Below are 70,721 nucleotides of genomic sequence, written 5' to 3'. Positions count from 1 at the left end.
AGCCAACCACAGGTTGCCACGGGTTCTAGTGCATTATAAAAAGCCAGTGCGAACAAAGTTCGGGGTCTTCCCTCCATCTGTCTGAAACCAAGCTGTACTCCAATAAAGTGTGATACGAGAAGAATCTAGCGTGTGGTGACTCGTCTTTCTGCTGGTCAGAAGCGGCTCGCCGCAAGTGGTGCCGAAACCCGGGAACTTCGCACCCCGCGTGGGGGACCGATTCAGAACTCGACACACGGAGTGGACCGTCGGTGAGTAGTCCAGGTATGTTATTGTCGCTTTCGTCCTTTTGTGGTTCTCGCATTTTTGTCTGCGTGTAGCTGCAGGTCCATCAGCCTGACCGAGTGTGTCTCCCCTGGTAAGTTGTTTATTTAGGAGAGTGAACTATGGGGAACAGCTTATCTATGGAACCGTCTGCTGGATTTCATGAACCCATTCAAGCTCTTTTGAACAGCCGAGGACTTAAGCTTTCGCACAAAACTATTAGTAAGTTATTGCAGGATATTGATGGTGCCGCTCCATGGTTTGCGGTATCCGGAAGCCTGACTGTTCCACCTTGGGAAAAATTGGGGAAGGACTTAGCTGATCGTCATAAAATGGGGGAGCTCTCTCGAGGCACGTTTCCGTTATGGAGGATGATACATTCGTGTTTAAGAGACGGGAAATGCGAGGATATTGTACAGATGGGCCGTAAAGCTCTTAGCATATATCAAGATAGTGCGTCAGAAAGTGAAAATATAGGGACTACGGTAGATAGGCCTAAGAATCCTAGGAAAAAGAGAGAAAAACAAATAGAAAAATCGGATGCAATGCCAGGATTGTATCCACTTTTAGATGAATTTAAAGCGCTTTATTTGTCTCAGGATGAGTTGAATCCCAAGGAGGAGGCGGATCTGGAAGAAGCAGCTGCCGAATATGAAAGAGGACAATATGGCAGTTCCCCATGTGCTCGTCCGCCATTTTGTGCCTCTGCGGGTGCTCGTCCGCCATTTTGTGCTTCTGCTACATCAAAAGCTTTAACATGTACTCAGACTTCAAAGTGTACATTCATACCCAAAGAAGTCTGGTCTCAGGTACCCACAGCTTTTCCGGTGTTTGAAGACCCAGCCACGCGTCAAAGATGTTATGAGATGGTGGATCATAAAATACTTAAGGATCTTGCAGAGGCTGCCAGGGGATATGGGGTTACTGCTAATTATACCTTGATGCTATTGCAGCGCCTTACGCGAACTGCATTGACGCCCACAGATTGGCATCATATTGCTCGTGCTTGCCTGTCCATGGGGCAATATTTGGATTGGAAATCAATTGTTGCTGACTTGGCGTACAGCCAGGCGAGAGAGAATGCCGCCAATGGGCAGCCTGCCTGGAATGCCGAGATGCTGCTAGGACAGGGCCAGTGGTTAAATAATCAGACGGTGTTTCCGGTAGAGGTTTATGGCCAAATAAACCAGATTGGCATGCAAGCGTGGCGTGCCCTCCCAAATAAAGGAGAAGTTACAGGGAATTTGACTAAGATTATACAGGGAAGCACTGAGCCATTTTCTGATTTTGTAGCTAGGATGATGGAAGCTGCGGGCAGGATTTTTGGTAGTGTAGATGATGCTTTGCCTCTAGTAAAACAGTTACTTTATGAACAAAGCACAAAGGAGTGCCGCAGGGCAATAACGCCTATTAAAGGAAAGTCTTTGGAAGCATGGATGAAGATGTGTAGAGAAATTGGAGGGCCTTTATCTAATGCTGGGTTAGCGGCAGCAGTAATGGCTGCCACCAATAATGCAAAGCCCTCTGGAAAATCAGGGGTTTGTTTCCAGTGTGGGAGGCCTGGACACATTAAGAGACAATGTAGAGAAATGAGCAAAAAACCAAATATGCCACCTCAAAAGACTCCAGGAACCTGTCCTAGATGTAAAAAAGGGAAGCATTGGGCAAATGAATGTAGATCCGTTAAGGATATTAATGGACAACCCATCCCGTCCGCTACAGCGTTTACAGACTCAGGAAATGCTTATGCTTCCAGTTCAAAAAACGGGATGAAGGGCCCCCGGTCTCAGGGCCCGAAAATTTTTGGGGCCCACGAGAATGTGAGTTTCCAACCACCCAAACCCCGAGGCGAGCCACGTCAGGATCCGCAGGGTTGGACCTCCGTGCCGCCTCCAGAATGGTACTAACAATGACTATGGGTGTACAGCCCGTGGAGACCGATATGAAAGGACCACTACCTAAAGGGACGGTCGGATTGGTGTTGGGACGATCCTCCTCTGCTCTAAAAGGGCTCATAGTCTTACCCGGGGTAATTGATTCTGATTATACTCGAATAATTAAGGTCATGTGCCAATCCCCAAAAGGAGTAGCTATTATAAATCCCGGTGATCGAATTGCCCAATTGTTGGTGTTGCCATCTCTTCATGAAAAATACCCTGCTCGCTCCAAGGATCGAGGAGATCGCGGATTTGGATCTACTGGGGTTGATCTGGCCTGTCTATCATTGTCTCTTGATGATCGTCCTATGCTGGATTTAATTATAGAAGGAAAGGTATTTTCCGGTCTGGTTGATACCGGAGCTGATCGCAGTATTATTACTGCCACCTACTGGCCAAAATCCTGGCCTTTACAGACCTCCTCTCAGACCTTACAGGGTTTAGGATACGCCAAAGCACCCCAAATTAGCTCTAAAACACTGACTTGGCATTTTGAAGATCAGAAGGGGAAATTTCAACCCTTTGTGGTTGAGGGATTGCCGCTTAATCTGTGGGGAAGGGATGTGCAAAGCCAGATGAAATTGAAATTTACTAATGATTATTCCGAGGCTGCACAGCAAATGCTGCTTAGGTCTGGTTTTATACCGGGCAGAGGGATAGGAAAAAATTTACAAGGTATTGCTACTCCTATAGAAGCTCAGGGAAACCCCAATCGCAGGGGGCTGGGTTTTTCTCAGGGGTCACTGAGTTAATGATTCCTATTACATGGAAGACCACGATGCCCGTGTGGATTCCTCAGTGGCCATTGTCTAAGGAGAAATTGGAAGCAGCGTCACAACTTGTGGAGGAACAATTACAATTGGGACACTTGGAACCCTCTCAATCACCCTGGAATACTCCTATTTTTGTTATTAAAAAGAAGTCGGGGAAGTGGCGCTTGCTCCATGATTTGAGAGCAATAAATCAACAAATGCAAGTTATGGGACCCATACAGCGCGGTCTACCGGCCTTGACAGCCATCCCGCAAGGGTGGCCTGTTATAGCTGTTGATATAAAAGATTGTTTTTTCTCTATCCCATTGAATAAGAAAGACAAGGAGAGGTTTGCCTTTACATTACCCTCAATTAATCATGAAAGACCTGATAAAAGGTATCAATGGGTCGTGCTTCCTCAGGGTATGGCCAATAGCCCCACCATGTGCCAGCTTTATGTTGACACTGCCTTACAGCCAGTACGGGAGAAGTTCCCGGGTGTTAAAATCATTCATTATATGGATGATGTTTTGCTGTCAGCCCCTAGCATGACTCTGCTTGAGCAGGCTTTAGGAGATTTATCAATGAATTTGGAGACTAGAGGTTTATATTTGGCCCCTGAAAAAATTCAAAAGGGAGATTCTATTAGTTTTTTGGGAGCCATTATAAATAAGACCACAATAATACCTCAGAAAATTGAAATTAGAACTAATCACTTAACAACTTTGAATGATTTTCAGAAATTGCTTGGGGATATTAATTGGCTTCGGCCGTATTTGAGTCTGACTCGCTTTGAATTACAGCCTTTGTTTGCTGTATTGGAAGGTAATCCTGATCTTAATTCCCCGCGTCAGATGACCCCCGAGGCCCAAACAGCTCTTCAGAAGGTGGAACAGGCTCTTATGAAAGCACAATTACAGCGTTATAACAATGCCTTGCCTATTTGGATGTGTGTTCTTCCAACCTTAGGATTTCCAACAGGTGTTCTTTGGCAAGATGGGCCTTTGCTTTGGATTCATACCAAGTCTCTGGGGATGAAGACGCTGTCTCACTATCCATCTATGGTTGCTGAGGTTGCCTTCTTGGGTATTAAACAATGTGTTTCCGCCTTTGCAATGTTGCCGGAAAAACTTGTAGTTCCCTATACTAAAGATCAAATAGAAATATTAACTGCCACTACCTCTGAGTGGTCTATACTTATGTATACTTTTTCTGGAATTATTGATAACCATTTGCCCAAGAGTGAAATTTTGAAATTCATTATCCAGCAACCTGTCATTTTTCCAAGGGTCACTGTAGAGCGACCACTAAATGATGCCCTGACCATTTATACGGACGGATCAAAATCCGGAAAAGGGGCTTATATGGTTCAGGGTCAGCATCCTGTCGTTATAGACTATCGACCTGATGCTCCTCAAGTGGTGGAATGTCATGTGGTTTTGGAAGTTTTTCAACGATTTCAAGAACCTTTTAATTTGATCTCTGATTCATTGTACGTGGTTAATGCAGTGAAACATCTCGAAGTGACCCCCCATATTCGATCATCCAGCACAGTGGCATCCTTGTTGGCCGGGATAAGGTTTCAGATATTGCGCCGCCAACACCCCTTTTATGTTACCCATATACGGGCTCATTCCCTGTTGCCTGGTCCAATGGCAAAAGCCAATGAACAAGTTGATATGGCAACGCGTGTTTTCTTATCCTTGGATCAAAAGCAGCAAGCACAAGAATTTCATGCGCTATATCATGTATCATCTGCAGTGTTGAGAAAGAAGTTTTTCCTTACTAGAGCCGAGGCCAGGCATATTGTTAAGTCTTGTTCCACTTGTGCCCAATTTTTGCCGGCCCAAAAGACTGGTGTAAATCCTAGAGGTTTGTCCCCAAACGAGCTGTGGCAGATGGATGTCACTCATGTTCCCTCCTTTGGGAAGCTCCAGTATGTTCATTTGTCTGTGGATACCTACTCCGGGGTGGTACATGCTACCCCTCTCTCTGGAGAACGGGTTCAACATGTTATTACTCATTGCCTTGAAGCCTGGGCAGCCTGGGGCAAGCCTGCTACACTAAAGACAGATAACGGCCCAGCTTATAGTTCCAAGAGCTTTGCTCTCTTTTGTCAAAAAATGCAAATAGAACATGTTACGGGCCTGCCTTACAATCCACAAGGCCAAGGTATAATAGAGCGAACTAATCGCACGCTTAAAGAATTGCTTTTAAAACAAAAAGGGGGAATAGCGGAGAATTGCACCCCGAAGCAGAAATTGTCGCTTGCCTTATTTACTCTTAATTTTTTGAATTTACATGATGAGAAAGAAACTTCTGCTGAACGCCATACTATACATGAACAAAAGGAACATGGTATAGTGATGTGGAAAGATGTATTGACCAATCGATGGAAAGGCCCGGATCGCGTTGTTGCGCGATCCAGGGGATCTCTTTGTGTTTTTCCGCAGGATCAAGATCCAATTTGGGTCCCAACAAGATTAACAAGAGTCGTGGAAGAGGATCCCAAGGGCGATGCAGGGCGCTCAAGGGATGATGCTGAGCTGGATGGTGTTGATGGGCCTTTCCCTACTCAAGGCGGAGGACAAGATGTTTTGGGGAATTAGCCGGTCCTGGCCAGTTCCTCTACCGGTCCATTCCCATAGCAGAGTGCTTCCAATATTTTATTCCACCAGTTGTGAGATGAATACAGCCTGCACTGTATCGTTAGACGATAAATGGGTACAATATAATGCTACAAATTTTGTTTTAAATAATACCCTTTGTTTTAGTTGGAATGCCTCTGTGGACTGCATTCATTTAGCTCGAAAAACCTTGACTGCCTGGAATAACCCACTTACGGGAAATCAGGTTCCTCTGTCTATGCTAAATGAAGCCTTGGCCAAAGTAGTACAGGGTCAACATTCTGGCTCTGGTACAGGGAACTCTAGCCAGGATGCAGTGAATGTTACCACCTTACTTTTGAGACATGAGGGCCTGGTCCCCCTACCGAACAATACAAAAAATTGCACTAGGTCTAACCGGACCAGGATTGCTCCTTACTGCGCAGCCATTGTCAATTCACCTCCAATTTTTACCCCTTGCCAGGACCAAACTTATGCTAAGTGTCAGCTTACCTCTGGATTTCAGTTCTCCCCAGGTTTAAACTCTTATGTGGGGAGAAAAAAGAAGGATGATAATAAGACGGTCTGGTACTATGAAGGGTGGCCTTTCTTTTCTTGGCTATTGAGAAATCAAGTAGGGGCAAGTACAGACATTTCCCCTTTTGCTATGTTACAAGGTAGTAATGGCACTCTTTTTAATGCTAGTGGAGTGGCAAAAACGTCCAATGGGACACGATACAAGCTTAATGTGACCTCTTATGCATCTGAGTTATATAATTATTCCAGAGCAGTAGCTTCGGTTTGTGTACAGTCGCCATTTATGTTTTTATTAACTAATGATAGTCAGGGCTGTGGTAACGGCAGTGTATGCTGGCTATCACAATGTTGGAATGGCTCTGTGGCGCAGACTGCCTTATTGGTCAGGGTACCTACCTTTGTGCCCATCCCAGTCCAGGCAGACCCCAATAATTTTCCTCTTTTGAATTTACTGCGCGAAAAGCGAGACTTTGGCGTAACAGCTGCCATAGTCACCGCGGTCGCGATATCTGCTGCTGCAGCGGTCACCGCTGGAGTGACCATGGCTAATCAAGTACAAACTGCACAGGCGGTAAATACTATAGTCTCCCAAACCTCCCGGATTTTGGAGGATCAAAATAAATTTAATAACCATCTGATGAATGGGATTTTATCACTTAATCAGCGAGTAGACTTGCTGGAAGAAACCGTGGAGGATGTTTACAGCATCCTACAAGTAGGATGTGTACAAAAGCTGGAACATTTCTGTATCACGCCTCTTCCTGTTTCAGATGCCCTGAACCGGAGCAGGGAGATTGGCAATTTCCTGAGAGGAAATTGGTCCCGAGAGGCTGAATTGATGCTGTTAAACCAGAAGATACAGATTAAGACTTTAAATGCTACTAGGCTATACCCCGTTACGCTTGGGGACTTTACTACCTGGCTGTCCTCTACCTTTGCCTTCTTTAAGGAGTGGGTCGGTGTAGGGATGTTTGCAGTGTGTTGTATGGCGGGACTTGTGGTGTGCCTGTGGTTGATATGTCGTTTACGAACTCGGACAAAGCGAGATAAGATGTTGTTCACGCAGGCATTGGTGGCCATTAGTAAAGGCGACTCCCCTGGCGCCTGGCTCTCCATCTTGAACGACCCGTAGTGATTGCCCTTGCACAAAAAGGTTTATGACCATTGCACTTTTGATGGGAATCACGAGGCAACATCAGCCCCTGCACTCCGCGGTCCGTGTGGACATTGCACGACGGGGAGGGTGATGAGCCAGCTTCTCGAACCAGCTCTTGCTCAGTGAGCATCCCATGGGGTGAGCGCTTGTGCGGGCATTATTCGAGTTCAGCTCCTGGGTCTAAGAAAACAAAAAGGGGGAGATGTGGGAAGCCGGTGTTCTGCCATGTCGCAGATAACGCTTATCAGGGAGTAGCCCAAAAGGCTATGTGCCACACATGCGCCACGACGAGCCAATATGCTAATGAAGGATCAGAATTGTAACCAATAAATTGTGAACAGCACATATCTTGTTGAGTTAACCAGCCAACCACAGGTTGCCACGGGTTCTAGTGCATTATAAAAAGCCAGTGCGAACAAAGTTCGGGGTCTTCCCTCCATCTGTCTGAAACCAAGCTGTACTCCAATAAAGTGTGATACGAGAAGAATCTAGCGTGTGGTGACTCGTCTTTCTGCTGGTCAGAAGCGGCTCGCCGCAGAATTCCTCTAAGTAAATTAATTTACTTTGTGCCTTTGGGAAGGGCTAGTGATTATTATTACAGCTGTTTAAACCACTGTAAGATTGTTTCAGTGATTAGCTAACCAGGTAGCTATTGTGAACAGACACTGGGCTTTCTTAATCCTTTTTTTCCTAAGTTAGTGATCCAAATTGAACATATTTCCTGCAGCAATTTTGGAGTCTCAAAACATATCTCATTCAATATCCTGTGATAAACCATAATGGAAAATAATATAAAAAAGAATGTATATATATGTATGTATAACTGAATCACTTTGCTGTACAGCAGAAACTAACACAACATTGTAAATCAACTATACCGCAATTAAAAAAAACCTCATATCTCAAAGCAAGGGATTATCTTTTCCTTCATATGTTTTCCTAAATAAACTCAATTTCTTAGGGCAAAACTTTGCTTTTATGTTCACAGCTGCAAATTCTTTCCTTGTCTTAAATATCTTCCGTCATTCCCAGCAATTCTCAAACATTCTCCAAATTACTGTATGTTATTACCATCAGTTCAATATACAGTTTCAGACTTTGGAAGAAACACATGGAAAATTTCGCAATCGAAAATGAAGATTCTCTAAATACTGGTGTTATTACAAAGGAATACCTAATCTCTAGGTGATGGGAGGCGAAGTAGAATTTTTCAAAAGGCAAACTCTGTCAGAGAAAAAGCAAACTGGTAAATTGATGAGAAGTCAATGAAGATACATTTACTTTTAAATATACATCCATTTTAAATTGAAGATCAGTGTTATGGGTTGAATTTACGACTCCCTGATATTCATATGTTGAAGTCTTAACCCCTAGTAATTCAGAATGTGACCTTATTTGGAAGTAGTGTTGTTGCAGATGTAATTAATTAAGATGAGGTCATATCAGAGTAGAATGCACGCTTAATCCAACATGACTGGTGTCTTTATAAAAGAGGGAACTATGGACATAGGCATGCACCCAGAAATGTACATTTAGACACGTGGGAGAATGCCATGTGAAACGAAGGCAGACATTGGGCCGATGAGTTTATAAGCCAAGGAATGCTAAAGATTGCCAGCAAAGAACCAAAAGCTAGGGGAAAAACCTAGAACAGATTCTCCCTTAGGGCCCTCAGAAAGAACCAACCCTACAAAAAGCTTGATCTTGGACTTCTACACTTGTTGTTTAAGCCACCCATTTTGTGGTATTTTGTTATGGTAGCCCCAGGAAACTAATGCAATCAGTGTTCTATTGGAGGTGATTTTGATTTTAAATTTATTTTAGTATACCTATATTAAGTGTTACCATCATCTTCCTTTCCTTTCCTACTTATATTAAGTGTTGTCATCATTTTCATCTCCTTTCCTTTCATTTCTGAAGCTGTAGGAAAAGCGATGGTTTGTTTACATGTGGACATAAATTCAGCTCAAGTGAGGACATTATGATTATAGCTCCTTCAGAAGTAACATTTAGAAATTAGCGCAATCTCGAACTATATTTTCTTCTTATTGTTGGCTGGTGACTTATGTTGGCTACTGACTTATTACTATTTGTACTAAAAGGATATATTCAAAGATATACTAAGTTAAACACATTTTATTCTCCCATGGAACTCATATTTGGAGACTTTATATTCAACTATTCTATTAATAAATCATTTTAAGAAAGTGTGCTAATTCTCAGTGGTCCAGTTTCTTCAACAAGTAAATGGCAATAAAAAGAGAGAGACAGAGTGAACTCAATCAAATGAAATGCATGGACCGTGTTTGGATCCTGATTAGAATCAACCAATCATAAGATTACACTGTGACATAACACAATACAATCATGAGATTATATGAGACAACTCAGGGAATCTGAACACTGACTCAATACTTGAAGATACTACGGAATTATTTATTTTTAAATGTAATGATGGTACAGTGTTTTTAAAATGCCCTTATCTTTTAGAGATATGTACTCACTTGTTTAGAAATGAAATAGACATGATATTTGGAATTTGTGTGTATGTATTTTGGTGGGGGAGGAATAATTGGGTACCAAAGACACAGGACTGGCCATATGTTAGTAACTATGGAGGCTGAGTGTTGAGTACACACCATGATTCACTGTACAATTCACTTTGCTTTTGTATATAGTTTTAAATTTCCATAAATTTAAATACTGTTTGATTATACAAAATCCCAAAGTATCTTAACCTCCTTAGCCCAGTGATCAAATTTAGCATCACTAATGAGACAACCAGACATCATGTGCCTCCTGATGTGATGCAGTGAGAAGTGCAGAGCATCACCTATAAAATATTCTTGTCAAAAACACTCAACTTAGATCTAACCAAGTCTTTAGCTGTAACTTAAGTTTATAGGAAATATAGGGAAAGAGAAATGAGTTAAGTAACACCACAAGTAAACAATCAGACAAATGCAGAATGTCAAAGATTCAAAAGAATCAGGGTTTTCAAAAAGCAAATGTAGCGAACGAATACTAACACCACTAACAATAAAGGGTATGTGTGTGGGTGGCCTGTTCTGTGCCAAGGGCTCCCCTCCCACTCCTGTGGCAGTCCAGTGAAGCCAATGAACTTTTTTTCCAGAATGTTTTTAAATGTATAAAATAAAAAACAGCATAGGATTATAAAGGAAAACAATTATATTGAAATACAGTTATCAAAATACCTTAAAATAGGGCTCCCCTGGTGGCACAGTGGTTGAGAGGCCGCCTGCTGATGCAGGGGACACGGGTTCGTGCCCCGGTCCAGGAAGATCCCACGTGCCTCGGAGCGGCTGGGCCCGTGAGCCATGGCTGCTGAGCCTGCGCGTCTGGAGCCTGTGCTCCGCAGCGGGAGAGGCCACAACAGTGAGAGGCCCGTGTACTGCAAAAAACAAAACCAAAAAACTTTCAGATATACTATGGTCACGTACATGCTTCATTTTTTAAAAAATTAATTAATTAATTTATTTATGGCTGCATTGGGTCTTCATTGCTGTGCGCAGGCTTTCTCTAGTTGTGGCGAGCGGGGGCTACTCTTCGTTGCAGTGCACGGGCTTCTCATTGCGGTCGCTTCTCTTATTGTGGCGCACAGGCTCTAGGCGTGCAGGCTTCAGTAGTTGTGGCACGTGGGTTCAGTAGTTGTGGCTCGCAGGCTCTAGAGCGCAGGCTCAGTAGTTGTGGCGCACAGGCTTAGTTGCTCCGCGGCATGTGGGATCTTCCTGGACCAGGGCCCAAACGCGTGTCCCCTGCATTGGCAGGCAGATTCTTAACCACTGTGCCACCAGGGAAGTCCCCATGCTTCATTTTTAATACATTAAATAAGATCTAGCAACAGGTCTGATAACTACAGTAATTTCAAAGTAATGACTGTAAATAATATCTCTAAGATATATGCAAGAACTAAAGTGATATGAAAACATTTTTATTGTGACAAAACCACAGGTGCTGCTGATATTTTCAAGGTTTGCTACCTTCATTTATAATGAAAGGAAATGCTAAATTTCACTTTGAATTTGATGAAACTAAAGATGTAATTTTATTTTCTCATCCAAGTTCATGGACCCTTTGATTGTATCCATGGACTCCTACCTTAAGAACTGCCTGTCTAGATTTTAAAAGACTTAAGAAATTTAACAACCGAATGCAATACATTGTCATTTAATGGATCCTATTTTGAAAAAACAATCAACAAGCAAACAAACATAAAAATATTTTAGGAACAAGTGAGGAAATGTGAAATGGGAATTATATGATTTTAGGGAATTATTGTTAATTGTGTTGGGTGTGATAATGGTATTGTGGTACGTAGGAGAATGACTTTCTATTTCGGAAGTACATACCGAAGAAATCAGGCATAATAGGTCCTGATGTCTTCACATACACACACACACAATACACACACATATGTATGTATTATAAGGCAAATATGGGAAAATATTTACAATTGTTGAATCGAGATGATATGTAATATATTCTTTCTATTTTTCTATGTTTGAAGTTTTCATAAAATGTAAAATAAGGTGATTTTTAAAGATTTTTTTATGGTATAATATAGGTATGGTGAAGTGTATTACCCATAAGTGTACAACGTGATGAATTTTTACATTTGTAAACACCCATGTAACCACACCAGATTAAGGTTATAGAACATTTCCAGCACTCTGAAGTTCCCTAATGCCCCTTTCCAGCCAATTCCCCCTTCTACCCCAGCAAACCACTATCTTGACTTCTGACACCATCGTTAAAGTATATTGTCTTTGGTGTCTGGCTTCCTTTGCACAACATGACTTCCTCTTATATTAAAACAAGTTTTTAGAGACTGATAATACCATGTTTGGCGTGGATACGGGAAAACATGCCCTCTCTTTAATTGTTGGTTGAAATCTAAGTTGATAAAGCCTTTAGTAAGTTGAAAATGCCCACAGTCTTTGACTCAGTAATTCTACATCTAGGGGCCTAAAAAAATAAAAACAATGGGCACAAAGGTTTAGTTTGAAAGACATACGTTTCTAACAGTATGAAAAACTGAAAGCAACCTAAATGTCCAGCAAGAATCAAGGTTAGGTAAATGTGGTCTATTTATACTGAAGTATGTTACGAACAATTAAAAATGTGAGGGCTTCCCTGGTGGCGCAGTGGTTGGGAGTCCGCCTGCCGGTGCGGGGGACATGGGTTCGTGCCCCGGTCCGGGAAGATCCCACATGCCGCGGAGCGGCTGAGCCCGTGAGCCATGGCCGCTGAGCCTGCGCGTCCGGAGCCTGTGCTCTGCAACGGGAGAGGCCACAACAGTGAGAGGCCCGTGTACCGCAAAAAACAAAAACAGAAAAAAAAAAAAAAGTGAGATAGACACATAAGTAATTGGAGTGACCTCTAAGCCATATTATGAAGTAAAAAAAGAAGACACAGAATATATACAGTCCATTTATGGTAAAAGGAAAAACAATTAGGGAGCATACAAAAATGTCCATGCAAAATGATGGGGAAGTAAATGAGGGAAAACAGAAGGATTCCTCAAGTTTTGCCCTGTATTTTATACCTCTGAATTGTTGCATCATGTACAACTCAAATATTCAGATATTACTTGCATAATTAAAACATAAAGGCAAAAAAATTAACTTTAATATAAATGGAGAAAGAACACAATGAGGGTGCTAGGATAAAGACACTGCAAGGATACTCAAACAACTTACAATAGTAGTACCTTTGTGGGGGAAGGAGCAGATGAGGGACTGAAGTGGGAAAGGGACTTCTCACTATCTTCACTTTTTGTTGTTGTTGTTAAAGCTTCATGCACACTACCTGATTCTTATCCTCAGAATAAGCCAATGAGGTACATTTTGCAGATAAGGAAAGACAGAGAGAGATTAGCCAAGCAGTCCAATTTTTTTGGTTTGTTTTTGTTTTCTTTCTGCCCTGCACAGCATGCAGGATCTCAGTTCCCCCGACCACAGATCCAACTGGAGTCTTAACCACTGGACAGCCAGAGAAGTCTATCTTCAGTTTTATATTAAAATTATTTTGAATTATTTTAAAATATTCTGTATTCAAAACGTTAAAAGAAGTATACTTCAGAGTTTTGGTGTGGTGGTGGGGTCACAAAGAGGCCCTTGCCCCTTTCTTTGATATTCTAAGGAGTGGAACAGACCAGATGCTGTGCAGACAAATGGAGTGAGGGTTCTTTGTGGGTTTCTGCGGTCAAAGAAGGGCTTGTGTTCAGGCAAGACTGAAGGAGAAACTGGAGTCAGATAAATGGAGAGGGGTCTGGAATTCATGGGGTGCATAGCATGCTCAGGGGAGGATTTTAGAAAAGGTATGGAGACAAGCACAAAGCCTGGAGGACGGTGGGGGACTGTTTGTGGAAGGACTTCAAATGCCAAGCTAAGGACCTTGGGATTGATCATCCTTAACGTTTGCTGAGCGTCGATTCACTGTTCAGCGCTGCACTGAGCCTTTCCATGCAAGTCTCACAGTACACCGATGGAAAGGTGGTCTTATTCTCCCCATTTTGCAGGTGAGCAAACTACAGACTTTTTGAACAGGGGAACGACACGAGGAAATTCGTTTAAACCGTGTGTGTACTCAGTAACAGTTCAAAGGCATCAGGTGACCAAAAAGTGCACACATAGGACAGGTGCAGAACCCCAGCGTGGGTATTACTTGGTATTATTCACGGTAGCCTCTTTGGACGGCGGGCATAAGTACATCACCCCAAAAAGCCAGAGCTCGTCCCCACAGCCTGCCTAGTGTCTCCCTCTCCGTCCTCATTTCCGCAGGACCCAGGCTGGAGAAGGGGAGGTGCAGGACCCGACAGATGGCCGTCAGTCCCACCAAATAAACTGTCAGTGAGCTCGCTAAACAACGAAACTTCTAGACGCGGACTCCACTGCCTACCCCCCTTCTGGCCAGATTGCTGGCCGTGAAACTTTTCTAGGCGGAAACTACTTGAGATGCTACTGAAAGTAGGCTTCAGGAAGCAGCCTTTTCTCTCAGGCCATTTCAAAGCCCACATCATTGTGGCCCTGTACTGCCCGTGGGCCTCCGCAAGTGGGCCTCTCCCATTCTTAAAGTGAGGCACTGCCTTCCCTTGCCCTCGCTCCAACAAACAAGCAAAATCAAATCCCGTCTTTAAAAAGCCCAGGCGGTCCTGGGGTAGGGGGTGGGAAGAGGCCGCCACCCCTCCCCCACACCGCGGCGCCTCAAGCGCCCGGGAACTACCAATCCCAGCGTGCCCCGGGGCGGCGCGGGCGCAGGGGCGCGTGCGCGGAGGGCAGCCGTTGGCTGGAGCGGCGGCTGCGCGGGTCGCGATACTGTGAGGTCTGCGGCCGCTGGCAAATCGGGCCCAGGATGTAGAGTTGGCGGTGGCTGACGGCGCGTCTGACGCGCAGTTGGGTGGGGTAGAGAGTAGGGGGCGGTAGTCGGGGGTGGTGGGAGAAGGAGGAGGCGGCGGCGGCGGCGAATCACTTATAAATGGCGCCGAAGCAGGACCCGAAGCCTAAATTCCAGGAGGGTGAGTCTAAGCTCCTGGGGAAAAAGCATCTATCGGCGCAGGAGAGGGAGGCGGGCTCGGGGTGGTTGAGGTTTGGGGGCCGGGGGTGGCAAGGGCTGCACCCGGAGGAGGCGGCGGACAGGGCTTTGTGCGGGGAAAGCGCATTGCGGCGGGTTATTTCGGTGCGTCACGAGGAGAAAATACCTTGTGAAGCGAAAGCGTTAGGCAGGCGTTAGAGTGGCAGAGGGAGCCATTGCCGCGTGGCAAAGCCTTAGTGCAGTGTTTGTTCTGAGGAAGAGGGCGCGGAGAAAGTAGCCTATTGTAGGGAGGCAACTGGAGCGCCATGGCGGCCGTCAGGGGAAGTGATGTGGCGTGGGGGAGGGGAGTCAGGGGCGGCGGTTTCGGGCGCCGGCGCGGAGCACCCCGGCCGCGTGGGCGGCCAACGCCTGGCGCTCTCTGGGGGCCTCGAGCCCAGAGGTGGTCGCGCTCGGTGGAGCCGCCGGGCTGCGGCTGGGGGGGTGGGCTTCGCGTCTCGGGGCGGGAGAACTGCGTTGTAAAATGGCTGCTGCAAGATGGCCGCGCCATCATGGCCGCCGGCGCCTGGGTCCCCGGCTCCCGGCCGCCGACGCCGCTTTAGGGCAGATACAGCGCCCCCTTCTTCGCCCGCTCCCGCGCGGGAACCGGTTCCCCGATGCTTACCCCAGGGAGGTGGGTGGGAACTGGAGAGAAAAAGCGCGAGCGTCTGGGTCGGCTTTGTGTTGCCGGCAGGCGTCTCTTTTGCTTACCGAAAAGCCGAGTGCCAAGATCCTATGGGGATGTGACTGCGCTCTTGCTGTGCGGTTGCTTGTAAAGCAATAAATAAAAGCTACCTGAACGCGGTATTATGTTTCCACCTAGAAGTCCCATTGCCTTGCTGTTATCTTTTAAGTACAGCAGTTGTTTGACTAATTGCAGCAATATTTGGTTAACTGATTGGAAAGTTGAGTTTTTATTGTCTTTGATCGACATGTCTTGGCCGACGGTAGAATCTGATTTCAACCGTCGAAGAAGACAGCTCTTTAATTTCCACAGTTAACGTATCCAATCATTTATATTAAAGTGGAAGTTTAGGAGTAAACTAAAATGGAAGTAAAATTCTGTGAGGCAAGCAAGAACACTTTAAAATTCCCTTTCATTATTATGGATGTGTTAGTTACCGTAGATGTCGAGACGTCTGCAAAAAATTGTAGCGATTTTCAAACTTTAATGTGCATTAGTCGTTTACACAAAACCCAAGTATATTGTAACTCTGTGGAATATTTAAGACGTTTCTAAGCGTGTTTCTCCTATGACTGACTCTTAACACCTGCTTTCTCTCACGCTGAGAAGCTGTGTGACTACCTTCTATGGATTGCCCTTTTTTTTTTTTTTTTTAAACCATATATTTTGGAGCAGGGATTCTTAATCTAGGGTCAGTGTTTATAATTCAGAAGATCCGTGAACTTGAACGGGAAAAAGTGTTGGTTTCTATTGTCTAACTAAAATTTAGTATTTTTCAGTTGTGAATGTTAGAACGCCTCCCCCACAAAACAAGCAAAGCAAACAAAGAAACAAAAAACCACAGTAGTATTAATTGTATGTTTTCATGTCCCAGCATTACAGTGGTGGGAGATACATTGAGACTAAAATGTATGCTCGTCATTATTTCAGAGTTGTGGTAGTAATTGGATCAGTGGCAAAATGCTTATATCCATTAAGAAGCTCATATAAAACCATAGAACGTGATATTTTAAATGTTTTGGTAACTATTTCAATACAGTTGGTTTCTTTTGTAATACTGTTTTACGTGTTTGTAGAAAAATTCTGGGAATAGGCCCAAAGGCTTAACCAGACTGTGAAGGATCCATGGCACAAAAAATTAATCCCCACTGTAGGATATCAAAGGAAGATCACCCAGGTGTGCGACAGTTAAGGTTGGCTTACTGGAGGAAGTGCTTTAGTTCTAAACTAGAGGGATGGTAAGAGTGATAACAGCGAAGGAGAATCCATGTGCTGCTATAGTGGTGAATTAGAGAAGAGTATGAACTAGCGTATCTGTAAGGTTTTGAAAGCTACCCAAGTCTCTGCACTTACCATTACTACCACTTTCCAGACATGTTTTCTACTCTTGTGTCAAAGTTGTAACCATCTTTAAGAAATTATTATTATTTATAAGACATTTTCAGAGAATATCTTGGAAGGAAAAACGAATATTCTGTTGGGACTCACAGAATTATAACACTGCAGAAGAATTGAGCTTCTGTAATGGTGGAAATACGAATGATCAGAAACAGTTTTTTTTCTAAATGGTTCTTTTAAACTTGGAAGTTTTTATTTAATAATGGTGCAACATGTTATAAGCAGTTTTTAAGCACAGTGACTGTTTTGCACTCGACTTGGTTTTCCACTTGAAATGTTAAAGCATAAGGTAAAGAAAGCTATTGGGCAACTAGCCCATTGTCTGGGGGAGGACTCTTAGCTTGTTAGGAGACTGACTGTTGCTGGAATTTGAGTAATGTTGCCAGTAAGCAAACGAGTGGGAGGATGGGGAATTGGAATCGCGTCACCCTTGGAATTTTAAGAGCATTGGGCAAAATTACCTTTGTAGTTTGATGTAGAAAGGATTAAGAGTGAAGAAAGATTTAAAGAAAATACCTGAGACTGTGGTTTGCTCCTTCCCCAATTAACAGTCCCCAGTTAACACTTCCATGAAAAAAATAGGCGTTTGTTATCCTGGGTCATGCTCTTCAACTTACTGTATATTTTTTCAACAGGATATTAGGGCCAGGTAGCTAGAATGGAGGTCAAAGGGTCTTAGCCTCAGTGCAATTGTCTTTGGAGGCAGCTGCCAAAAGGAGGGAGAGGGGAGTGAGGCCATTTTCAGGGTGCCTTTAGAGAGTACCTGGAGTGTTAAATTTGGGTACACAGGTCTGATCTTTGGTGCTGCTCTTTAGGCCCTATACCTTATCTGTATCCCCATGGTCTCATTCTTATCCACAGTATTGAGCAGCGGCTCCAGCCCAGCTTCTCTTGCACTCCAGACACGTGTACTCAACTGCTTAGCAGATGGCTCCAGTTTGGATGTCCTGTAGCCACTGCAGCTTACTCCAAAATTGATCAGAAACCCCTCCCTCCATTTCCTTTTCTCATTAATGCTCCCACCATGCTGGAAGTCAGTTTAAAGTGTTTCTACTTTGGCTTAGCTGTCCTCCTCACTGCTTTTGATTCATACCTATTTTCTGTTCTTATCCCTGACAGTTGGGAGAAGTCTTTGGTCTCCTCCTTTCTAGTCTCCACTTTTTCTGCATAGGCCTAGTAGCCTCAGGCAGTGGTTCCTCAGAGTGGACCACTGCACGAGAATTTGTCGTGTTTCTTCTATGCTTTGGTACCAGTTGCTTTCCTCAGCATGGGCCCTTCCCTGTGACCTTACCAAGTAGCTCATCAGTCACTCTTCTTACTGCTTATGAAGATAGTTAAAATAGGAAATCCAGTAAATTGTGCAAAACTGATTGGTTACATGTCAGTGTCACCTATACTGCCCTGTAGTCTTTTCAGAAATGAGCTAGTAGGCTATTTTAATTTAATTTTAGAGCTGAAAGAGCTGACTCTGTTGGCATTTTTGTTACCTCTGGGCCTGTTGAAATCAAGTGGACCGAAAATAATGTGAGAAGTCTATTTCTTCTACAATCAAATGATATTTTAAGGTACTGCCAGGAATTGCCTGCCTGATTTGTCTGATGAGCAGGTGTGTCTTCCAGATCTTGTTCCAGTCCCTAACATTTTATTTAGTCTTGCAAGTCTTAATGGTAGATGCAACACAGAGTGTAAGTTCCAAAGGTTAGAATTGTCTGGGTTTTTTTCTTTTTTTTTTTACTTTTTCCCATTGAAGCAGCCCAACACCCAGAACATCATTGAACACACTGAAGGCATGAACATAGTGGGACCTCTTTTTTAAAAAAAAAGCTGTATCTGACACACATTGAAATTTTTATGCACAGAGTGTTTTTCTTAGTTTACTCAGTTTAAGACGGTTGGAAGCAGAGAATGAATAGGTAGAGCATAAGGTCCTAAACTTAAGATGTCTTTAAATACCACATGTATCAGTACATTGAAAAATAAACCAATTCTGCCAGTAGATAGCTACAGTAGATTTAATTTGTTTAGCAGGTGATAGATGATTTGATGATTTTAATAGATTGATATCCTGATTACTTTTTGTTGTTTACATCAGTTGCTAAGGTGTTTTTGTTGTATTGAAGTTTGATCTGAAGCGTTGATGGATGCATTGCCTTACCCACTTGCCTACTCTTTTGAGGAATACCATGGTACAAGTGTGACGGCTCTCCATCACAACCAGATGTGCATATTCTTATATATGAAAATAAATCACAACTAACCCAGTACTTTTTTTTTTGTCTTTTTTACTTTTACAGGTGAGAGAGTGCTGTGCTTCCATGGGCCTCTTCTTTATGAAGCAAAGGTATTAAACTTGTTTTCTCTTGAAAAGTTGGCTGAAATTACTGGTTGGATAATATCAGTTTTCAATGGTTGGTAGCTTTAGTGAGAGCTACCTTTTTCATAGATTTTCGTAGATTCATAGTTCCTCATCTTCTCTTTATGGGTGTCTTACTGTTTTCTTAGTGGGTCTTATAAAGCATTGCTGTCTTGCCATTCATCTTACTGAGCTGCTAAAGGTCCAGTAGTTGGAAAGAGCATTTGAGGGGAAAGATAGAATATTGACTATTAATGGGAGCAAAATAGCATTTTGTAGTTAATGACTTGTGAGAAAATACTGCCAAAGTTAACTTTATTTGCAAATATAATGTGCTGAGTAAACACTGAGTAGTTACATTAAAGGTAAAAACTAACATTTAAGATGAGTACATTTAACTTATTTATTGGATTGTTTGGCAAAGTTTGAATTGTGGGGGGGTTCCGGGGGGGTTCCCTTTCCCTTTTCTCTGTATCAGTGTTGTGCTCAGGTAATAAAAACTGATTTTCCATTTAGCCAAAGGTAAGTGGGATGATGCATTATGAAGTCAAAGGTGTTCTTAGTATTTTGTTTCTGGTAACTTTTTTAGCACAAATATTTAAGGTGTGTCAACTTTTTACAGTGGTAGTTTTTAAAAAATGAACAGTATAATATTTAAAGGCAATTTCAGTGTATGTTCTAGGTGAATATATCTCTGAAAATAAGACTGTAAAGTGTCAGTGTGACTAACCATTTTCACTACTTTTTACTTATTTTGAATACATAGTGGATGTATGTTTTTAAAGTTCTAAAATGGCTGAAACTGGATTCATGGAGATGGTCAAGAACTTTTTGTGTGTGTACGTATATCTTAATGGTATAATACCGCTGCAGCTTATAATATATTCTGAGTCCTGTTTATCATTTATATCCTTGAAAGTTTTTTTTGGTTGTATCAACTTCTGGCAAACTCTACTGGACTGGCAGATTTTTCTGCGCTGGCAGCAGAAACACTCCAGTGAACAATTTTAAATGGTGATTGAAATAGCTTAAACTATTGTGGTTCTCTTGATTTGCATCTGATAAAAACTTAAATCCAGACAGTCCTCACTTTTTCATAGTTAATGACTTCTAATGATTCGATCCAATTTGTTTGGCTGCTTTTAAGAAGAACACAAGATGTTTTTCATCTGTCACTTTGCTAGTTGCTGATAATCAGCAGAACAGCTATTGCCTTGTGTAAACTAATGAAATTTTTTAATGATTCAAATTATTCAAAATTTTAATTCTTTAAAATAATTTAATAATTCTTCAGCTGAATTTATTTTTGAAATAAATGTAGCTTTTGGCTAGTTGGACTTTGAGAAAGCACAAATACTGTTTTCATTAGCTGTTCTTGGATAGCTTATCTAGCCCAGTGATGTAAGGTTTTAGGGGGACCTTTTGTGCTTATGGTTCTTCAGATTTGTTGGACTGACTCCAACAAACTTTACTGTTCGGCAGTTTTATAACTCTGGATACCTAAGTAGTCTGAAGGCTTAAATAATGTTCTTTTAAAGAGTTGCATCTTATTATGTTCATTTTGGCCACCAGAGAGTTTAAGTGTAGAGTTCGTCTTTGAAAGATTGGTTACTTGAAAATTATCCAGGTAGTCTTTTTTTATTTCCTTCAGTATTTCTAAGTGAACTTTTTCTTTTTTATTTCAGTGTGTAAAGGTTGCCATAAAGGATAAACAAGTGAAATACTTTATACATTACAGTGGTTGGAATAAAAAGTGAGTATTAGATCTTTAAAAGCAATGTTTTATTTATAATTAACAAGGTAGCTTTGTGTCATAGACTGATACAAGCATATGCTTCTTAATTCTTGCAGTTTTAATGTAAATACATGTTGAGGCAAAGGTGAACCATTTGCAGTGTGATGAAAATAGAATAGAAATTAGGGTATACAGCCTTTTTTTTTTTTTTGCTGCACTGCACAGCATGTGGGATCTTAGCTTAGTTCCCTGACCAGGGATCAAACCCACGCCGCCTGCACTGGAAGCTTGGAGTCTTAACTACTGGACCGCCAGGGAAGTCCCCTGCAGCCATTTTATTTTACATTCTTTGGAGTATTTTTTGTGTTCCGGTATAATGTCTAATAATAATTAGCCCAACTATTTTCTGGTTTTGGTACATTTTAGGACAGCTTGAGTCTTTTGCCTTAACGCAAACTTAGTGATTACACATGATATTTCAAGCAGTTATACTCAAAGCTAGTTGGCTTTTTCTACCTAGAAGCGGGGGGAGGAGGAAAAAGATTGCCTGATTTGGAAGTATTAACCAGCTCATGTTTTGAACTTTAGAAGCATAATTAAATGCTAACAAAGTGAATTCGTGTGGTTCACTTTTTGGCATATGACCTAACAGAGGTACAGAAATTTAGTTACAGAACCTAATTTTGCACCCCAAAGAGTTAAAACTTTTTTTTTCTTTTTTAGAAGTGATACTGATGTTGCTGGGAGTGGACAGTGGTTATAGATTGAACACGTTCTAGAATGTTTAGCCATTGGAGCTCTTTGTCAGTGATGGGTCCTTCTTCTTGGGGCCCATAAATATCACATTTGATAATTTAATTCATTTTTGGTGCTTGTAATTGAGTAGCCTGTAATTTTTACTATGAGAGGATTTTAATTTTATTAATGGTGTTTTGTCCTTCAAAAATAGTACTGCCAGAAAGTGTAGTGCTTGAGGAGTTGTTTTCTAGCAGATTTTAAAGCTTTGTGTCACCTTAGCCATACTCTGGTAGCCATATTCTGGTAGCTCTCCAAGTGAGCACTGCCATCTGATTTGATGAATACACTTGCTTTGGAAGGAGGTTTTCTCCTTGACATTTACTGACTCTGTGACTTTGGTCTTTCATACAGTCCCACAGCCAGGTGACCAACCCAGTTAATTTTATTTATTAGTTAGAAAATTTTATCACAAAATGGTTTTAGCTAAGAAGAAATACCAGACCCTTACTTTTTCTTCCGTTAGTATAATTGTAGAAAGGTGGAGATGTAAAATGTGTAAAAGTGCCTTCAACAAATGATTTTTTTCCAGTTAATGATAATTAAAATATTTATAATAATGATATGTTGGTAATACAGTAACTCAGAGTGACCCGGTGGGCTTTTAATCCTTTGGTCTTCTTTTTTTTTTTTTTAAATTTATTTTATTTATTTATCTTTGGCTGTGCTGGGTCTTTGTTGCTATGCACGGGCCTTCCCTAGTTGTGGTGAGTGTGGGCCACTCTTCATTGTGGTGCACGGGCCTCCCATTGCAGTGGCCCCTCCTGCCGCAGAGCACGCGCTCCAAGCGCGCAGGCTTCAGTAGTTGCGGTGCATGGGCCCAATTGCTCAGCGGCATTCGGGACCTTCCCGGACCAGTGCTCGAACCCGTGTTCCCTGCATTGGCAGGCGGATTGTTAACCACTGCGCCACCAGGGAAGTCCCTCCTTTGGTCTTAATAGAAGTAAATGTCTATGATTTTAAATGGGATTTCAGGATTAATGCTAAATTGAGTCTAATATCCAGGAAAGTTTATCTTCTGGATCCCAGTGTAGTTTATGGCTTTTTCTTCCCTGTTAAAAAAATGAAGTGTTTAAAACTGTATTGCAGTCTTTTACTAGACTTAATATGTTACATATCAATATTCTGTTAACGTCAGGTAAAGTTGAGAGTATATCAAGATACAAAGAGAATCTCAGTTCTCTATAGGAAATAGAATATCTTATTTATGCATATCATGTATGGGAAGTCTATCCAGGAAATTAAAGAAAAGCAAATAGCAAATTCATGGAATAGATCTGACCCCATCCCCGTGTACACTTTAACTGTTTTAGGATTTCATCTTAATAGCAGTGAAGACAGCTTTTGTGCTTAATTCTTTCATGTATAATATTTTCTATAAAATTACATGTAGGTATGTACAGTGTGAAGACTGGGTTTTAAGTGGCATTTGTAGCTTGTAAGAAATTGTGGAAATACATAAAATGCTTGCATTTTCTGATAGTATTGCTTGAAAATAAACCTTTGTTTCGTTTGTTATGTTATCTAGTAACAAATAAATGATAGGGTACACAGTTTTTTTGGTTTGTTTGTCTCATTTTATATATTACTCCTTGTAAAAAGAATTAAGGAAAAAATAGCACTAAATATTGGAGATCTTTATATCTTTGTAGACATTGAGGAATATTAACAAGGATGTGTTTTTTGTAGTTGTTTTGGTGTATAGATGAATATAAGGAATTTTGAAATTTTTGATCTTTAATAAGTATTTAGAGAAGCCTTTAAATCCATACAGAAAGGAGGAAGAGTTGCTCAAATACCCAGCAAGTATGTTATGTTTTTATTTAGTGCTGTGTAAGTAGTGCCATGGATCATTGTGACTTTGGGAATTAATGACAAGCTACCTTTAGAAAGTTCTGAGATTCTTTTATGCTTGAGCTGTATGTAAAAATTTCTGGATATTTGGCCTTCAGTTACTACCCTGGTAGTGGTGTTCTTCAGAGCAAAAGATGTTGTCATTTCATTTTCCTGTGGTTCAGCAAGGGTTTTTAGCTCCTGACATGTGAAGGAAACTCAAGAATTGGTTTTTAGATCAAGGTCCTTATTTAGATGCATTTTATATCGGGGGAAGGAATTTGCAAGGTTCTAAAATAGAACTTTGTGGTAAATAGAAATTTGCTAGCTCCCTTTAATTTAGAGAGAATTGGAACAGGTATAAGAATAAGATCCTCATTTTGAGTACAGTTCATAAGATACTGTACTTTCAGGAAAGCATACCACAAAAGCTCAGTCTCCAAACTGGAATTTTCTTAAACTTCAGTGAATGTATACTTTTCAAAAGCACAATAGATAGTAAGATATTTCTAAATTCTCAAAAACCTTATTGGAATTTGTTGACACAGACATTTAAGTATTATATTTGTAAATAAATCTTAAAGCTTAAGCTAAATTCTACACCTAGTTACTGAGATTACTTTGTACTATGCTGTCTGTATCAGAAGTGCTGTGAGGCCCAGGCGCTCTGAAAAAACTTTGAAGACACGTGAGGATATTGTAGCACTTTTTCCTGTTCCTGAAGGAGCTCCCTCAGTACACCACCCCCTCCTGACCTCTAGGTAAATGCATGTTTTAAAGTTTTCTCTAGGAGATCATGCTGAGGGTTGCTTTTTATTTTTTATTCTTCTTTTGGCTGTCTTACATAAGAGGTCAAAGGTGGGAAATTATTAAATAAAAGACTTTGAGGATACATCTCTTTGTGTCACTGAAGGAGCTCCATCAGCAGGAGGAAAAAATTTGCACAAAAAGTTCAGCATTCCCTAAGAAATACCTTATCTTTGTTTTCCCCTTTGGAAAAAAAGCCACATCAGAAATCCTGTTCTGAACAACAAGGTCCTACTATAGCACAGGGAACTATATTCAGTGTCCTCTGATAAACTGTAATGGAAAAGAATATGAAAGGAATGTAAATATACATACTACTGGATCACTTTGCTGTATAGTAGAAATGAACACAACATTGTAAATCAACTATACATCAATAAAATAAAATTTAAAAAAAAGATCTTGTTTTGAAGGAGCTTTTCTAAGTGCCAGAAGGCCTTAGCAACTAGATATTTTAAGAGAGTGGTTGGTTCTAGTTTTTGAAGTTTAGAACACCAAGAATGGTTTTGCCTCGAAAGTTGGTGTATTCGTTTGTGAGTGAGTGATAACCATTGTAACACTTCAATTTAGTCTTAGCTGAGCTGATCTAGGTGGTATTCCGTATTGTAGACCTCCTAATATGTTTCTGACAGACCTTGAGTGTTTATTTTTTATGTCAAACTCTCAAGTGTTTTATATGTATTATTTAATTCTCATAACAATCCTATGAGATAGGTACTATTATCCTCATTTTACGGGTGAAACTAAGGCACAGAGAGTTCTGTAGTTCTGTATCACAGGTAACCAGCCAGTTAGTTTTAGTTCTTGAAGAAGTCAGATTATTATGGATTCCTGTGCCTCATGGTTTTTTTGGAATTAAAGGTCTTTTAGGTAGCTTTATTCTGTAAGGATAGTTGCTTAGGGGCTCTTATGTTAAATGCCATGCTTTTATGCCATTAAAAAAAACAATTTGAATAATCTCTTTTTGGACTCGCAGTTTAGATTTGGAATGTTGCTTCTGAGAATATGTTTATTGCCTTTAAAAAACATTTATTTATTTATTCTTTGGCTGCACTGGGTCTTAGTTGTGGCACATGGGATCTTTCATTGTGGCATGCGGGCTTCTCTAGTTGTGCGTGGGCTCTGTAGTTGCAGCATGTGGGCTCTCTAGTTGTGGTGCACGTCTCAGTGGTTCTGGTGTGCAGACTTAGTTGCCACGTGGCATGTGGGATCTTAGTTCCCTGACCAGGGATAGAACCTGCATCCCCTCCATTGGAAGGTGGGTTCTTAACTACTGGACCACGAGGGAAGTCCCTTTACTGCCTTTTTACAGAACAGATTTTCACTTTAGTTGAGAATGAATTTGTAATGCCAGTTCGTCAAATTAGTTCAGAGAAGTCTAAAGTCTTGCCTCTTGTATTTCTAAAAAAACATAGTTGGAGGACAGTCTGAGTAATAACGAAATAGTTTTGAATGATATTTTAACTTTTCTCTTTTTCAGTTGGGATGAATGGGTTCCAGAAAGCAGAGTACTCAAATATGTGGACACCAATTTGCAGAAACAACGAGAACTTCAAAAAGCCAATCAGTAAGTTTGTTTTGCAACATGAATATGAGGAGAAATGCCTGTAAGTTAATTTTTGGAAATGAAATCCACAATGGAAGTCATGTTGGCTGCCTGCCTTTAAAATGATCCTTGGGACCTGTCAGCTGCTGTGTTATGACTTTGACTTCAAGTGATCAGAAAAGCTTCTCCTGGGGAAAGGAAGTAGCATACATATCATTTCTGGAGTCTGTCCTTAGAGGTAGGTAGAAAACAGAGCAGGATGTTGTTGGAAATTTCTGAAGTTGCATACTCATTGTTACGGTCTTATCTCCTGGGCTGTTTGGAAGGTACACTTGGTGGGGGAGGAATAAGAAAGGAAGCGGGGGTTCCCCATTGTTACTCACCTCTGAAAGCACATTGAGAAAAGGAACCCTGAAAGACTGTGTGGTCTATAGGGTAGTTGTTTTAATTTCAAAACTGAAATATTAAGAAAATGGAAATGATAAAATGGGATCAGATTAAAAAAAAACATTGGGATTGGTGAATTTTAAAACAAATGGAATTTTCAGTTATATGAGAATCTATTGTCACTTTTTACTACATTTATTTTAATTTTCGTAAGTATAGAAGAGCTGAATCTTAGGCCTTTATACTGTTCTTCCTTTCTTGAATTGATTTTTGTAAATACATGATCTCTGTTGAACTCATTAAATAAAAACTTGGTACCACAATATGTATAGGCTCGGGACTTCAATTTGAATATAAATTTCAGAATGGAATCAAGTGATCAATTAATTTTTCCGCTTAAATATTCATTTTAAGATGATTTTATTGAAATTATTTTTGAAGGGAGCAGTATGCAGAGGGGAAGATGAGAGGGGCTGCCCCTGGAAAGAAGACTTCTGGTCTGCAACAGAAAAATGTTGAAGTGTAAGATCTATCTTTGTTTTAATTTTACATACTGTTTGTGAAACTCAAACTTGACACACATTGTCTTCTGTTAGGATTTATTGAAAATGAAAACTGGAACATGGTTGTGATTGGAAAAATGCCAATGAGAACCCCCTTGGTGTTGGGTTGCTGAAAATACCTGTTAATTACATACTGATTCCTTAATTACATACTGAGTCCTTAGCAGTTTTTCTCCCCCCACCTTTCCTTTATTTAGTAAAGGAATATTTCCTTTATGTAGTAGAATATACATAATGTGAAAATTTACCACTTAACTCTTTTAAGTGTACAATTGGGTGGCATTAAGTACATTCACAACCTTCCTTCTTTTAAAATTTATTTATTTACTTATTTATTTACTTACCGCACCAGGCGGCATGTAGGATCTTAGTTCCCTAACCAGGGATGAAACCCGCGCCCCCTGCAGTGGAAGTGTGAAGTTTTAACAGCTGGACCACCAGGGAAGTCCCTTACAATGCTGCTTTTAAGTTATATTAAATATGTATATATATAATGTGTTTTCTTTTACAAGTATAGTGTTGAATTATTAGGACCCAAATTTTGAGATTGGAGGATAGATTGGCTTTTTCAGTAGTGCTAAATATGTGTATTAGTTTTAATTCCCCTTTTGAAACCCATGGTAACTGTGTGAGATGTTAAGGTTTCAAATCATCCCCCCTCCTCTCAACCCCCAAGAAAAAGAAAACCATTCCTTGTTAACGCTTAAGATTTAGAACATCTTGGTAATAAGACTATGTGTGTAAGTCATATGCATACACACATTGGTGTAATAAGTTTATGTACCTGAAAGCCAGTGTGGGAATGGTAGCTTAATAAAAGAACATAAAGAATCATAACTTTTATTAAAAGATCATTTTTTCTTGCCACTTGAATATTTTAAGAACAGATAGGTTTAATGAATGGTCCGTCATGTGCTTCTTTTCAAAGGATCAAAAGTAACGTGCTCTAAAATATGATTTATTTAAGAGAAGTATGTTTTCCTTGAGATTATATTCTGTTGCTTTTAGACCTAACTAGTCTGACTTTACTACCTAAAAATTAGGTGATAGTAATGAAGGTAATGATGCATTTTGAAATATTTGGGGTTTTAACCTTTTTGGGTGAGTCTTTTTCTCAAGGAGTCTTCCTTTTAATGGGAACGTGACACTTTGATAAGATTGTAATCTGAGTACTTAAGAAGGCATCATGTAATTTTAAGTATTGCTTTGCCCTGGTAGAATAGAAGATCTATTTTAAAATAAAAATACTGAGTAATTAAACCTGGAGATTTATTTTTTTTTAATTCTTTCATTTTGATTTGAGATTTTGATACAATTTTTAATATTTAGTTTTATACCTTACACCATCTTTAGTGTTTGGTAATTGTTCTGTAGCTTTCTCTGAATATACATAAACATGTATGCATCTGGTTGGAAAATATGAGAACCAGATTTACCTTTACTTTGTTGACATCTAGGTCCTTAAGGTTGGACGCTTATTCTTTATAAACTAATAGTGAATATACGTGAATTTTGTCAGTGCTTTGGCTTCCAAGCATACTTTGGTTGTTCATTATTTAGTGGAATGACTTTTCTCAAGAATGACTTTGGGCTTGTTATTCTTTCAGATACATTGAATCTAACAGTTCATATTTTGATTATAACATTTAGTCCTGAAGCTTAGAAATAGGAAGTCAGACAACACCAGCAGTTTATTGTATGAAATCCGTTGGTGTACTTCGAGAAAGTAGCTTGCATGTTTAATTAATACAAGCAAGAAGGTTGAAGCAAGAGTCTTTACACCACTGGTATTCATTGAAGTATAGTTTATAGATCTTTAGAGTTGAGCTCAGTTGTCAGTATTTTTTAATTCTTTGGTATAGACTGGGTAAGAAAGGAGTTCTTTCTTGGCTTCTCTTGGTCCGCACGTGTTCTTGACATGTAAAAGTTCATGGTTTAATCTGACTCAGAAATACTGTCCAACAAATATTAGTGTTACAGAAGTTAGCCTTAGAGAAGGAGGGAAAAACCTGTAATATCAGATGGCCAGATTTTTGTGTTTATAACCAACATAGGTTAATTTTGAGTCATCAAATGAACCCCAAGCTCTAAATTAAATAAATACAGGTCGTTAACATTCGTAAGTATTAAAGCTGTAGAAAAGTAAAAATATTCAGGTGTTCTTTTATGGTCCCTCCGGGCAGAATCTATAATCATGGGCTTTGTAAACTGTTTTCCTCGTATTCCAGAAATAATTATGTATAAAATCAAAGTTAGTAATTTACTCTTTGTTAGTGTGTATATAAATAAACATGAGTTAAGTTGCTGTTAGAGATGATAACCAAGACATTAGCTTTGTTCTACGAATGGGAGAACAGAGTGTTTGGTGTGGTAGTGGAGGGAATATAGTTGAGATGAAATAAAGTGAAAGAATTTGGACCAGTGCGAGTGGAGTAATGGATTGGTCTGAAACATACAAATCTAAAATCAAATTATGCTGGTACTAAAGTAATTGGGAGAAAATATTTTAACCTTTGGAGCTTATTTTTGTGTTTGTGGAACTAATAATATTATCACGAAGTATATTTTTATGACTTAGCATGCTATAAACTTACAAACGAATAACATAACCTTGGAAGGAAGTCTCCTGATGTGGTTTTGGTTTGGTTTTCTAGTATGTGGAGGGAGATATAGATTTAGCCAACTATCAGTAAAAGTCCTTGTGTCTGAGTAATGAATGAGAATATGCAGGAAATAAGATCGCTGCCTGATCTTAGCAAACAAGGCAGTATTTCTCTGTGAACTTAACCTGGTAAAAGGAATTTAAACAGAGGCAATTTTACTAGCAATAATTATTTATCTTTTCTCTTTTTCTTCCCTCCTTTCAGGAAAACAAAAAAGAACAAACAGAAAAGTAAGAATATTAACTTTGTTTAAATTATTTTGCCTTTTATAACATTTGCATTTTGAATTCACTGTTAAATTTTTAAAGTTATGAAGTTTTAGAGTAAGCTTATGTTGATCTCAAATATGAGTCACAGCAATGTTACAGAGTTAGGTACATAGTAGTAGAGAACTCATGCTCCTTCTACCATGGAGAAGCCTGTAAGCGTTTATTATTTTCATGTTACTTAATGACTGATCCTGAGACAATAACATTTTAAAATTAAATGTAAGATGGTAATATTATTAAATGTCGCTTTGTACTAGATGTTTGGTAGAGCTGTTTATAAAAGTTATATTTTTGGTAGGAATATGATTCTTTAATGTAGACTTAAGTAAAATCAATGTAATGGAAAAGTCAAAAGAGGGTATGTCATGAAACTAGTTTCCTTAACAGAGTTTCTCATTTATTAAGCTAAAAATACCCCTTCCTGACCCCCAAATTTTTACAGCACCTGGAAATGGAGATGGTGGCAGTACCAGTGAGACACCTCAGCCTCCTCGCAAGAAAAGGGCCCGCGTAGATCCTACTGTTGAAAATGTGAGTTTTTCCTTAAGTTTATGAATATATAGCATGTTAGAATTTTTAATCTTGTCATTTTACAACACAGTAAAAGTCATAGAACTTTGAGTGTCTCAAAAGCATTGCTAACATGGTTAACTACTGAAGTGAAAATACTTCCCTTTTTTGGATGAAGGATATATTTGTATACATCTTTATTTCACTTGTAGCACTAGATATGTTCCTGCTAGATTTTACCCCCAACTCATCATCAGGTGTTCATTGTGAAGCTCTGTGTTCATGTACACCACTAAATATTTCTTTGGTATTAGACTGAATAGACTTAGCTAGGTCACATTAAATGGTTTAGTGTGTCCCAAGATGATTGAGTAAAGCCACAAAAAGTGCCAGGAAAGCCTGTCAGTTCTGCATGTATGTGTGGGTACAATAGTGTAGGATTCTTACATAAGTGAGTACAGTGTCTCGTTTCTAATTTAGTATGTTTATAATTTCCAAAGTTATGATTTTGAAAATAGGGGTTTTAAAACTTTAACCAATGTCGTTTACATTTCTGGAGCTGAGGTTAAAACAGTGGTATGTTCTAAAAATTAGGTATTTTTAGGCAGTTATTGAAGACAGATTAGAAGACAGTACATTTAATTTTCTGTATTAAAGATGTAACTTTAAGATGGTCGTGTTTGGGCTAGTCTTTGGAGGTGTGACTATTCAAAATCAGTAAATTTGAAAATACTAAGTTAAAATGCATCAAGTTGGAGTGGTCATTTATAGAGGAAAAGGAAATTTGCTAAGGAATATTTACTTTCACATGAAAAGACATTGAATGGACTATCAAGATAAGATTCTTTTCTCCCAGGAGTTAGCTATATGATCTTTCCACTTACCAGTTTTGAAATGACAATTCCAGCAGTCCATTTGAGTAAATGATTAATTTATACCCAGAGGCTCTAAAGGTTCAGAAAAGCCTTTAGAAAACACTTGGAGCTGTTACGCAGCAAGAAAGGACAGATGTTTAATACTCTTCCTTTTTTTCTGTTTAGGAGGAAACATTCATGAACAGAGTTGAAGTTAAAGTAAAGATTCCTGAAGAACTAAAACCATGGCTTGTTGATGACTGGGACTTAATTACCCGGCAAAAACAGGTAACTTGAAAGCTACATAGATTGTAATCTATGTGATATGTTCTTGCTAGTGTAAAAAATTTTTTTCTAAAGGAAAAGCTTATAGACTTGAATATTGAAAGTATGACTGATGAGTATTTTTTAATTCAGGGACTGAATAATTTGATCATCAGAAAGGACTTGGGATTAAAACAAAGTACATATATCAAAGTCCATGAGTTTATAATGATTTTTTTTTTTAAAGGTCAAGATAACTCATTGTTGGCAGTTGCTAGGGCAGGAACACATTATTTTGAAAATCCATAAAAGCAAGCATGTTATTTCCTGTCTTACTATCATTGAAAATGGGATATTGTCTCATATGTTGCTGCTAATGGAATGTAATAGGAAGCACACAATACTGGCTGCATGGTATTTGTGACCTCTAAAAAGAACCTGAATCTGACAAGATCCTAGGTCTAATTACTTGTGTACAGGAGATAGGGACATTATGAGGTATGTATGTAACATCACAAGGGTAGTCATCAAAGTCCAGAATGAGGCACTCTACAGGACAAAAGAACCAATTTCTAAAATAGCACAAGCAGGAGTAGGGGAGAAGTAGGGACTGTGTGAGGATTACGAAACTTCATAGACATCAGTCATATACTGTACAGTGATGTGGACTTCGTTTGATTCTTGATTTGCCTTTGGAGCTAAACTGCTAGGTTTAGCTTAGTTCTACCACTTACTGAGTTGGGGCAAGTTACCCGGCCTTTTTGTGTTTTAGTGTTTACATTTAGTGGAATAGTGGGTCCCAACCTCATAGTATTGATGTGAGGATGAAGAGAATATTCAGGTAAGTGCTTCAGACAGGGTCTGGCACATAATACTATACAATACATGATGACTTGATAATATCACAGAGGTAAATTTATGTGCAAGTGTATTCCATATATAGTAATAGTGTAATGTGTCCAACAGATTGAGTCTTCAGAGCTGTGCTGTCCAGTATGGGAACCACTAGCCACTTTTGGCTATTGAAATGAAATAAAACTAAATTTTTAGTTAGTCACATTAGCCATACTTTAAGTGCTGAACAGTGCCCTTTTCTATTTTGTAATACTATTAGGTCATCTTTTATTGCGTTAAAGCTTTTTCAGTATACTTTTCCTTTGAAAAAGAAGATATTAGTATTCAAGTGTATTTTTGTTTTCATAGCTCTTTTATCTTCCTGCCAAGAAGAATGTGGATTCCATTCTAGAGGATTATGCAAATTACAAGAAATCTCGAGGAAACACAGATAATAAGTAAGAATATACGTATCTTTGAAGTATACCCAAAGACATTTCAAACATTATTTCTAAATAAATTATCTGAAACGTGTACTTTAAAACAGTACCATCAGGGGCTTCCCTGGTGGCACAGTGGTTAAGAATACGCCTGCCAATGCAGGGGACACGGGTTTGATCCCTGGTCTGCGAAGATCCCATGTGCCACGGAGCACCTAGGCCCGTGCACCACAACTACTGAAGCCTGCGTGCCTAGAGCCCTGTGCTCTGCAACGAGAAGCCACAGCAATGAGAAGCCCGCGCACCACAACGGAGGGTAGGCCTCGCTCGCCTCAACTAGAGAAAGCCCGCGCGCAGCAACGAAGACACGACGCAGCCAAAAATAAAAAATAGAATAAATGAATTTAAAAAAAACATCAGAAACTAGTAAAATAGAATTTCATTGCTTTAGGGAGTTTGGCTGGCAGATGTTTTCTTTTTTTGAATCTTATTTTTTATACAGCAGGTTCTTATTAGTTATCTATTTTATACATATTGGTGTATATATGTCAGTTCCAATCTCCCAATTCATCCCACCCCAGCCACTTCCCCTGCCTTGGTATCCATAGGTTTGTTCTCTACATCTGTGTCTCTGTTTCTGCCCTGCAAACCGGTTCATCTGTACCATTTTTCTAGGTTCCACATATATGTGTTAATATATAACATTTGTATTTCTCTTTGACTTAACTTCACTCTGTATGACAGTCTAGATCCATCCACGTCTCTACAAATGACCCAATTTCGTTCCTTTTTATGGCCGAGTAATAATCCATTGTATATATGTACCACGTCCTCTTTATCCATTCGTCTATTGATGGGCATTTAGGTTGCTTCCATGACTTGGCTATTGTAAATAGTGCTGCAATGAACATTAGGGTGCATGTGTCTTTTTGAATTATGGTTTTCTCTGGGTATATGCCCAGTAGTGGGATTGCTGGATCATATGGTAGTTCTATTTTTAGTTTTTTAAGGAACCTCCATACTGTTCTCCATAGTGACTCTATCAATTTACATTCCCACCAATAGTGCAAGAGGGTTCCCTTTTCTCCACACCCTCTCCAGCATTTGTTGTTTGTATATTTTCTGATGATGCCCATTCTAACTGGTGTGAGGTGATAACCTTTCTGTAGTTTGGTAAACGTTTTCTTAAAGGGCCAGATAAGTAAATGTTGCAGGTAAAATCGAAGCTATATCTAAGTACCTATATAACCATTTAAAATACAACTATTCGAAGATGTGAAAACCATCCCTAGCCTGAGGGCTATAGTTTGCTCACCACTGGTCTATTTTTGGAATTGATTTCTTGCCTTCTTATTAAATCTCTGTTTTAAAAATCTGTTCAGTAGAGGCTCAGGGTCATTAGTTTAACCTTTTAATTCGTTACCCTTATGTTGGTTGACTTAATCTTCATCTCTCAATTCCTTTCAGTGACCTGCTTTGAAGGTAAATATTTTTTTTCATTTATCAGGGAGTATGCTGTTAATGAAGTTGTGGCAGGGATCAAGGAATACTTCAATGTAATGTTGGGCACTCAGCTGCTCTACAAATTTGAGAGACCACAGTATGCTGAAATCCTCGCAGATCACCCTGATGCGCCCATGTCCCAGGTGTATGGAGCACCACATCTACTGAGATTATTTGGTAATACTGCCATTTAGAAAACAATTTTACTTTTTTTCCTTTGAGCCTTTAATATTTTTGTCTTTCCTAATTTATATCAAGTGGTAACATAAAATAACATTTCAAAAATAATGATTTAATTCCAATTTGAACTTCTATTTAATATAGTAAAATTCAAAGTCGGTTTCTAAAATCATATACTTTAAAGGAATCAGTGATTGTTGCGTTTGCTCATGTAATTAAAATACATGCTTATAGTGCTACCTTGGATGTAACTTTGACTAAATTCTTTTGTTTAAATAGTACGTATTGGAGCAATGTTGGCCTATACACCTCTGGATGAGAAGAGCCTTGCTTTATTACTGAATTATCTTCATGATTTTCTAAAGTAAGTCTAAAAATTAATGCTTGAAGTAAAAACATGAATTAATCTAGTATACTGAAAATTACTCTGTGATAGATTGACATTATATAGATACTATTATAAAACTAAACAGAACAATGTGTGCTATTGGTACAAGAGTAGATACATTGTTAATGGAACAATGTAAGTGCAAATGTAAGCTCTTAAAGATGAAGGGAATGTATGTTACACATACATGTTAAAGGGCTGGTATCTTTAACACAAAGAACAGTTCTTAATATGAAAAAGATGACCAAACCAGTGAAAAGTAGACATTGGAAATTCACAGAAGTCTCAGTAAAAAGGCCATTAAAATATGTTCAACATAATTAAAATATCTCTTGTCGATTGGCTTATATTTTTGGAGGAATGGAGGAAAGGGCAATCCTGCTTTTTACAGCTTTTTGGAGGGCATTTTGGCAATGCATATACAAATTTCAAATGTGCTTTTACCCTTTGACCAGACAGTTAGGCTTCTGGGAACTTATCCTGTAGAAATACTTGAATGCACAAAGATTTCCAAGCATGTTTATTGCATTAAAAAAAAAAAATGGTGAAGAATTTTAAACCGTTATTAATAGATGAGGTAGGTCTAAATATATGAATCAAGAAAGATGTCCATGTTGTGTCAGTTTAAAAAAAATAAATTGCAGTAGAGTATGGTATGATTCCTCTGATTTGTAGAGAAACACTTTCAATCTTTGGAATAGATTTGGAAAAATAAGGATCATACTTAACAGGGAGTTGTTTCTTGGGCATAGTTTTGGGCGAGAAGGAGTTTTCCGTTGCTACTTTATATATAAGTTCTGTGTTTGAATTTTCTTAAAATGGCACCGTGTATTTTATAATAATTTTAAAACCAACGTGAACCTGGGAATCTAAACAGCTTTATAGTCTTTGCTTTACCAATGATGAATTAATATCCTTTCTCTACCCCCACTTCTTTATGAAATGAAAGTGCTCTACTACTTGACATTTCAGGTCCCTTTGATTTTTGTGGTGTTAATTCCAAGTTTAAACTTGAGAAATACTGGTCAATTTCTGAATTTATATTTAATATGATTTCAGAGAGCTAAAGAAAACACCTAGATGTTATTCTTTTAGACTAACGACACCTGTTTCTTAAAGGTAGTCCAAGTGCGCAGGTTGGTATTCTGGTGACTCCTGTTCTTTGCTTATTTGAAATAAGGGGAGTAACTCTGGACTTCCATTCTTATTTGTGTTGTTGTCTGATATATAACCCTATTTACCTGAGTTATAATTACATAGTTTCACTGTGAGGTTGTGATTATTTTAGTATATTTTAAAGTGCTTTGTGTGGCTGCTTCTGTATATAATTAAGAAGAGATTAGTATCAAAATATGATTCTTTTTCATGCTTGTAATGAATATTTCATTTTTAGATACCTGGCAAAGAACTCTGCAACTTTGTTTAGTGCCAGCGATTATGAAGTGGCTCCTCCTGAGTACCATCGGAAAGCTGTGTGAGGCGCTTATACTCACTCTTGTTTGGATCTCTGTAAACACATTTTTGTTTCTTAGTCCTTCTCTTGTACAAATGATGTACTTTGGAAATGTTAGTGTATAACAGAAGTGATGTTTGTTTTCTGTTTGATTTTAAACAGAAAATAAAAGGGGTTACAGCTCCTTTTTTCTTTTCTTTTTTTTTTTGTTTTCATTTCAAAGTTGCTACCAGTGTATTCAATGATGGACAACAGAGAGACGTACTGTAGAGTGTTTTATTGCTTAGTTGACAAAGCTGCTTTTGAATGCTGGTGGTTCTATTCCTTTGACACTACGCACTTTTATAATATGTGTTAATGCTATATGACAAAATGCTCTGATTCCTAGTGCCAAAGGTTCAATTCAGTGTGTATAACTGAACACACTCATCCATTTGTGCTCCCCCCTTTTTTTTATGGTGCTTACAGTAAAGAGCCCATCCTTTGCAAGTCATCCATGTTGTTCCTTAGGCATTTTATCTTTGCTCAGATTGTCAAAGAATGGTGGCTTGTTTCATGGTTTTTGTATTTGTGTCTAATGCACGTTTTAACATGATAGACGCAATGCATTGTGTAGCTACAGTTTTCTGGAAAAGTCAATCTTTTAGAAATTGTTTTTCAGATCTTCAATAAATTTTTTCTTTAAATTTCAAGGAGCAGTGTGCTTGTGTGGATGCATCACAAAACATTTGTATGTTGTGTATTCCTTCTTGTATTTAGACAGTGATTTTTCAGGTGAGCGATTTTCTTGTTTGGCCTTTTATGGAATGAGAAGCTTGGCTTCATTATCTACCTTTAATCCACAGCAGCTTTGGTAGTTTGCCCTCTTGAGTTCTGGCTAATAAAAAGTTAGAGGTTCACGTGACTATTTCTCTGCTTTTCATAGACTATTATTCTTAATTTTGAGCATTGAGAGAGTTTTTTTTACCTGTGTGACAGCTAGCTTTCTGCTAATTGTTTACTTTGAGGTGTTTACCAACATTATTCACAATGCCTATAATTTGAGCTCCTTCCCCCAGTTTAAATATAGGCCTCCTTGAGAGGTTTTGACCTGTGTTATCCCTCACCTTTGTACTGTGGAAGTTCTTGAAGTTAAAAGGCATCTCATCTCTGCTTCTAGGAGTACCTCCTGTGATTTCTTCTTTGTTCTCCCATACAGTCCATATATTCTTGTGAATGGTTATAAACATGAAATCGACTGGCCCAAAGCTGGGCTCAGATTTGGCTCTGTCCTCCCCTGGCCGTGACTGTCACTTCACTGTCTGAGCCTCGGTCTCTTCATCTGAGATAGGAAGGTTTGGTGATAGGTTGACACAACGTCTCAGACAATTGTTATGTGCTTTTTACAGATGAGTTGACATTGTGATCAAACAGAATAGCTCTCTGTTTACACTGTTTGTCCAGAGGAGAGACAGAATCAAGTCAGCTCTGGAATCTTCTTTCCTCCCCTTTTGTGGTTTGGCAAGAAGCTGGCTCAGCAGGTGTGACTTAGCTCAAAGAAAGAATAGGCTGAGACTGGAGGTTGAATTCCAGAGGTTCCCCCACTTGCTAACAAGGCCACCTTGTTGACCTGGAAGCACTGCTGTCACACAGATGCCTCGAGGTTCCTAGCCCCACGCCAAATACGTAGAGCGTTACGGGGGCAGGTCCTGTGTCTGGCCCCGCTGTGGCCACCCTCATTGCCATTCCTGGTGGGTCAGGACAGCTTACAGGGTTGGCACCTCTGCTAGTTCTAGGTTTTCTCCCAGTAACTCGAGTGGGTAAGTGATGTGTGGGGGAGTCCAGAACCCATCTGTATGATGTGAGCTTTCTAACTGTTGCTTGCTCTCTAACCTCATATTTTCTTTTAGCCATTTGAGACTGCATTGTCCAGGGCAATGGTGAGATTCTCGGCCCTGCCCCCCAGAGATGTGGGTCAGCAGGCTCAACATGGGGTTCATAAAACTGCCGATTTTATTTATTTAAAAATTTTCACAACTTTTTATTTCAAATTCAGTCCCACAGAAAAGTTGTAAGAATAGTAGGATGAATACTTAGTTGTATACTCTTCACCTATAAGATTTACCTTTTGGGGCTTTCCCTGGTGGCGCAGTGGTTGAGAGTCCGCCTGCCGATGCAGGGGACACGGGTTCATGCCCCGGTCCGGGAGGATCCCACATGCCACGGAGCAGCTGGGCTCGTGAGCCATGGCCGCTGGGCCTGCGCGTCCGGAGCCTGTGCTCCGCAATGGGAGAGGCCACAACAGTGAGAGGCCTGCGTACCGCAAAAAAAAAAAAAAAAAAAAAAAAGATTTACCTTTCGTTAATATTTTTGCCATATTTGTGTACACATGTTCTCTCTCTCTCTCCACACACTTTCATTTTCTCTGAATCATTTGAAAGTAAGAATGTAATTGCATTTTTAACAGTCTCAGTGCAAGATCCTATTTGAGAAAAACTAGATTAGAGATTCACTGTATAGTAATTTCTTGGGGTCAGGGGAAGAGAAGGAGAGGGGTTAACAATATTTTCTGTCTGGAAATTAGGGCACTGTCACCTTTGAGAAAGATGAACCCGGTCAGGATCAAACTGATCTAGGAGCCAAATATTAAGCTAACTGATTGAACTCAAGAAAGGGTTTTCAATGGCTTGTTTGCAGTTAAGAATATTGAGAGCTTCCCTCCCTCCCTTATTCCTCTGTGGCAAACCCTAAGAATAAGTGAGAGGGGACAGATATATACACAGATAATTATGTAGATTTCTTAAACAGAGCTTTAAAAAAAGAAAACAAAACTCCTTGAATATGACTTTAAGGAGAAGCTTCCTTCTCCGGTTTGCTGTCTTTATCCATAGGATAGTAATAGGTGTTGCCAACTGGTTGACCCTCTTAAGGAGTTTGGGGAAGGAAAGTTGTTCCTCCCTCACCCCTCACTCACTCCCACATGACACAAGGTAGCTTCTTTCACATTTGTCTTGATTTGTTTAAAATGGCAAGAAGGTCGTTATTCCAGCTGGCTTTGGCCCTCTCTCAGACCCACCTGTAGAGTTCAGGTGGGTCTGAAGTTCACCGTGTTCCCTGCTCTTGACCCCTGCTCCTCTGCATTTGTAGTGCGGGCTGGAATGTCCAGACTCTAGGGGTGCGGTGGGGCAGGCCAGTGGAGATGGGGTGGCAAGAAGCGCCCTCCCTTGGCTGTGAGATCCAGCAATAAAGCAGAGGGATGTGATTAACAGCCCCAGAACTCTCATTACAAAAGATGTATGTGCTTTGTTGAAAGAAAGTCAAATAACCCAGAAGTCTGTTGGTTGTTCTTCCTCACATACATTCCAAGTTAAGTACTGTTAGCCTTGTGGTGCAGGTCCTTCCACACCTTTCCCTATGGACAGATGGACACATCTGAGTTCCACTGGGGCCAGGACAGAGGAAACAGAAACTCAGCCCCGTGGGGACCCAGAGGAAGGAGGACAGCACCTTCAACCATCCTGCTGTCTTGATAAGCCAATTGTCAGATTGCCGTGCAGTGGGGTAGCCAGGCTGGGCTGGTCCCAGCAGCCTTTGGGGAGAATCAGGTTGGGGAAAGCTGCAAAAAAGAAACCGAAGTAAAATAGTCTCTATAAGTATTGCTTCTTTATATTGCGACATTTAGATACTGAGAATAATTAGAAAAGTAGGAATTGAAAATGAGGAGGAAATGAGAGATGAAGTGGGTGGTTTCAGAAGAACAGATGGATGTATTTTGTGATGCAGCCTTGGGAGAGACTGGAGGGCAGCTGAGCCTGCGAGGATGTCTCCTGCCCTTGGGAGGGACTGGGGGGTGGGATTCATGGGTGTTGTGCCTGGGAGTGATCAAGGTTAGACAGACCTCTTGAGGGTTTGGTGCTCCTTTATCTGATGTTCTCTGGCATGAAGTTATCCATGGGCAGAGCTGTGGCTCTGATCTGAGCTCATCGTCCTGTGAGTCTAGCAGTGGTACCAGCATTGACACCCTTACCCCACCCTACCCGCCTTGGTGAGCATGCACAGGAAAGGCAACATGCTCTCCACGATGTTCATGGCATAGGTGATAGCTCTGTTGTTTTTATTCAAGGATGACATCATCCTACCTTTGCTGGTCCCAGAGCTGGAGACACAAAGATGCCCCCATGGGCGGGTTGGTCTGGGACCCTGGAGGTTCCTGGTATGACCTGTGTCACCAACTTGGGGCACACTCCTTCACTTCACTTTTCCAGGTGATGCTCAAGCCTTTATGTCCATAAGCAACAATTCTTATACCTCCCTCTAGATCACCCTTCCCCTGGATGTCAAAGAATTCCAGGGGTCAGTCGTCCTTCCCAAGCTGGACTGGGACACCAGAAAGTTGGATGCGCACACTGATTGACCGTGGTGACCACAGGTGTCGCTGGTGTAAGTGAAGGTCTCCCCATGGTCCATGGGTCTGCCCACTCTGGGGACACATGCACAGGGTTGTGGCAGCCCACTCTGGTGCCCTAGAACAACTTCTCTTGGCTGTCACATGTTCAGCCTTCCTTCCTCAGAGCAGGACATCTGCCAGGGTCCCTAAGTCCTCAGTGGCTTCCCTCAGCTGTTGCATGAACCTTTTGATTCTGAATTTGGGTCAGCCTCCAGGGCCTCTGCCCTTCTCCAGGGGGAGTCACCTTACGGGCCTTTCCTGCCATGTGCCTGCCACCCCAGACTACCCTGTTGGCTGCCCCAACTTCATCCTCTGGGTTCCTGTGCAAACGTCTGCCCTGAACTGTGGAATCCAGGGAGAGGCAATCTTTGCTGAACCACACACAGCAAACCAGGCGGCTTGTTTATGTTTATCATCTTTCCCCAGAACAACTTGCTGCTTTTAGATTCACATAACCATGGAAGCCTAGTCAAAGGATTTTTCCCATAATAAACATCCATTCTCTGTTTCTAGCTTAAGACTCAAATTCTCTATCACTCTGCATTAGAATACTTAGTTTAAAATGTTCAAAAATATATAGACCAAGAACTATAAAAAGAAAGTAAATATTACCCTTCAGATACTCCCTTGTATCAGCCAGGATGCAAGAGAAAGGACACCTCAGTGGGGTAGTTTGAGGAGAGTTTAAGAAAGGGCTTGTCTGCCAAGGAGGAGGGAAACCCCAGGCAGACATGGATAGTGCCCAGCTACCACCCATGGGCCTGCAGGGGCAAGGCCAGGTCTCCTAAGCGCATATTCAAATTACTTTCAGAGGTTTTAAGAATCCCAAGGATTCTAAATCCTCTTTGAAGAGGTGGCGGAGTGGAGGGGCTGAGAGCACAGACTTGTGTGCGAATCCTGACCTGGCCACTTACTGATTTTGTGATGTGCGGCACGTTGCTTAACCCGTCTTGGGCCTCACTGTCCTCACCTGCTAGTGGGGGTTATAATAGTGTCCACTTGATAGGGGTGCTGTGAGGAGTGAATGCTGTACATGACCCAGGTGCATTGCCTGGCAAATGGAGCTTGTGAAATAAAACCAATAAAAAAATGTCACTGTATATGCAACAAGCTGATGTAACCTGCTGACTCCCAAGACGAGTGGGCCTTTTACCTTGCCCTTTGTTGCAGGCAGCAGACCAGCATTGTCCTTGGACTCTCAAGCCCCACAGGACTGTAGGGAAAGAATTCCTTTCTTACCACCTCTGCTCCCTTGGTGCCAGGCGCAGGTGCCTTGGACTTGGCAGGCCGGGGCGCCCTTGCTGGGCATCCCCTTAGGGGACTTGGCCTGCAGCCCTGACTCATTGGTAACCAGCCAGCAGAATCCCTCCCTCTCTGCCCTCCAGGGTGGCTGTTTCCTAGTCAGTCCCTGCAGACACAGCCTTCAGCTAAACTCATGTGTTTACTTATTCTGTTGCCAGTTCGTTTGCCTTTCTGAATGCTGTTTGAATGCTAAAAACAATTATTAAAAGTTTAAACTTCATTCTGAGTCAGAAAACTTAACTCAAGTGACTGCTGGTGGGAATCAGGTATACCTTCCATTCTGCTTAATTTTTAATACCAGCTTGGCATTTAAAAAAATTTTTTAGATTAAAAAATTAATTGAAGTATAGTTGATTTACAACGTTGTGTTAGTTTCAGGTGTATAGCAAAGTGATTTGGCTATGCATATATATACACACATATATGTTTTCATTCTTTTTTTCTGATTCTTTTCCATTATAGTTTATTACAAGCTATTGAATATAGTTCCCTGTGCTGTCTTCAGAGAAGGCAGAAAGAAAACTCAGTTGGAAGCCTGTGAGTTTGTGAATGCAGCTCCTAGACCTGACTTGCCCCCCTGCCATGTGCCTTTCCTGCCTCCTGGGGCAGGGTGGGGCAGATGTTGGGGTTTTTTTTTTTTTTAAGGCGTGCTGAGCAGCATGCGGGAACTTCCCTGACCAGGGATCAAACCCGTGCCCCCTGCACTGTGAGTGCGTAGTCCTAACCACTGGACCGCCAGGGAAGTCCCACATGTTGTGGGCTTAATACACACTTGGTTCTTAGACAAATGAGTAGAAGATAACCCTCTTTTCCTGAGCACTTTCTAAAGGCCAGATGTGGCACTGGCTCATACAAATGCCATGTAAGTTATGTCACTGTCACGAGCAGACACGTTCTTGGGAGGAGATGCCTAGTTCACCTACAGTAATATTGATGGTGGCAAGGATAGGCCCTGATCTTCCACAATTAATGTGCCTTGATATTTTTAGGTCTTGAGTACAGACTTGTTTGTCTAAACATAGCCTACAGCATTCATCAGGATTGTTTTAGTTGCAACTCAAACTGGCTCAAATTAAAAAGGGAATTCATTGGCTCATGTAACTAAAAACTTTGTGGAAAAGTTTCAGGCATTAAGGTGCTTTGTGGTGCTTCAAAGCTTTAGGCATTGATCCAGATGCTCAAGCAGTGTTCTCTGGAATATCTCATCTCTTGACCCTGCTTTTCCTTCATTTATTTTTGGCATTTCCACATTTCAGCAGAGTGGCCAAACAGAAGGCTACTGGTTATGTCTTACTAACTTAGCCACCCAGGGAAAGAGAGTCCCTTTTTTTTTCTCTTTTTTTTTTTTTAGCTTAAAACACCATACATTTATTATTGACAGTTTTGGAGGTCAGAAGTCACTCTCACTGAAACTATTGATAAAATCACTTGTCAGCAGGCTGCATTCATTCTGGAGCCCCAGGGGAGAATCTACTTCCACACCCTTTTTAAAAAAAATTGAAGTGTAATTGACCTATGTTCTAACACCATGTTAGTTCCCAGTGTACAACATATTGATTCAATATTTCTATATGTTACAAAATGGTCACCAGAAGAGTCTTTTGTTGCTTTCCACAAAATCCCTTGTTCATTGCCTCTGAGTGGCCCATCTTGAGCTATGTGCTGTTCTCTGGACCAATCACTGTGGCTGGGAGGATGAGGTGGTGTCATTGACAAGGCCTAGGTCACATGGTCTTGGGGGTGGGGGTGAGGGTATAGAGTCCCTCTAGTAAAACCTTAGGGATTAACGGGGGCATGGCATGGCTTCCCAAAGAAAAACCCAATGCTTTACCCAAATAAAACATGATGGAGAGTTAGAGCTTATTAAACTGAAATTTTCTCTTTGGAATTTCTACAAATGTTTCTGTTTGATTTAAGCAAAACATACAGGAGCCTGTCACTCTCCGGGTTTCCCAGACTCACTGGTGTGGCATTTGCCTCCTCTTACCTCCCAGCCCCAACTTCCTGTCATACAGAGGCCCCTATACAGAGCTGTCCTGCAGTGCTCTTTGCCATTCCTGAGCTTCTGAACATGCTTTTGCCCTTTACGTGGAATGCCTTCCTTGTTCCTCATTAAGCCCATTCATCCCGCAAAACTCAGCTCAAAAGTCTCATCTGTGAAGCCCCTGGTTTCCTGGGGGCAGAGCCAGTGCCTAACTGTATGGGTAGCATCCCATACCAAAATCCCTCACAACACACACACCTAGACTTTTCTAAAAGGATATAATTTACATACCATAAAAGTTACCCTTTAAAAGTATACAACTGAATGAATTTCAGTATATTCACCAGGTTGCGCAAATATCACCACAGTCTAATTCCAGAACATTTTTAAGACCCCCAAAAGAAAGCCGAGACCCATAAGCAGTCACTCTCCATCCTCCCCTTAGCCAGTGGCAGTCACCAATCTACCTTCTGTTTCTATGGATTTACCAGTTTTGGACATTTTGTGTAGATGGAATTACACAATACGTGGTCTTTCACGTCTGGCTTCTTTCACTTGCACAATGTAATAGTGTTTCCGAAGTTTATACACGTGGTATCACCATTTTATTGATGTCTGAACAATATTCCACTGTATGAGTACACCACATTATGTTTTTGTCAGATGATGAACGTGGTTATTTCCACGCTTTGGTAATTATGAATAATGCTGCTATAAACATTCATGTACACGTTTCTGTGTGGACATATATTTTCAATTCTCTTGGGAGTGGAATTGCTGGGACATCATGGTAATACTGTTTTTAACTTTTGAGGAACCGCCAAACTATTCCAAAGTGACTGCAACATTTTACATTCTCATCACTAGTGTATGAGGGCTCCAGTTTCTCCACATCTTCCAACACTTAATATTGTCCATCTTTTTGATTATAGCCATCCTAGTGGCTGTGAAGTGGTATCTCAGTGTGGTTTTGATTTGCATTTCCCTATTGAGTAATGACGTTGAATGTCTTTTCATGTACTTACTGGTGATTTGTACATCTTCTTTGGAGAAATGTCTATTCAGATCTTTTAACCATTTTAAAAATGGGTTATTTGTGTTTTTATTGTTGAGATGTAGTTTTTTAGTCTTAATACTCAATCCCTACCAGATACTTGATTTGCAAATATTTTCTCCTATTCTGTGGGCTGTCTTTTCATTTTCTTCATGGTGTCCTTTGAAGCACAGAAGTCTTTAATAAAGTCCAGTTTATCTGGTTTTCCTTCTGTTGCCTGTGCTTTTAGTATCATATTTAAGAAACCATTGCCAAATCCAAGATCATGGAGATTTGCCCCTTGTAAGAGTTTTATAGTTTAGCTCCTACATTTAGGTCTATGAACCATTTTCAGTTCATTTTTATATGTGGTGTTAGGTAAGGGTCCAGCTTCATTCTTTGGCCTGAGGATATCCAGTTGTCCCAGCACCATTTGTTAAAAAGGTTATTTTTTTTCCCATTGAATTGTCTTGGCACCCTTGTTGAAAATTAACCACAAATGTATAGGTCTCTTTCTGGACTCTCAATTCTGTCCCATTGATCTGTGCCTATCCTTATGTCAGTACGACAATGTCTTTATTTTATTGTAGCTTTGTAGTAAGTTTCAAAATTGGGATAAGTGAGACCTCCACATTTGCTTCTCCTTTTTAAGATTGTTTTGGCTATTCTGGGTCTCTAGCATTTCCATGGGAATTTTAGCTTGTCAATTTCTGCAAAGAAGCCAGGTGGGATTTTAATAGGGATTGTGTTGAATCTGTAGATCAGTTTTGCTAGTATTGCCATCTGAACAATATTAAGTCTTTAAATCCACGAACATAGGATGTTTTTCAATTTATTTAGATCATTTTTAATTTCTTTCAATAATGTTTTATAGTTTTCATTGTTCAGGTCTTACACATCTTTTGTTAAATTCTTTCCTAAGTTTTTTATTCTTGTTGATTCTGTTGTAAATTGGATTGTTCATTGCTAGTGTATAGAAATGCAGTTGGCTTTGTGTGTTCATCTTATATCCTTCAACATTGCTGAAGTTGTTTATTAACTTCAGTAGTTTCTGTGTTGTGTATGTGAATTCCATAGGATTTTTTTTCCTTCTTTTTTTAAACAACATAATTTCTCAAAATAATTGATTTAAGCATATGCAGTGGTGACTTCAACCCTTGACTCCTGGCTCAGTACTGGTGAAAGTAATCAGCTTAACCATCTCAGAAGGACTGTGCCAAGTCAGTGAGCTGCTTGTGGATCCTCATCTGAAAACAGTCCCATATCTTAGAAACTTCACCACAAGTTGTTTTTCTTGTGGTGATTCTTAGAGTCTTGGTAGGCATCTGAACTGGTCCTTTCACTTTGAGATTCTTTGCCTTTGCACCACTGATCAAGACAGCACACACCTTCTCCAAAGATTTTATACTGTGGCTGGTCAGGGTAACTCTAATTCGGTGAATTGCCACCTCTGGTTCCGTGGGTGTCTTTCCGATATCTTTAAAAGCCATGGCTGCGTCGCGGCTTCCTGAAAGACTGTTCCTCAGGTGGAACAGCACAGCTGTGAATCAGGAGCAGAAGTGGGCAGCCCAGGGCTCCACTGGGGCTGCAGCTGTGTCTGCATCTTCCTCAAAGAGCAGGATTTTCTAGATACAAGATCATGTCATCTGCAAACAGAGATGGTTTTACTTCTTCCTTTCCATTCTGGATGCTTTGATTTCTTTTTTTGCCTAAATGCCCCAGGTAGGACTTCTGATACAACCGTGCATAGGAGTGATGCTGTGGGTTTTTCATAGCTGCCCTTTATCAGGTTGAAGTTGTTCCCTTCTATTCCTAGTTTGTTGACTATTTTATCATGAAGGGGTGGTGGTTTTTTTTTTTGCAAATGCTTTTTCTGTGTCTATCGAGATGCAGTTTTTGTCCTTTATTAATATACCATATTGTATTAATACGGTATATTACATTGATTTTCTTATGTGGAACCAAATTTTTATTCCTGGGATAAACCCACGGTGTGTAGTCTTCGTTACATGTTGCTGGATTTGGTTTGCCTGCAGCATTGTATTGAGGATTTCTGCATCTATATTGATAAGGAACATTGATCTGTGGTTTTCCTGTGGTACATTTCTTTTTCATCTTTGGACCTTATATTTTGTTGTTGTTGTTCTATTTTTTACTTTGTTGTCTTTTCCCCCAGCATGGGAGCTCCTTAGGGCCAAAGATGAGTACCGTAAACCTCAGATCTCTAGACCTCAGCACAGGGCCTATGTGGAGGGGTCAAGAGATGGTGACTGAGACAAATGAGAGTTAGCTTCTGCCCTGTACCAGACTGTCTTCTGGATCCTTGGAGTTCAAGTGCATTTGGAATGTTTTCATCCCAGTTGGATAGAACCTTGCCTGGATAGAACCTTAAATCCAAACAGCACCAAGGCATGGGTCATTTTTCCTGTTTCACAACAGTCATGCCCACGGGGATGCCGGGAGCATCTTTGTATTCTCCCAGGAGCCTGGTGTAAGAGGGGAGTTGCAAACAGCTGCCACTCAGTAGTTGTTTGGTAACTGAAGGAGAGGGTGGGAATTGGCCTTTGCAAGCCCCCTTTATAGGAGATCCATGATCACCTTGTGCGTTTGAGGGCTGCAGACAGACATCCTGGGAGCTTGTGGAGAGAAAGCCTGCATTCAAGTCCAAGCCCATAATCTGTAATGAGCTAGGAAACCCCCCAGAGGTTAATTTTGAAAATGGTTATTTGCTTCTCTGTGGTGATTTGAATTTCTCTGAAACCTCATCCAGAATCTTTCTCTAAAATGAATGACTTAATAAAAATATGATTATTAATAACACGTTGGTTATATTGGTTCATTAATTTCAACAAATATTACATACTATTGCAAGATAGTAATAATAGAGAAAACTGGGTGTGGGATATATGGAAGCTCTTTGTATTATCTTCACAATAGTTCTGTAAATCTAAAACTTAAAAAAATTTAAAACTTTACTTAAATGATATAATGCTAAGTGAAGATTCAGGTTAAGCTGTTTTTCCAAATACTGTCCAATTTCCTAGCTCCTATTGAATAGTAGAAATTGATTTGTGTCTGCTACTTATGTATAGAATTCTCATAATCTGGGTGTTAGTCTACTCTTAACTGATACACTCTCTTAAGTGTTGACATTTTATACATTTTGATATGTGAAAAAATCCATTTTCATTAGTTATAAAATCCATCTTGGGCTTTTTCTCCCCCAGGTAAATAGAAAGTATCAAAAAATTATATTGGGATTTTAGATGGAAATGTACCAATCCTGTATTTTTATTTTGGGCTAGAATCAATTTATTTATGGTAATCTTTCAAATTCAAGAATATGGTATGCTTCTCAATTTATTCAAGTCTTCCTTTACAGTTTTTAGTAATTTAATCATTTTCTTCATGTAGGACGTGTGTGTGTGTGTGTGTGGTTATTCCTGGCTACTAGTTTTGTTGCTACAGTGTAAAATACTTTTCTTCTGAGTTTTGTTGAAGGATTTTGATTTTTTTGTGTCTGTATCTGGTAAGCAGCCACTCCCTGAACTCCTTTCATTCGTTCTGAGTTTTGATGTACATCCTCTTGACGGTTTGCAGCCACATTAGTATACCGTGCGCACATATTCATGTGGTTTATTCCTCACCACAGCAGCCAGACTTTCCAGATTGATGTTAAGCGACTGTACTGATCTTGGGCCTATTTGTTCCCTGTCTGCCTTTAATGGAACTCCTTTTATACCACTGCCCCGGGTTTGGGGATCTTTATTGTATTAAGGAATTATGCTTTCACTTCATGTTAGTGTTTTTTAAAAATCTAGAGTAGATTAACTAGAATAAAATAGATTGAATTTCATCCGATTACTGTTTATTAAGGTGATTGGTTTTTGTCTTGACTTACTGTTGTGGTGTCTTATGTTACTAGACTTTCGTAACAGATTAAACCACACTTGCATTCTCTAAATAGGGCTTGTCATGAAAATAACAAGTCTCAAGCCGTTAGCTCTCCAGGAGGCCCAAATGACATGAAAGATTTTCTTATTAGGTACATCTGTGAACTGTAGGACAAACAGCACCAACTCGTGCCACAGACCCTACTCCCTGGAGCCCAGAGGCATCGGGAAGCAGCAGAGACTCCACGGCCACCCTCTGGATGGAGACACCATTTTCTCAAGAGAAGGGATAGTGGAGGTGGCGGGAGCATCAGGGGAGGAAGAGATGGGGGCAGTCCCGGGCGGAGGGGCAGGGCAGTAGGAGCAGGAAGCTGGGACAGGGGAGGCCCAGTGGAGAAGTACAGGCTTCCAGGCCGGTGTCGTGGGTTTGAATCCTGGCTCTGCCAGGGCCTGGCACACTAGCTCCTCTTTCCCCATGTGGGGACAGTCAAGATCTCAAATGAAGCCTGTTCTTCCTCCCGGGTCCCGCCTCTGGGAGACAGTGGCGCCAGCACCCACGCCGTCCTCCCAGCCAGAGAGCCGGCCACCCCTTGGTGCCTCCCTCTTAGGAGGCCAGGGCCCGGAGGCAGGCCCAGGCCCCAGCACACAGCCTGACTCAGGGAGGTGCTCACTGAAGGTTTATTCAATAAAGACCACAGAAAAGACTGTCAGTGGAGCTTCCTCCAAATGGGAAGGGCAGCCTTTCTGGGAAGAAAACATTCTTGGTCCATGTGGCGCTGAGTCAGTTAAAAACCCTGCTTCAGGCACATGGCTGGTGGTGACCTCTGTGTCAGAAGACGTGTGTGGGCCTGTTGCTCCATGGAATTCTTCCTCGTCGTTTTCTTTGGGTTTCCAGGCTCGGGGCCCTGGGGGGGTCTCCCACCGCTCACTTCCTCCAGGGCAGGGTTTTAGGCCCCAGGCTGCCCGGTCCTCCCTCCATCCACCAACCAGTCGCTGCTGCTGCTGCCGCCCCAGCTCACACCAGGGGGATGGGGTAGGAGGCGCAGGCTGCCAGGCCGCACATGTTCTTCCCGCGCTCCATGAGGAAGTACCTGCACAGAGGGAGGGGCTGAGGCCTGGCTGGCGGCTTCCTCTCCACAGGCCCTTCTGGAACCAAGGTCTGACTCCAGGGATTAGGCCCTCTGAACTTACAAAACAGCAGTACTGGGTTTATCTGACCACCAGGAAATCTCTGACCTGTGAGTAACTTCTTCCCTCCACCTGGCTGCCCCCTGAACTCTTCCTTATTCTGTCCATCTCTCACTTGTCCCAGAGTTTGCTGAGGGCCCCGTTCTTAGCCCTGCCTAGGACCTCACGTAGTTATTTAATCACCACTGGGACCCCTCGGGTAACAGATGAAAACCCCCTTTTCAGATGAGGACACGGAGTCTGAGAGAAGAGGTATGTACCCAGGCCACCTGATTCCAGCCCCATTCTAGAAGGAGGGGCTGTCAGCCATCGGGTAAACTTGGTGCTTGGATTTCTCACCCACAGGCCCTCCCAGACGCTGGCTTAGTCCCAGCAGGGTCCTGTGTTGTGAACTGTTTCCTAGTGGTGGTCATAGAACCTCCTGAGCCAAATGGACTCCTGTTCCAGACACAGAGTCATCAAAATCTGGGGTCCAGGATGGGAGAGGGGCTGCTGGAGGATTCTTGGGGGTGTGAGGGTCACATCCTCACGCTCCCCTCTTCCTGGCCCGGGCTAAAGGCTCTGTTTAGCAGCCCCTTCTTGGAAGCCACATTTGAGGTGGAGGAGACCCCCCGCCCGCACACTCCGAGGGCCCCCAGACCTGAGCAATCACGCCCCCTCCCAGCACACGGGACCTGGAAGCTGCTTACCCCTTCATTCCCCACTGGGGACCCCAAGAGTTCTTCACGATCCAATAGGGTATCCCATTTTCTTCTCCATACCCAACAGCCAGGACTGCGTGGTTTACTTTATCTGGAGTTTTATGACAGGAAGTACTGGAAAATGAAAATGAAAGAGGCTTGAAAATATGGAAAATATGTGGGACTTCGGTGGCGGTCCAGGGGTTAGCACTCTGCTTCCACTGCAGGGGACGTGGGTTGGATCCCTGGTAGGGGAACTAAGATCCGGCCTGCCATGCAGCACAGCCAAAGAAAAAAAAAAGTGATTCGATCACATCCAACAAGTGAATTAGAGCAAGGTTTCCCAAAGCGGGGACTGGGAGGCATTTAAGGTGGTGAATTAACTCTCGTTTAGTCACAGGGAAAGAAAAGTATTCTCTTCAGCCCCTTGGGTTCTTCTCACCCAAAGGAGCAAGATTTAGCGTGGTGCTGGCCCAGCTCTGACACCTGACGCTTTCTGATGCCTCTTTCATAACAGGAGAGAGCAGCCCTCCTGCTGCACCTTCTGAGGGCAACAGTGTCCGGCTGGAGTTTCACATGGCATTGCTTTGTTGCCACTGTATGTAATTTTAAGATTACCTTGTATTTGGGACAATTACACAGGTTTCTCATTTTAGCTAGTGAACTAGTTCTCATGAGGAAACTGAAAATTTCAAGAGGACAAACTGCAGTGGCCGTGTGATCACTGAGCCGACGTGTAACTGAGTTGTTGGTATGTGCCAGGCCCAGGGACGAGGTGCGAGACACCAGCAGCGTGCAAAACTCTGCTCCTGGATTTAGGACACCTCCTTCGGCAGGGAGGATGGCAGAGAGGCTGCTTCCATACAATGGACCGAGGGCTGTGACGGCTGGGGAGCTGACAGGAGCCCGAGGGAGGGGATCCAACCAAGTGGGAACGGGGTGGGGCAGGGGCAAGGCTTCCCTGGGGAGGCAGGGGACTCGCATAAAACTATGAGCTCTTCAGTGGGGCAGGGGCACGGGGTGGAACAGGGAGGACGCGGGTGGCTTTGACGGGAGATGAGCTTGGAGAAAGAAGGACCAGATCACGAGGGTTTCCCCGGCCGAGCTAAGACACGAGATGGTGGGGAGATGCTGGAGGATGGAGAAGTTGGAGTGGTGAGAAGGGTGTTCCCGAAGGCTGACTTCTGGCTCCGAGTGGAGGACGGACCAGCGGTGAGGGCACAAGGACAGAGCAGGAAGGAGGCAACGGTGGGCAGAGACACGGGGAGGGAGCGGAGAGCACGCTTCTGAGCAGTGTTAATGGGACAGCGTCTGGTGAGGGACGGAAACATGCAGGATCTCAGGTTTCCACGGGCCATCCAGCTTGATGCTGCGGCGAGGCCCTTAGATCTGTGGGTCTAATGCCCTGCAGAGACCAGGCTGGCGGATGGAGACTTGGAATTTCTCAGCAAACAGCTGGCCGTGGAGTTCAAGGAGTGTGTGAGAAGAGGGCAGAGGGCTGAGGAGAAAGCCCTGGAGAACACCTGCACTTGGGAATGGCCAGATGACAAGAGGCTATGAAGGAGATGCTACCGGAAGTGGCTGAGCTCAAATTGCAAAACAGGCAAGAGGCCTGGGTGAGACGACACCAGTGTTAGAGAACTCGGGCTTCCTGAAAAACCCTGCGGTGGAGGCTTCAGCACGGGATTCTGGCGTCTGAGAGCAGCCATTTCCCATGTCACATCTTCAGATTTCTGAACACAGGTTTTCATCACGAGAGGCAGCTCTTCTGCTGAGGAAGGGTGAGCTCTGGGCTCAAATGGGGGCCGGGACCCCAGCCCTGACCAACCATGGGACCGCCTCTCCTGCTCCCACTTGGGGACCGTGGATCCTGACCTTCAGGGCTGCAGGCTGATGCACTGGCGGAAGGTGCGAAATGCCCACCCAGCCCCTCCCCGACTCACCTGGAGTAGACACCCTTTTGGTACATCAGAAAGTCATCAGTCACCTCGAAGGCAAAGCTCACAGGGTTGTACAGGGCCACCGCCTCCACCATCGCCTCCTCGTCGTTCTGTGGACAGAGGGGCCGACAGGTGGACACACGTGGCCTCTGCCACCTCCCCACCCCACTTGTGAAATATGGCCCTTTGCCCCAAAGTAGGGGACAGAGGCTCAAAGCAATGATTCTGTGGAGGGACGAGAAGTCTGTTTTAGGCCAAAAAGCTGCCGCCAAGGGGAAGCTGCCGCCAAGGGGGAGCTGCCCTTCCTTACAGCAGAGCCAAGCCCTGGGTATTGGGGGCTGGTATGGGGGCCCCTGCTCTCTTGCGCCTGAATGGCCGGGATCCTTGGGGTTTTTTATTTGGCTTGTGGGCCCCTCCTCCCAAATCCTGGCTCCCCTGTGACCTCCCTCGGCTTTGCTGGGCTGGACTGTGCGCTCCTCTCTCTCCCCCTCCTTGCTCTGCTCCGAGGGAATCCTGCACCCTTCCGGGTCAGGCCCAGGGTACAGCGTGGACTCATTCGCTCGCTCACTCACAGCCACATGCCAAGGCCCCCCCATGGACCAGGGGCTCCAGGGGGTGCAGAGATGGGTGTGACTCCCCCACTCCCACCCGCAGGAACCCCTGCACCCACAACGCCAGTCTAAGGAGCTTTTTTTGGTAGAACTCAGGGGTTAGAAGTCCATGAGCAGATAAGGCCCAGACGGTGGTAGAAATGTGTGTGTGTGCCCGAGGCGGATGCATCCCCGTCCAATGGGGAAGGTGGCATGAGGAAGTCAGAGGCTTCCTGGAGGCTGCGGCTTTGGAACAGAGCTGCGGAGACTGGGCGAGAGCAGCAGTTGCAATCACCAGGGGAGCTTTACAAAATCCCAGTGCCCAGGCTGCGCCCCAGACGATTACATCAGCATCTCCAGGGTGGGTCCCATGCAGCAGGATTTCTTAAAGCATCCCTGCTGGGACCCGCTGGGTTAGCATGAGCTAAGGAGGCCATTCCCCTGGCTGGAGACTTAGGGAGTCGAAATGAGGGTGAGCTGAGGCCAGGGCTCTGCTGAGGGAGGGTCAGGTTGGAGGGGCTGGGGCACCAGCCCTTCCTCCGTCCTACCTCCGTGGAGGGGCAGGCAGTGACACAACTGCAAAGAGCAAACAGCTGCCTGATAAGCAAGCCGCTCCCTTCCCTGTGCTCAGAAAAGGCCTTGTGAGCACAGACAGGTCAGGGCAGATGAGACTAGGAAGGCACGGAGGCCTGCTCACCTAGAGGGGGAGCATGTCGTGGGGCCAGCCGTTCCTGTGGCCATCCCTCGGCCCTGCCAAGGAGGGCCGGACGCCAGTGCTGGCCTGCTCTTAGGGCCCTGCAGGTGCCATGGGCAAGGCTCTCCTGGGCACCAGGCAAAAGGGATACCTTTGAGCTCCCGGTTCACTGCCTAATGGGATACGAATGGGCCAGTCGGTCAGCCCTTGGTGAGTGTATCTAAGAGAAACTGGCTCTTGTTTTTTTTTTTTTTTTTTGTGGTACGCGCCCTCTCACTGTTGTGGAGCACAGGCTCCAGACACGCAGGCTCAGTGGCCATGCATGGCTCATGGGCCCAGCCGCTCTGCGGCATGTGGGATCTTCCCGGACCGGTGCACGAACCCGCGTCCCCTGCATCGGCAGGCGGACTCTCAACCACTGCGCCACCAGGGAAGCCCACTGGCTCTTGTTTGAAGATAAATCTACCATAGTCAGAAACATCCCAAATACAGGGTGTAGATTTTGGAATGACATGGTTTCCGTTAAAATCCAGCTTCCACTTCTAGCTTTGTGGCCTTGGGCACGTTACTTAACCACTCTGAACCTTTCTTCACCTATAAAATGAAGGTGATAATGACATTTATCTCCTAGGGTTGTCTTGATAATACATGTTAAGTGGTTGGTATAGCTCCTGTCAGCACTCCATAAATTTCATTACTGTTGCTGACTGCATGGCACATGCTTTAATTAAATGGTAGCTACTGTCATTACACAGTCATCACGTTTGTGATTTACGCACACATTTGTGGGCACACACCCTCAGCCTACTGCTCTCATCAGCACGCGTCACACCTACACACATCCGTGGAAATATTCTTTCACTCTTCATGCATGTTCGCCCATGCTTGCAAACATGCCAACAGTGGAGTCACGAGGGCTGTTCACGCTTATTCCAGCTCCCTCTCGGACAGAGTATGGTTTGTGCTGTACTGAAGTTATGGACTTCCCCATCTACTTGAGGTTAGGTGTGGCTGTGTAACTTGTTTTGGGTTTAAGAGCCAGTGCATAATTTACCACTCTTTCCATCTGCCTGGGTCCTGGAGTGAAGCCAAGGACACAGAGAACAGCCCTGCTTAAACCAAGGGACATGTCACACGAATGAGACATAAAATCTGATTGTTTTAAGCCATCCAGAGTTTGGAGCTATTCCTACGGCATAACCTGGTTTATCCTGACTGACACACATTCATACTCTGCATTCACATTCAATCTCTCACACACATACCCGATATCGCACACATCCTCACATCCTCTTTGGTAGGATGGGGATTAATTCTTGCATTTTACAGACAAGAAAACTGAAACACAAGACGGAAGAGTCGTACGGACCCAGGTCAGAACCAGAGCACCCGAATGCGTCTCTTGCTCTTTCCCTCCTGTCTTGCATCCTGCCCCCGTCATGGTGATTGAGATTCAAGGATAATCAAAACTCGTGAGTCAAAGTGATGTGCTGCTCAGAAAGGCTGCCCTGCAGTGCCCACTGGCCATCTGACGGCAGTGGAGACTGGCCTCCTGATCCGAACACGTTCCCTATCCGAGAGAAGGATCGGTACTCACCATTGTGATGTTGGCTACATCCTTGACAAAAGCAATGGCCTTACTGGGCTGGAACTTGCAGTCACCATCCTGTTCAGGGTGGCAAAGGTCATGGGATACAGGTTAGGGATGCTCGGCCCCGGGCTGAGACTTCAGTCCTCCCCTATGCAATTTGATAACATTTATAAAGCAAAAGCTACAGGTCCCAGGGCCTGGGTGATGAGGTCACTTATGAGAGAACTAGAGGCCTCCTTGCCCTCAAGGACCTCGCAGTCTAGTGGGAGGAAAGGGTCCTGTGCTGGCTTTGGCAGAGGTGGGCTCGCATGGCACCTGCTGGGAGCACAAGGAAGGGGCCAGTCTCAGCCCAAGGAACTTCACCTGCAAGAGGCAGGCGCAGAGGACACACGGAGGGAAGATCAAACCCTTCTGAGGCGGGAGAGACGGTCAGGATGACAAGAAGGCAGGACCTGACGTTTAGGAACCAGCAAGTGGGTGGGTGGGAGCAGAAGGCTTATGAAGGGGAGAGTGAAGTAAAAGCCAAGACTGGGAAGACAGATCTGTGCGACGTGGGGGGAGGGCAGGCCTCGAAAGGCAGGCCGAAGAGTCTGGAGTTTCTCTTGCAGGCCCGGAGGAGCCTTTGAAGAGTTCTGAACAAGGCAGGGTGTGGTCAGAGCTGAGTCTCAGAGGCCACTCTGGCGGCCCCTGGGTGGGTGGGTGGGGCAAGGAGAGGGCACCCACAGTGATCTAGGGTGAAGGGAAGCCAAGGTCCGAGTGCAGGCAGGGACACAGAATGGACCAAAGGAGCAGATGCGAGAAGGTCTAAGATGGTCAGAAGGCTGACTGAGGTGAGGTCTGGGTCAGGGGGCCGCCCCAAGAACGGACCACTGGCCGCCAAGACATTTTAGGGAAGGGTGGTCCTCCCATCGCTGAGAGGGGAGATACAGGAGGAATCCCAGGTTTGTGGGACAGTCGAGGTGTCCAGCCGTGCACAGGCGGGGTTGAGGTGATGGCAGGGGAGGCCCTGGACAAAGCGGGTATGGGCCCAGGAGTGCTGTCCGCACAAACGGGGAGGGAAGAAGCCAACAGACGGCGTCCCGGTGCACTCACGGCAGGGCGGGGCAGCCTGACGGTGCTGCCACACACAGGGCGGTAAGAGCCCCCCCGGCTGGCTGACAGATGGGGCTTGGGCAAGTAGAGGAGGGGAAAAAGTGAGCTGCAAGAGACAATTCTGAGAATCCAGGTGGAAGTAGGGGGTCCTCCAGGGGGGTGCAGGGGAAGAGATGTGTTCCGAGGCTGGGACAAGAACGGAGACGGGGAGCACTGCAGATCAAGAAGAGAGAGCCCAGGCTGCCCAGAGTTACCTGGCCTTTGTAGGGGTAGGTGTCTTCACCCATGATGCCCTTGTTGTACCGGATGTACTCGAAGGCCTGGCTGGGGAGACCCCTGCAAGAAGCATACACATCTGTGCCCACCTGAGACTGGCCCCGATGGAGGCGGGGCCTGCAGGGGCTGAAGCTTGGAGACGTTTGCCCTGGCAGGGCTGGGAGGCCGTGGTTGGGGCATATCCCAGGGGCAGAGAAGTCTCCGAGGGGCTAGCAATGCCACCCTGTTTGCCCGGCCCCAGGATACAGCTCAACAGACTCAGAAGAGGCTATCAAGGAGGGTCCAAGGTCCAGCCACACATGCTTCCGTGGGACAGAGACCTCTGGAAGCCAGGCCCCTCGCTCTGTCAGGAACAGGACCCGACAGGATCTGCCCAGCTGACTGTCGTTGCCACCACCGTGTCCACTGGGCCCCGCCTGGGCAGGCGCTCTGCAAACATGACTTTCCAACCCCTCGGAACACCGGGAGGTAGCTGCTGTTACTTCTTGAAGCTCAGAAAGGCTGAACAACTTGCCCAGGGCCCCAGAGCTACAGCCAGGATCTGGTTCCAAAGGTGGCTCTTTCACCTCGTGTTGCCTCCTGGAGTAAAGAAGACTCAACAGCTCTCCAGCCACGACTCCCCATCAATCTCCTGTCCCTTCTGGGTTTTGTCCAGAGCATCTGTCACCACCCCACCTGCGGCACAGCTAGAACATTAGCTGCTGTATCCCTCGTGCCTACATGTAGGGCAGGTGCTGTCGTACTTGCTGAATGAAGGAAAAAATGAAGTAAACCAAAGCAAACAGATCCCTCAGAAAAATGGTGGGGCCCCAGGATGCCCTTTCAGACTTGTGATGGGTGGTGTTTATAAGTTGCAAAGAGGAAAGAGACCAAAAAGCCATGAGGCTAACCATGATATGATGGTGGATCAGCAACTAGGCCGTGGCTTCACCCCCGACTCCCAGACGCGGCCCGAGCGTGGAGGCCCTCGTGCTGGCTCTGTCAGAGCAGGTGGAGCACCGGGCCTTCCCAGGACTCGCCGGAGAGAGGGATGGGCCGCAGGTAGGCGAGCGGAGGCGAGGCTGGGAGCGTGCCCTAGGGGAGCACGAGGGCCTGGCTTTACACACGTATGTTCTGGGAAAGCCGCTCATCCCGAGGAAAGGTCTCAGAGCACGTGAGGAGGAGATGAGGGCTGGAGACACAGAGAAACGTGGGTAAATCCCTAAGAACCCGTGGGTCGGGGGAATTCCCTGGCGGTCCAGTGGTTAAGACTCGGTGCTTTCACTGCTGTGGACTCGGGTTTGATCCCTGGTCGGGGCATTAAGATCCCGCAAGCCATATGGTATGGCCAAAAAAATAAATTAAAAAAATAATAATAAATAAAAGGGCCAGGAAAGCAGGCCCAGCAGAGACGCAGCCTTTATGCCTGAACCCTGCACCACATCTACAGGAAAGCTCCTCGACGCGGCCTGCCAAGCTGGGGTGGCTAGAGCTTTAGAGAACCTGTGGAAAGGCCAACCAGACACCTGTGTGTGGATCTTGGTTTTGGAGGATGGTGTGCTTCTCATTCTATTAATTCTTTCGGCCACTCGCCAGAGGCCTTGGTGGCCGGTGAGGCCAAGTGTGCTGTGGGGTGAAATCCGGGTGACACCAGGGAACGAGGACGGATCTTGGAACCAGCCAGGCCTGGGCTTGCATTACAGCTCTGCCCGTTCCAGCTGAGGGACCTTGGGCGTGTGAGGTGACCTTCCCCCTCCACAAGCGGGGCCGATTTTGTTCCCACCGAGGGCAGAGGCTGTGGCAGTGCCCCACCCGTACGAGGCCCAACAGAAGTGACCCCGGGAAATGAGCAGGGGCTTTGGGCCCCCCAGCCCCCCACCCCGGTCAGGGCCGTACCCTTGGCAGCCATGATTGTTGAAGTTCTGGGCGCAGTCCACCAGCTGCTGCTCGGCCTGGAGGGAGGAACGCACGCCCGATGAGCTGAGCGCCTCCAGCGCCATGCCTCCCGAGCCGACCCACACCTGCAGCCCCGCCCGCCCGGGCCCAAGGGCACCAGATGCTAAGCTTCCAGAGGGCAAGGGCTGTCTCCCCAGCAGCCAGCCCCTGTCGGGGAGAAGCTCAGCGATGGCCTGGCAGCCAAGCGGGCAGGTGAGAGGGCACGGGGGGCCCTGGCGGTGTGCACGTATGTGCGGCTCCTGGGGTCCCGTGGTGGCAGATGGGAGGGGGAGGGGACAGGCCTTCCCTCAAGCCGGTTCCTGGTGGCCCTCACCAGCCTTGCCGGCCCCTCTTCCCCACATAGGAGGCAGCGGCTGGGCAGTCACCCCTCACTCCAGGGGCTCAGGAGTCCCCGCTCACTCTTCCTTGCCTGAAGGTGACCAGCTTGAGAGGGGCACAGTTCCTACAGGGCTGCCTCCCAGGCAGGCTCTGCTCTCGGAAGGCCCCAGGTGGCCACACCGAGTAACACCCCGACCCACCCACGGATGAGCCCTTGGGCCATCTCCTCAACAAGCCTCATTCCTTCTGAAGTGTCAGCTGAGGTCTGCACGCTGCATGTCCGTGAGGCTGGGACACCTGAAGTCCAACTGAAATGGCAGTGTCAGCAAAAGCCACAAAGAAGCCTGACGGCCCAGGCCGGGCCCTCCGAATCAGGCCTTGGAGTGAAGCTGTGACCCCTCTCCCGCATCCCTCCCCCAGCACCATGGCTGATCGCTCACCAAAGAGGGCAGCCTCCCAGTTGCTATGGCGACAGCAGACTCCAGGGCCCCGGTGGTGGAGAAGGTCCAGCAACTGCCGCAGCTGCCCTAGAGGCCAAGGGGAGGGGGAGGGAGGTCAGGGACCAGGACCCCGCGGGCTCCTGTGACTTCAGCTGACAAAGCCCTGGCCCACACTGTCCACTCTGACCCTCACGAGGCCCGCGAGGCCGGCATCCTTCTCCCCGTGTTGCAGACGAGGAGGCCGAGGCTCGCACAGGGGAAGCAGCGGCCGCCACCGCTCACGAGCGCCCGTGCACTCCCAATCTTGGGCCCCCGCTACCAACCCCCACTGGCCTACACGGCCAGAGCCCTCCCTCCGACCCCACTCTGTGCTCTTCTGTTCCTCGGAATCTTTTTTTGGCATGCGGGATCTTAGTTCCTCGACCAGGGATGGAACCCATGCCCCGGCAGTGGAAGCGCAGGGTCTTAACCACTCGACCGCCAGGGAAGTCCCTCTACTTCTGAATCTTATGCTGGCTCGTCTTCTTCCCACTGTCTTCCAACAGAAGGACTAGCCAGAGTCCTGTTTCTAGAAGCTTCTCTCTCACCTTTCCACCTCGAATCTCACCCACAGTCCCAACTGTTAAACTGACAACTCCCCAAACGCTCAGCCCTCACCTCCACCCAGGCCCAGACACCCTGTCTCCCAGATGATCCCACCCGTATGTGCCCCAAACCCCTCAGACTCTGCGTGTCCTGCCCCACCCGTCCATCTCCCCGTCCTCTGCCACGGTCACTGCCGCTGCCCGGCCACCTTCCTCCTGGCGCCTCCCGAGGGCTCAGAGTCGGGCGCTGGAACCTGCCAGCCTCATCCAAATCATAGCTCTGCCCCACACCCACCGTGCGGCCTGGGCGAGCTGCTGCCCACTCTGACCCTCGGTCTCATCATTTGTAACGTGGGAACAGCCGTGCTTGCCTCACAGGGCTGTTTGTCAGAGGGGTAGATGAGATCCTGCCCATCGTGCAGTTACCCCACGGGCTCCGTAATATTAGCTGTTGTGTTTTTCTCTCAGCCGCATCTTGGTCTCTTTTCTGCCCCTTGCTGGTTCAGTCTTCCATATTTTACTTCTGAAACTTCTCCTAAGATTCCCGCCTTCGCTGTCCTTGTTGAGTCCTCACTGCTGTCTCCCTGGAAAGAGCCTTTACCCTACCCCGGGCCCCAGTTCTTCCTCTCAAAGCCTTCCCTCGGCAGGGAGGGAGGGCCTGGTCAGAGCGTCTCTGGCTGGTCAGAGGCTGGGCTTGGCCACCACTGCAGGAGGCAGGGCAGGGCCGAGTGGCCAGCACTGGCCTTGAGTAGAGACCTGGATGGAAGGGCCCTCTGTCATCTGCTTGCCTTGTACCTTCAGCGCTTCCTCCTCTGTAAAGTGAGAAACCCTCAAGGCTGCTGAGCTAATGTCAGATCCGGTCACCGCATGGTGTCTACAGCGAGAGACCACACACACCCATGAGGGTAATCGCCTTGTTCTGGCCCCTCCGCCCCGGGGCTCCGTCCTGCCCGAGGGTCAGTTAACACAAGGACCCGGAACGTTCTTGGCAGACTTCCCCTTCTCACCTGCCCACAGGGTGAGCAGGTTTCGGGCTTCCACATTTAACGCTTGTTGCTTTGAACGGTCGGTCGTGGAATTCTCAGATGGTCTAAAAGCTGCCTTTGGGGCTTGGGGCAGAGGGCTGACTTCATTCTACCCCTCCGACTGCTGGGAGGGGAGACTTGTCTCGGCTTCCGGGTGCTGGTTTAAACCGTCTAGATCACTAGGCAGGTTCTGGGAACCCAGTGAGCCTGGGAGGATTTGGAGCTGTGCCATGTGGCGTTAAGGAAAGGGAGAAAATGTTTCTCATGGAGAGTTTCAGTGGAAAGCAAAGTGCTTCCAGGAGGGAAACCTTCACCTGTATTTCCTGGGATCGAGAGGTCGGCATCTTCCTGAAGAAGGCCACTGCACTGTCACTTCCAGGGGACAGCAAGGGGTGGGTCCGGACTCTCCAGGACAGAGCAATGTGCTGGGACCCTCCAGCCAGCGGCCGGGTCCTCACCTCTGTGAGTGCGGGGAAGACGCCGCCACTCCCCTTGCCAGGCATGCTGTGCCCTGTGGGGGTGCTCCTGAGAACAGGTCTGAAACGCTGGGTTCCATTCTGTTCGCTAACCACCTGCACCTCCCTTGTGGGAAAGCAGCCAGCCAGGGAGGGGCTGGGCCCTGGTGCCTCATGCAGCGTATGGAGGACGGGGAAGAAAAGATGTGGGCAGTAGGAACGGGGTCCCGGTGTGCAGTTACTGAAGGGCACAGAGAACGTGATGTTTTGGGTGACTGTAGAAGAGACCTAGGGCCAACGGGGAACTTTACACAGTGGGGTGGAACAAGGGGGATGGGTAAACTTCAGCCCAGTGAAGAAATACGCTTTTATCCCCCAGAGCCATCCATAAAAACAATGACCTCCCAGCCTTTCAGAGGAAGGCAGCTAGAGAGATGATGAGAAAAAAAATAGAGTTGGGGATATACTCTCTGTGTTTTGGGATTCTTTTGAGTTTTTCTTCCTGGCATACTGCCTGAAAATGTGGCTATTTGGTGTGTGTGGGGGGAAAGGTGGGGATTGTCATGCATACCTGATTTTTCACTGGTGAGACAAAATTTCCTTTTTTCCGCCAGTCCATGGAGGGTGGGTAGGGACCAGTACCCCGAAGGTAGTTACCTTTGGTGGCTGAGCAATTCTGAAACAACGAATTACATTTTTTTCAGGGGGAAGAAGAGAAACCGTTTTGATGGAAAAGTATGTCATTAAAGTGGAATCACCAAGAGAGAATAAGAAAGACTGTAGCTGTCAGAACCATCCCACCTCTACCCGTTGGTTCCAAATGCTAAATGACAGGTCCTTCTGGGAGCCCAGATTGGGGGTCGTTAGGACAGGGTAGGCGGGTTTAGCAAATAAAGATACAGTTCACTCAGTTAAATTTGAATTTCAGATAAATGATGAATAAGTCTGTAATGTCTGTCCTTTGCAATATTTAGGATATACTTATGCTAAAATACTATTTGTTGTTTATCCGAAATTCAGTTTTAAGGGGCAACTGTATTTTCTCCAGCAACTCTAAGTTTGGGGTCTGCAAGAGGCCATGAGCATGGACTGACGAACTGCTGGGAGCTGACATGTCTGGATCCCCCAAGAACCTGCAGCTGGCGAGGGGCCGAAGCGCTCTGGAAGCAGAGAGGGCTATGAGCTGATTCCAAAGGTTTGAGCGAAAAGACTCAGGTTTGGTCACAATGAATCACACCCACCTGAGGTTCTGACCAAAGATACTTGCGTTTTAATTCAGCAAAGCTCATGTCTGAAAACTGGTTCGGTCCCACTGAAAAAGAGAAGGAAAACCCATAAATGAACAAAAAAACACAACAAAAAAACAGGAGCTCAGTAAGTCACTAATAAAGAGAAAAAATAATGAAACGCCACGTTCACGTGTGTCCGATTTACAGCCCCCTGCAACTTGGCTCCTTCAAATTTTTAAATGTCGTGTACAGTTGACCCTTTCAAAAAAGTTTTTTTTTAATTTATTTTTTAGTGAAGTATAGTTGGTTTTACAGTTGACCCTTGAACCGCATGGTTTGAACTGGGCAGATGCACTTACACACAGATTTTTTTCAATAGTAAACACTGCAGTGCAACACGATCCCAGGTGGGTTGGATCCTTGGATGCAGAACCGTGGAGACAGAGGAACTGGGTATACAGAGAAACCGTGTGTGTGGAGGGCAGACTATACATTATACTCAGATTCTCAGCGGTGCAGAGGGTCAGTGCCTCTAACCCTGCATTGTTCAACTGTAATCCAATATACCAAGGTCAACTTCACTGTGCTTCAGAATTCCCTGGGGAGCTTGCCTTCTCTTTCTTTTTCTTTCTTTTTTTTTCGTAATATTTATTGATTTATTTTGGCTGCGCCAGGTTTTAGCTGTGGCACACGGGATCTTTGCTGCGGCATGTGGGATCTTTAGTTGCAGCATGAGGACCCTTAGCTGTGGCACGCATGCGGGATCTAGTTCCCTGACTAGGGATTGAACCCGGGTCCCCTGCACTGGGAGTGCAGGGTCTTACCCACTGGACCACCAGGGAAGTCTCCTGGGGGAGTTTTTCCACAGTACAAATGTCTGGGCTGCAACCTGGAGATGCAGACGTAATGGGTCTGGGGTGGGGCCTGGGCACCCATATTTTTAGATACCCCATCAGTGAGTCTGGTGAACGGCAGGGTACAGAACCAGCACACCTGCGCCAACTGCCTGGCCACCTGCCACCTCCTTCAGTCTTCCTAACCCGCGAGGGGAGCGTTATCCTCTCTACTTTACAGTCAAGTAAAACTTCAGAGCGGGGTCACACAGTCAATACTGGGCAGAAGTGAGATTCAACTTCTGGTTTCCTTCCACCTCATGCTTTTGACCACAATACCAACTTGGCTGACACTGCCGTCATTTCTGAGCCCTCAGTATACACGCAGTGTGTGTGTGTTTCTAGTGAAACTAACCCGGAGGGACGGCAGATGTCCTAAGAGGCTGCTCATGAGTCCAGGGCACGTCTCTAAAGAGGCTGCCCCGACAGCAATCCAGGGGCTTAGCCTCTGGGCTGGACCCACAGATGGCAGGAACAGGGCAGGGCTTCTGTACACCTCCCGTAAACTTCACAACCATCCAGGGGTACCAGCATCGTCCTAAAGCTACAACCCCTTGAATCTCAGAAAATAATGGCGGAGCCAGAATCTGAGGTCAGCCAAGCCCAGCTTCAGAGCCTGGCTTGCTGCTCTGTCCACCCCAAACCCCTAGTGGGCCCTTTAATCAGTGGCACCACTCATTGATTTCCTTCCCCATCTGAGATGCTCCCTCCTGCCATGGGCGAGAAGCCCGCAGGAAAGGTGTCCCCACGGTACTTTTGAATGTGTGGTTCCCGGCGTTGTGGGCATTGATTTTCCTCCAGTTGCTGACAAACGCCTGCAGCCTGTGGTGGTACTCCTCCGAGCTGTATTTCTTTTGGTGCTGAAACAAAACACATCAGCAATAAGTCACAGAAACAGAATGCAGCTCACCAGAGGGAGACAGTTTTGTTTTCTAAGAGGAGGATTGCAGGTTTTCTTTCTGCCACGATTCTCAGGCCAAATCTGTATCACAGGCAGGACACTGCCCTGGGTCTCTGTGGTGAAAGTCAGGAAGTTACAAAGCAACCCCCCCGCCCCCCGCTGCCTCTGGGGACCTGTGGCCAGAATGAAGCCCATGCAGCTGCCAGAGAGTCAGCCAAGAGACCAAGAGGCCCTGGTGAAGGACCTGCCAAGTGCAGGTCACCTCTGGACGCCGCAACTGGTACTAGGTCAAGTTAATGGCAGAAATCACCATGCTTCAAAAATACACACACTGATTTTGCAGCAAACTGATTTTGCAGCAAACACACAATGTGACGTGAATACAAAATACAGAAATGAATCTCAAGGCTTGAAAGGCTGCTAGCCAACTTCATCACTGGGGACCACTGTTTGGAAGGAATTCACTTAACTGAATCGTTCCCAGTGTTTGACCGATTCCCAGTTGGGAAAGACCCAGGGAGATGGGGTTGGAAAATCCCTCTTCATTATCTCAAATCCAGCACAGTTTCATTTGATAACAGGAAACTTAGTGAAGTGAAGAACTTCAGAAAGAAGGTGGACACTGACCTGCAACATCCATGACTTAAAGTGAAACTTCTCTGCAAAAAGAAAAAAGAAAAAAAAAAAATTAGGCCTGGGTGTCTCGCAGTAACGTCTATAGCCAAGTAGGGCACATCAGAACTGATTTGCATTTTAGGGAACTGGGCTAAATTTAAAGCACCCAAAATGGTGTTATCTAATGCTGAACGTGGAGAGGAACTCAAACTCTTACCGCTTTTGTACTCCAAATTAATTTTGAAAAACGACATGCCATTAACCTATGGTATTAAAAGTCAGGATAGTGGTGGTCCTTAGTGGGGGTACAGAGGGGGCTTCTGGAGTGCTGGTGATGTTCTATGTCTTCATCTGGGTGCTGGTTTCACGAGTATGTTTAGATTATGAAAATTCATTAAAATGCATATTTAATGATTTGTGCCTTTTTCTGCGCTACACTTCAGGAAGAAGTTAATTTCAAAACCTATATATCCCAAGTGTGGGCAAAATTTTGTTAAAGGCACAGATGGTAAATATATTAGACTTCGCTGTCTCTACAGTCTGTTACAACTACTCAACTCTGCCCTTGTGTGTGAAAATGAAGGGGTGTGACTGTTTCAATAAAACTTTATTCACAAAAAACGGGCTGGCCAGTCATTTGTAGACCCCTGCTATATCCACCCTTGTACATTTTTAAGCTATCTGAAAACTGCACTTCAAATGTTCATAGCTGCAAAGGATGTATTCCAGCTTATTGTAAAGAATGACATATAAAAATAAGACTGTTACATCATTCTTTTAAAGCCGGCCAAAAAGATCCACGATACCATCATGATTTGATATCCACCATCAGTAACACGAACAAGCCCTTCTATAAGAGCTGGATATTTTAGATAGTTTCTTTTTCTCCTTGAACTCCCATCTCCACCCACATCTCACAGAATTTTACCCTAAGGGAGTATCTGTTTATACTTGGTCGCTCTAGCATCCTTTTATGCAACAACAAGAACAGAAAGTATAAATTGAAATTACTGTTACTCCCTGTGACCCATATGCCTCTGACTATTATAAAAATTTATTCTGGATTAAGTCATCATCATCACCATCATTATTAACACTGATTAAAACATGTCAAATATGCCTTATGAAAAGTATTTGTTAAACATAAAAAGTAAACTTGTATTGGAAAGGCATCTCTTAATGAGGTAAATTAAACTTTACTAACAACCCCCCTCCCCATGGATTTATATATTCACGGGTGAATATTACCGATTTTCTTGAATGGGTTAGCATTAATTCTGGTCTTTGTCTCAGCCCTTTAAAAGGCCTGAGAAATTCTGCTCAAATAAACAGGATTGTTCATTGCTTACTGCTTCTGGGAACAGAAGGCAATTTTTAGAGCAATGTCACTCAATTCCTTGCACTCCTTCCTACGCCCCAAATCACATGGTGCTCTATTACGCAACATTATTTCTAGGACCCTGGCAGCTGATACTTTGGTGAGGTCCTCTCTTCTCTTGGAAGTAAAGGGTTTGGAAATAGATTCCCTGTCTGTGCTGGTATCACTTACAACTTTTTTTGTGTTTCCCCACTGATCTACACCCCACAGTTTGAAGATCACTGTTGTATGGGATTTAGGATCTCCCCCTGTGGGTCGCAGATCTGTTCCAGAAAGCAAGTGATAGCCATTTTCCCTGGGGAAGAAATGCACATTTCCCCAATATATGCCCTGCGTGGGGTTTCAGAGGATTGCAAATCCTAGTTAAGGCCCTGCTACAGCGGATGGCTTCAGAGGAAGACAGATCTCAATTTAGGACCAGGATTTAAGGCAGATGGAGTTTAGGACAACTGACCAGTGTTTGCCTCCAGAGGTTTCAAAAGCAACAAGCAGGTGTGAAAACCCAGTATTAGTTCTCATTCGCTGGAGGTCAGCAGAAGAAAAAGCCAGAGATGATCTTGGGCGAGAGAGATCTCTGGTGACCTTTCACCCCAACCTCAGATAGATCCATTTCAATCCATTGTGACTTTTGGAAGAAAGCACACATCCTTTATGTACCGCCCTGTCTCGGGGACCATGTGGGAGTGTCTAGAACAGGAATTAGCCTGTTTTTGTATGGCCCACGAGCTAAAAGTGTTCACACTTTTAAATGGTTTTTTAAAAATGACATTTTGTAGCACCTTAAAATCATTTGAATTCAAATTTCAGTGTCTATACGTAAAAGTTTCCGGGAATACAACCCGCTTATTCATTTGCACACTGCCTATGGCTGCTTTCAACACAAGTAGCTGCTACAGAGCCTGTGTGGTTCACAAAGCCTGAAATATTTACTATCTGGCCCTTTACATAAGGAAAAGTTTGCCAAGCCCTGCTTTGGTGTTAAGACGGCTTCCAGCACCAGCCCTCCTCCTCCACGCAGGACACAGCCAGGGTAAAGCAGAGCCCTGGCTTGGGGGCAGCTGGGTTTTCCTTAGGTTGGGACTGAGCTGGAGCTGGGCGTCCTCCCAGGTCTGCAAGACTGGGGGACTTCCTTGGACAAATGGGTCGGGAGGAATAAGGCAAGATTCTGGTCGAAAAGATTCAGCCCCAGTGATCTCTGTCCCATCCCCAGGCTGCTCTTTGGCTACAATTTGTCCCCCGACCAGGGTGAGGGGGCTGGTGGTCTGCTGAGGTCAGAGCCTGTGGGCAGTGGGCAGAGACTGAGGGTGGGGAGTGGCAGGGCAGGAGGGAGGCTGCAGGGGCGAGCCTTCAGCCGGGGGAGGTGGCTGGACCCCCAGCAATAGAAGGGGTGTAAGAGCAGCATGAAGCTGGGCCACTCACAGCCCACTTGGCCATAAAGGGGAGCCCTGGGGCTGGACCTTACCACCCTGAGCCCTTGGAACAGACACCCTCAGTCTTCAGGGGCTAAAACTGCTATTGCTCTAAGTGCAAGTCACTTCTCCGAACAGCCCGTCCAGCCCATCGTACAGACGGGCTCTCAAGGCACCTCTGGGGATCCCCTATGTGCAAGTCCCTGAAAGCTACTAGGAAAGGCTGGAAAGTCCCTGCTTGCCTCTGGCACGGGCAGATCAACGTCCTCTAAGTCTCCAGATGGGGGGTGGAGGGCAGAAGGGGCCGCAGACTGCTGTGGCGTACTAGTCTCTGCCGCGCCCCGAGCAAGAGGGGCCCTGGGCACCTAGCCACCCGCTCCTCTGCTCACGCGAGACGCCCGCCCTCCAAACCGCCCCCTCCTCCCGCCCCCCTCCCCGTCACACAGGTCACCCTGGCTGGATCCCGGTTCCCGACCCGCAGAGCCCTTGAGCCTCGGGCCTGGTAAATGCGTTGCCCGGCTGCTCCCGAGCCCAGAGTCCCCACCCGCCCAAGGTCCCCAGAGTCTCCGACCTGCCGGGCCCCTTTCCGGGGGCGCTCGTCCCCGTACCTAGGGAGCTCACTGCCAGGTCGGCGGCGCCGCAGGGGGTGGGGCCCAGGAGCCAGACTCCGGCGCAGAGCAGTGGCAGGATGGCCCACATTGTGGCGGTGGCTGCGACTCGGCCGGCGCACTGGCTCCGGAGGCCGCGGGGCACGCAGCCAAAAGCCGCCTCGGGAGGGCGGGAGGGCGCGAGGGGCGGGGCCGGGCGGGAGTGGGGGGCGGGGGGAGGAGGCGGGAGGCGGCGGGACCTTGCAGGACTGCCCGGAGCGCCAGGCTCGTGGGAGTGGACCGCCTTCGACCTCCCGTCCTGGCCACATCACTCCCCTGTCTCCTTCTCTGCAAGGAAGGGTAGAGGAGAGTTGGACCGCTCCGTGCGGCGGGGTCCTAGATCTGCAGGTCTGTCGGGACTGGCAGGCACTATGGGCGAGGGTGGTGCCTGTCCCCACCCCAGAGCCCCCATCTCCCACCCTCATTAATCACATTCCCCTGGTTGTCCCTTGAGCCTTGGAATGAACTTAAACTAGAGGAAGTAGATAGCAGTTCTTATGAGCTTGTTCCACCCCTACCCCCGCCCGCCCCCCAAGAAAGTCTAAAGTCTTTCTGCTGAGAAAGTCCTATTAGCAGCTGTAGAGCCATTTTTTCTTTTTTGCAAATCTGAAAAAGGAAGAATATGATTTATAAGAGTCTGGGTGTGAGATACATAAAACAATGAACATCTCCAATGAAGGAAACATGCACAGGGGTTGCTTCAAGGGAGAGGAGAGGATGATCAGACCTGCCTGCAGCAGCCAATGGGGCCAGGTTCTTCACTTAGGTCATCACCCTGCCAAGTGGCAGGTTGTGGACCTGCCATTTTACAAATGGGGAAACTGAGGCTCCGAGAGTTGATGGTAACGTTCCCAGTAAGCGTGCAGAGGGAGTCTGAACCCAGGTTTGACCTACTGCATTTGCTCACCCTGCTCTTTTGTAGCCCGAGGCATTTCGGTGTGGTCAGAGCCTGTTAGGGCTGGCCTGTCAGATCTGAGCTGTCTTATGTCTCCTTCCCTCAGACAGGAGGAAACCTAGTTCTCACCCAGACTCCGCCTGTGAGGCTCCTGAGGAAGCAGATTCCTGGAGTTCTGTCTTGGGATTTGACTGGCAGGTCTGGGTATGGCTCTGGAATCGGCACTTACAGGGCTTCAGGGTGACTGCTCAGGGTGGGCACTGAATCTGCATGAAGGTTAGCAGTGCCAGCAGACACTGTCTTTTCAGATAAAGCAGATCTTTGTCAGTTTATAAATCAGCCCCTGTCTGGATGCCCCTTGGGTGTGCTTTGAGGCAAATGTCTGAGAAAAGACCCTGCATGGTTGCTATTTGGAAAGTTAAGCCCCTGGCTTTGGGATAAAGGTGTCCAGCCTCTGTGATGGCCTATCCTTCAGGTGTGGAGGAACCACCTCATCTTTCTGCCCATCTGAGCCACCAGGAGAGTGGCAGGACCAAAGGCCCTAGTATTAGACCTCAGACCCCAAACTCGTTCCCTGTGCTGGGTCTCCAGTGACCCTCCTTTGTGGTTCATTCCAGAAGGCCTGAGATATGAAAGGCACTGGCTTGGTCAGTTATAGACTAATGTTTGGTTCTAGTCCTACTACGGATTCACCATATGACCTAAGCCAGTGGTTCGCCCCCCACAGGACCTCAGTTTCCTCATCTGTAAAATGCGAGTAGGTGCCCTGCCTCCCAGAGTGGTTAAACATAGTTTTACAGTTTAGTTATAGGTAAAACACTAGACCCAAACATGGCACCATAATAGCGACTCACCCCAAATACGGGCTCAGTCTTGGGCTCTCTCTCCGTCCTTCGCTCCCTGCAGCCACTTTCTTGGTGAGTTCATCTACTCCTATGGCTCCAGCCGGGTGTCACCTCTGTGAGGGTTTCTCTGCAGTCTTGGTCCTCTGTATTCCCACAGAGGG

At 44.6% G+C, this 70,721-nt stretch overlaps 2 protein-coding genes and 1 pseudogene across 5 annotated transcripts; 1 reads left to right on the top strand and 2 right to left on the bottom strand.

Moving 5' to 3' along the window:
• Positions 1-14,573: 14,573 nt before the first annotated feature.
• MORF4L1 (mortality factor 4 like 1) lies at positions 14,574-36,994 on the top strand. 3 transcript variants are annotated; one of them, XM_065900707.1, is made up of 13 exons: positions 14,750-14,789; positions 19,220-19,266; positions 20,964-21,031; positions 24,286-24,402; positions 25,929-26,015; positions 26,823-26,903; positions 29,812-29,837; positions 30,319-30,407; positions 31,427-31,528; positions 32,708-32,796; positions 34,286-34,458; positions 34,741-34,825; positions 36,243-36,327. In XM_065900707.1, exons 1-13 carry the CDS (start codon positions 14,750-14,752, stop codon positions 36,325-36,327), a joined length of 1,089 nt encoding a protein of 362 aa, XP_065756779.1. The 3 variants fall into 3 exon arrangements, with proteins under 3 accessions (XP_065756793.1, XP_065756786.1, XP_065756779.1); XM_065900714.1 differs by lacking the exon at positions 24,286-24,402 and having other exon boundaries at positions 14,590-14,789; positions 36,243-36,994; XM_065900721.1 differs by lacking the exons at positions 24,286-24,402; positions 26,823-26,903 and having other exon boundaries at positions 14,574-14,789; positions 36,243-36,486.
• Positions 36,995-46,197: 9,203 nt separating this feature from the next.
• LOC136118540 (small ribosomal subunit protein uS10-like) lies at positions 46,198-46,537 on the bottom strand (annotated as a pseudogene).
• A 3,405-nt stretch (positions 46,538-49,942) lies between these two features.
• CTSH (cathepsin H) lies at positions 49,943-68,953 on the bottom strand. 2 transcript variants are annotated; one of them, XM_065901043.1, is made up of 12 exons: positions 68,782-68,953; positions 65,399-65,430; positions 64,625-64,730; positions 62,990-63,060; positions 62,320-62,424; positions 59,685-59,771; positions 58,867-58,922; positions 56,970-57,051; positions 55,630-55,698; positions 52,752-52,858; positions 50,818-50,943; positions 49,943-50,031 (listed from the first exon to the last, which is right to left on the bottom strand). In XM_065901043.1, exons 1-12 carry the CDS (start codon positions 68,870-68,872, stop codon positions 49,956-49,958), a joined length of 1,008 nt encoding a protein of 335 aa, XP_065757115.1. In that variant the 5' UTR covers positions 68,873-68,953; the 3' UTR covers positions 49,943-49,955. The 2 variants fall into 2 exon arrangements, with proteins under 2 accessions (XP_065757115.1, XP_065757122.1); XM_065901050.1 differs by having other exon boundaries at positions 64,686-64,730; positions 68,782-68,872.
• Positions 68,954-70,721: the final 1,768 nt, after the last annotated feature.

The sequence above is a fragment of the Phocoena phocoena genome, chromosome 2 (genome assembly GCF_963924675.1).
Source record: "Phocoena phocoena chromosome 2, mPhoPho1.1, whole genome shotgun sequence".
NCBI classification, from domain to species: Eukaryota; Metazoa; Chordata; class Mammalia; order Artiodactyla; family Phocoenidae; genus Phocoena; species Phocoena phocoena.
This window is presented reverse-complemented; position numbering and strand designations above follow the sequence as displayed.

Excerpts from the sequence above, each read along its gene's own strand:
- MORF4L1 (XM_065900707.1), top strand. The coding sequence starts at position 14,750 with ATGGCGCCGAAGCAGGACCCGAAGCCTAAATTCCAGGAGG. Across the intron at positions 21,032-24,285 it reads TACAGTGGTTGGAATAAAAA|AAGTGCTGTGAGGCCCAGGC; the intron begins GTGAGTATTAGA and ends TGTCTGTATCAG. Across the intron at positions 32,797-34,285 it reads CGAGGAAACACAGATAATAA|GGAGTATGCTGTTAATGAAG; the intron begins GTAAGAATATAC and ends TTCATTTATCAG.
- CTSH (XM_065901043.1), bottom strand. The coding sequence starts at position 68,872 with ATGTGGGCCATCCTGCCACTGCTCTGCGCCGGAGTCTGGCTCCTGGGC. Across the intron at positions 63,061-64,624 it reads CGGGAACCACACATTCAAAA|TGGGACCGAACCAGTTTTCA; the intron begins GTACCGTGGGGA and ends TCTCTTTTTCAG. Across the intron at positions 52,859-55,629 it reads ATGTAGCCAACATCACAATG|AACGACGAGGAGGCGATGGT; the intron begins GTGAGTACCGAT and ends CTCTGTCCACAG.